Raw genomic sequence first — 72,089 nt, forward strand, 5'->3', positions numbered from 1 at the left:
AAATAAGGACATCATGCCATGACAGAGAGAATCAAACACGAGCTAGGCGGATAGCTTACCCTGAAATTTGATATAATAGAGATTGGCTAAAGCTGAGGGTGATTCAAAGTCGATAGTAAACTCGCTTCACTCCACAAAATAAAACTAAGAAAAATATAAGTAGGGGTCAGTACAGGGCAACATATACTGAGTAGATATCATCGGTCGTCTCTAAATAGAAATCAATAAGCATAAATTAATAGTAGAAAATCAACTATACCACTTAACATGTGGAAAACAACAAGATCAAGATCAAGTAACATCACAATGAAATAATTACGTAATCAGTCAACAATGTCAAGAGTATACATGAGGACTCATGCCTGCACACCATATTCTTTTGGGAAATAAGTTATTTGAGATTGAGTAGTATTAAGTCATTTAATTTATTTTTCTTTAATATTAATGTGACGAAATATGACACCCGATCCAATAATATCTTGTCAGCTCATGGCATCCGATCCAAATATATTATGTGGCTCGTGGCATCCGATCCTGTAATATAATTAATTCATCATTCTTTAAAAATATTTTCCACTTTATTAATAATATTTTATCAATCCTTCTTTATTCAAGGCATCACTTTGAATAAAGCAAGTTCAAAATTATGAATTTTACGGTTTTGAAATTTCAGACCAATCAAAACAACATATCAATCATCCAAACCACAATAATTAAATGCATAGAAAACTTCAAAACATTACTCAATGACTATCAATCACACATAAGAGCTGTGTATCATATAGAATAAACCATAACTTACCTCAATCGAAGAACTAAAGTCAAGCAAGCTAATTCATCAATTCTTTTCCTTTTTTCAATGCGTCAGAATGTTTCCAATCTATCAAATATATAATATTCATAAGCAAACGAGTCTGTAGACACCCATATTACTATATTTGTTTAACCTAGACTCAATAACTCACCCAACTCTATAATCAATTCCCTAAACTTTAAGACTAGGGTTAGGCCTCAATTCCTCCAATATCATAAATTTTATAACATTCATATAAGACATTACACCTAATATTTAATTACATATACTAGTATATCAACTTGAATTGTGATAATTATAGAAATAAATTTAAAATCGAAACCAGTACCTAAAACACGAAGCCAATTACATTTATTCATGAATCTTTTAGCATAATGCTATCTCTGCATCTATCCTATAATATAAAATTATAACATTCCTCCCAATGATGAGATTATCATCACGATCATAATTACAACCTGACTACCCATTAGTTGTTGTTGATAGTAACAAATTAGAACAAGCCAACATTGTACCAATTAGACGGCTAATTCTTTAGACACCAGCAAACAATTATAATTATAATAATATGACCCCTGTATCCAATTCAAGGATTAGGCATGAATTGATGATTTACGTGAAGTCAAAATCATTCTTGTTTCCTTTCGTTCGCGGCAAGTGAGTCTTCTCCTTTTTTTTCTAAAACTCTTATGTATTAAAAGTGACAAATACCCTTAACTTATTTTAATAAGATGAGACAAGTAGTATAGGATATTAAATAAATTATAAATTTAGCCCACAAACTAAATTAATTATCTAAAAAAACCATCAACTAATTAATCGTGTCTATCAAATAGTCCATAATTCCATCTAAAAATTGGAATAAGAAGCTCTAGTATTCAAAACAACCTAATGGGTCATTACATCAGATACCAATTTACCCTTCGTTTGTCCCTGAACTTTCAAAAAAAGAGCGAGGGTAGAAAATGATATCTGACGGGACAAACAGATGTGGATTTCTTCCGCGCCTATCTACCTCATGCTCCCAAGTGGACCCCCTCAACTGGACGATTCTTCCATTGGACCTTCACAGATGCAATCTCCTTTGACCTCAACTTGCATACCTCCCTATCTAGAATAGCTACAGGCTCTTCCTCATATGACATATTCTTATCCAGAAAGACTGAATCCCAGTGAAAAATGTAGTTTCCATCACCATGATATTTCTTCAACATAGACACATGAAATATCGTATGCACGACCAAAAAAACTAGCAGCAAAGTCAATCCATAGGCCACGTCCTACACGCTTAAAAAATTCAAAAGGTTCAATATACCTTGGACAAAGCTTACCAGAATTACCAAGCCTCACCACACCCTTCATGGGTGAAACCTTTAACAACGCTTGCTTTCCCTCCATAAACTCTATTTCCCTGACCTTTCAGTCCGCATACTCCTTCTGCCTGCTTTGAGCTGCTAGAAGTTTCTCCTAAATAAATTACACCTTCTCTAACGATTCCATCAAAAGATCAATTTCCCAAGGTTTCACCTCAAATACATCAAACCAACTAATGGGTTACCTATATCTCTTCTCATACAATGCCTCAAAAGGAGCCATATCAATATTAGAGTGACAACTATTATTATACGAAAACTCTGCCAAGGATAAAAATTGATCTTAAAGACCACCAAAATGTATCACGCACATATAAAGCATATCCACCAACACTTGAATTGTCCGCTCAGACTACCCATTGGTCTGAGGGTGAAATGCAGTACTAAGGTCCAATCCAATACCTAACTCAGCCTTCAAGGTCCTCCAAAAGTTATAAATAAATGGTGTACCTCTATCTGATATGATGGAAACTAGAACTCCATGCAATCGAATAATATCACAGATATAGAGTTTGGCTAACTTCTCTGCATTATAAGCCACCATGACCAGAATGAAGTGCACAAACTTAATTAAACTGTCGATAATCACCCATATCAAATCAAACTTACCCAATGTCTTTGGAAGACCAACCAAAAAGTCCATTGCAATCCTTTCCAATTTTTATTTAGGAATGGACATTCTCTGAAGGTTCCCTCCAGGCCTCTAGTACTCATATTTTACCTTTTGACAATTCAGACACTGGGCAACAAAATAGACAATGCCACACTTTATTCTACTCCACCAATAATATTGTCTCAAATCATGATACATCTTGATTGTACCAGGATATCTACCTATCTCTCTCTCTCTCTCTATATATATATATACAATACCTCAAAATGTGAGCCTATGTAAGAATAGTCTGAATCAAGTTATCAACACGAGGCACACATTCCTACCCCTTAATCCTCAAAATGCCTTTCACATCAATCAAAGCCTCATTAGCCTTTCACTGCAGACCATATCACAAATCTGGCTCAACTTTTCATCATCAAACTATTTTTCTTTAATCTTATCAAGAAAAGAAGATCTTGCCTCCACACTGGCCAAAAATCCTCCTTTCTCAATTAATTTTAGCCTCATAAATTCAGTAGCCAGAGTTTGTACATCTCTAGCCAATGGGCGTCTAGAAATCTGCAAATGAGCTAAACTTTCCATGCTTCCTGATTTTCTGCTCGAGGCATCAACCACAATATTAGCTTTTCCTGGATGATAAAGAATAGTAATATCATAGTCTTTCAGTAATTCCATTCACCTCCTCTACCTCAAATTCAAGTCTCTCAGAGTGAACACATGTTGTAAACTGCGATGATCTGTATACACTTCAAACTTGACCCCATAAAGATAATTCCTCTACCTGCAAATACAATTGCAACCAACTTCAAATCATGAGTAAAATAGTTACTTTCATGCATCTTCAATTACCTTGAAGCATGGGCAATTACATTCCTCTTGTATTAGCACTTCGCCTAAATCAAAATAAGATACATCACAATAAAGAATGATATTCTTACCTTCTACCAATAAGGCAAGAATCGATGTAGTAGTCAATAGGGTCTTGAGTTTAAGAAAACTAGCTTCACACTCATGCGACCATACAAATGGAATACTCTGCTCGATCAAATTGGTCAGCTAGGAAGCAATGGATGCAAATCCCTTGACGAGTCGATGGTAATAGCTAGGTAAGACAATAAAGCTCCTTACCTCTGAGACATTGGTGGCCTTGCCCTACTCTTAACTGCTCCATGAAGAAGTCAGAAAATGTTGCCCAAGTCATAAGTAGCTAGTCGAAAATCAACATGACATTGCTAGTATATTTTGACGTCTCTTAGAACCGGTATGTCATAAAATCAACACCAAATCTCTGCACTATATCCACTTATGAAGAAACTCATGACAATAAAAAAGGAAACCATAATCATCTTTAGATTTGGTAACCCTGAAGACCGAAGGTTTCAACTTTAAAAACTTAATAAAGTGATAATGTTGGTCACTCGTCATTATATGACCTATAAGGGGAGCCACAATGGCTATATGTTGTACTCCCTGAATTTGAGGTGATGATGTTGCCACTACTGTTTTTCTAGTTCTAACAATCCGTGAAATAGAGTAAAGGAGGTTAGATACCAATTTATATCACCTAGATACCAATTGGATTCAAGAAAGAAGGAAATGAATTTTCCTAAAGTCTTATAGCCTCTCGAAAAAAGTAAAGGCATCCCTGTACCGTTCTGCAAGGCTCTACTAGACATGTACTTGTGTGATGAGATCACTAAACCTAAAGCTCTGATAATAAATTTGTCACGAACCAAAATATCCATGAGTGGCACCCATACTTTATCTGCTAGGTGAGCAAACCAACAAATGCAAACCCCAACTTATATAATTTATTCAACTTATGAAACACGATAATAATGCAAAAACTCAACATATTAAAGTAAGAAATAACAATCTACTAGAGTCTACTATATATGATTTTCCAAAGACTGAAAGTCATCAGATCAAAAGCATCTAATCCCAAAATACTAAGTCAGAGAGTATCAAACACCTGAATAAATAACTAACATAGTTTTTGTCAGAAAATTAAGGACATAATGCCATGATCGAGAGAATAAAACACAAGCTAGGAGGATAGCTCACCCTAAAATTTGATATATTAGAGACTGTCTAGAGTTGAGGGTAAATCAAAGTCGATGGTACACTCTCTATACTCTATAAAATAAAATAAAGGCAAGTAGGGCTCAGTACAGATTAACATGCACTGAGTAGATATCATCGGCCGACTCGAAATTGAAATCAATATACATAAAGTAATAGAAGGAAATAAACTATAGCACTTAACTGTGGCAAACAACAAGATCAAGATCAAGATCAAATGTCATCAAAATAAAATAATTACATAATCAGTCGACAATGTCAAGAGTATACATGAGGACTCAGGCCTCCACACTATGCTCTTTTAAGAAATGAGTTATTTGAAATTGGGTAGTATTAAGTTATTTAACTTTTTTCCCTTTAATATTACCATGACAGATCCTAACACCCATTTCCATAATATCGTGTTGGCTCATGGAACTAATTCAAACATATCATGTCGTCTCATGGCACCTGATCCTCTAATATAATTAATTTATCATTCTTTATTATCATTTTCCACATAATTAATAATATTTTATCAAGGCTTCTTTATTCAAGATATCACTTTGAATGGAGAAAGTTCAAGATTATAGATTTTATTGTCTTGGAATTTCAGACCAATCACATTAACATATCAATCTTCCAAACCACAATAATTAAATGCATAGAAAACTTTACAACATTACTCAATGACTATATATCACTCATAAGAGTCTGTCTATCATATAGAATAAATCATAACCTACCTCAATCGAAGAACCGAAGTCAAGCAAACTAATATACCAATGCCTTTCCTTTTTTTAATGCCTCAAAATATTTTCAATCTATCAAATATATAATATTCATAAGCAAACAAGTCTGTAGACACCCATATTACTATATTTGTTTAACCTAGACTCAACAACTCACCCAACTCTATAATCAATTCCCTAAAATTTAAGACTAAGGTTAGGCCTCAATTCCTTTCATGACCCTGACCTGCCGTGACTGAAAACCATACTAACCCTTTAATGGGAAAACCATTTTTATAGCCCAAACAAAAAACATACGCAATAGAATAGCAAGATAAAGATGTAAAAGCGGGTTTAATAAATGAAACTAAGCTGATTTCTCATAAACTCAGAAATACTCTAATCAACAACCCATCATGTGGAAATAATACCTAAGAACTGAAAGTCGATGTATCAAAACTCTAATAAAAGAATAAGTCAAAAAGGGAAGGGGATGCAACCCCAAATTCATAAAATAAACAATGTTTGAGAGTCAAGTCTTGAATAAAGGACTAAGATAAAGAAAATCCCATGGTAGACTAAAAGAACTGACTCACCCTTGAACTTGGGTCAACTAGCGGTCTTTTATGCGAGGTCTCTCCGTAGGCAACTGAATATGTTTTGTACTCAATAAAGACAGAGCAAGTGTAGTATCAGTACACAAAAATTAACAGTGTACTCATAGGATCACATAGTTAGCTAATAAATGAGTCATGGATAAGTAAACACAGCACAATAAGCACACCTATTTATAGAACAGACTTAACCCATATCAGCTCATAACCAGTATTCAATATTATTACAATTCTTCAGTTTCATTATCATGCAATTTCACATAAGGGTCCTCTTATGAGACCTACAAATACTCATATTTGTGTCGGAATGTGACACCTGATAAAAGGGTTGTGACGGAATATAACACTCGGTCTAAATATTTGTCGAAACGTGACACCCAATCCAAGAGTATGTCGAACCATTACACCCGATCCAAACATACAAGTCAGCCCCAAATCATAATAAATAGTCACTATCATATCACCTAATAACAAGATCATCATAAGTCATAGCCAGAAAATAATTATTTCAGATAATTCATAGCATACCTCCCAATTAATATACACATATGCATATAGTAGAGTAGTTTAGAAAGTACATGAATAAAGTACGAGAAACAAACAATCACCTACCTTGAATCAAGATTTTGACAACTCTAAAGTGTAGGAGCTTTCCCTTTCCGGGTTTGTTCAGCTTGTTCTTGATCTAAAATAATAATTACGTACAAAGGATAAACAAAATGACCTAATTAACATAAATTATAACATAATTACCTTGCTAGGACAAACTCATGATCCTAACACCCTATTTTAGAGCTACTTTCCATCATCGATTTCAGGCCAAAACCCTTCCTCAATGATCACCCACCAACAATTATGGGTTCTAGGAGTCAAGTTACAAGTTTAGGGAGTAAATTACCTTTGTCACAAATTGTGGTGTAAACCAGTAGAAAATCACCCTAAGTCGCTTCTATCTTTTAGGAACAAAGTGGGAATGACTAAAACTATTTTTGGACTTTTTTCCAACTTTAGTCACAACTATCCCACGCCAGCAGAACCATCCTGCACCAGCGGCCTCACGCTAGCGGGAGAAATCCCACAAGGAAGGGATGTATAGAAATAGAGAGCTTGGAACTTGAGCTCCAAACTCCCATTTCACAACTCACCCTCTCCCCATGGCGTTCTGAATTATACTTTTGTGCCAAGATCAATTTTGGGAGTTTTAGTCACCCAAATGTGATTTTGTAAGACCGTAAAGGCTTCTTATCGTCTTGGATACTTGCTAGAGTAATCAAATTAATAAATAGATCCCCCACCCATTACAAGTTCACCCTATACCTCACCTGACTTAGAGTTCATTGAGGTCTAGCCTAGGCTCAAATTTTTCAAAATTACTACCCAAAGTTTTCTAACCCAAATCCCTTCCTTATTGGCTTATCCATAACAACATAAACATGTCATTACAATAGAACCAATTTACCCAACACTCATCCCCGAGTGACCAACTAGGAAAACAGGACTACGACAAAGATAGAGTAGTACCTGTTTCGATGAAAAGCTGGGGATACTTGTCTCGCATGTCCTTTTCAGCTTCCAAGTAGCTTCCTCTACAGGACAATACCTTCATTGAACTTTCACGTACTTAATTTCATTGGTTCTTAGCTTCCGTACATCACGATCTAAGATTGCCATTGCTCTTCCTCGTACTGAAGTTCCTTATCTAACAACACTAAGTCTCATTTAATGATGTAATGTCCATATCCATGGTACTTATTTAACATGGACACTTGGAACACCAGATGTACCCCAGACAGGCTAGGTGATAAGGCCAATTTGTAAGCGACTAGCCTTATGTGTTCAAGAATCTCAAAAGGGCCAATATATCGAGGACTGAGCTTGTCTTTCTTACCAAACCTTATTACCCCTTTAATGAATGACACCTTTAGAAGTACTTGTTCACCCTCTTGGAATACTATGTCCCTTACCTTGTAGCCAGAATACTCTTTTTGGCGGCTTTGGGCTGCCAAAAAGCTTAGCTTGGATGTTTCTAACCTTATCTTGAGTATCCGTCACTAGATCAACCCCAAAAGGTCTCATATCTCCAGCCTCAAACCACCCTAGGGGTGATCTACATCCCCTCCTATAGAGGGATTCGGAAGGTGCTATCTCAATGCTGGAGTGATAACTATTGTTGTAGGAAAACTCATACAAGGGCAAGAACTTACCCCAATGTCCCCCAAAGTCAATCACACATACCCTCAACATATCTTCCAGCACTTGGATGGTCCTCTCCGACTGTCCATCCATCTGTGGATGAAAATCTATGTTGAAAGTGAGTTGAGTGCCCAAATTCTCATGTAACTTGCCCCAAAACTTTGAGGTGAACTATGTACCTTGGTCTAAAATGATAGAAAGGGGCACCCCGTGCAGCCTTACTATCTCTTTTACATAAATCCTTGCTAATTATTGTGCATTGTAGTCCACTCTAACCAGGATAAAGTGGGCTGAATTTGTCAATCTATCAACCACCACCTAAATGGAATCATACTTCCCTAAGGTCTTAGGGAGTCCCACCACGAAATCCATGGCTATTATTTCCCACTTCTATTTAGGAATGGCATTCTTTGGAGCTAACCTATAGGTACCTGCTAGCAATTTTGGAACTATAATTCTAGCACTTAGCTACATATTAGGCTATGTCTTTATTCATGCCTGGCCACCAATACAAATGATTTAAGTCTTGATATATCCTGGTCACTCCAGGGTGGATAGTGTACCATGAACCATGGGAATCAGACAACAATTTTTGAATTAGACCATCTACCCGAGGAACACAAATCCTTCCCCTAAAGTTGAGCACCCCACTTGCATCTTCAGCCTTGCCCCCAGAACTTTTTCTCTAATCTCATTCAAGTTCACATCCTCAAAGTGCTTGGCTTTAATTTCTTCAATAAAAGTGGGCCTTAAATCAAAACTGGCCATCACTCCTCCTCTTTCTAAGATCACTAGTGTCATAAACTTGGCATCCAAGGCCAGAATCTCTCTAGCCAAGGGCCACTTGCGGGCTCCCAAATAGGCTAAGCTTCCCATGCTAACGGGTTTCCTGCTAAATGTGTCTGCCATAACATTAGCCTTACCTGGATGATACTGGATGGTTATATCATAGTCTTTGAGAAACTCCATCTATCTTCTCTATCTCAAGTTCAAATCTTTCTGGGTGAAGACATGCTGCAAACTGCAGTGGTCAGTAAACACCTCACACTTGACACCATAAAGATAATGCCCCTATATTTTCAAAGCAAACACTACCACTGCCGACTCTAAGTTGTGAGTCGGGTATTTCCTTCATGCACCTTCAATTGCTGTGAAGCCTACGTTATAACACTCTTATTCTGCATCAACACAGCACCCAAACCTGAATGTGAAACATCACAATAAATAATAAAGTCTTTACCTTCAACCGGCAAGGTCAAGATAGGTGTTGTTGTCAGAAGAACCTTAAAGCATTTGGAAGCTCTCTTTGCACTTGTCAGTCCACTCGAATGGTACCTCCTTTTGAGTCAACCTGGTTAAGTGAGTAGAAATAAAAGTGAAGTTACTTACGAACTGGTGATACTAGCTAGCAAGTCCCACAAAAATCCTAACTTTAGTCATAGAGTTAGGCCTACCCCAATTCTTAACTGCTCCAATCTTTTGGGGATCTACCATTATCCATTCGAAACAACATATCCCAAGAAAGCAGCTGAAGGAAATCAGAATTCACACTTAGAGAATTTTGCATACAGCTTCTACTTCCCCAGAACACTTAGAACAATGCTAAGATTGTCTGTATGTTCTTGTTCACTCTTCGAATTCACCAAAATATCATCTGTAAACACAATTATGAATGAGTCTAGGAATGAATGGCTTGAAAAACCCATTCATAAAACTCATGAAGGTTGTAGGTGTATTGGTCAGCCCAAAAGACAACACTAAGAACTCATAGTGCCCATATCTTGTTTTAAGAGCTGTTTTGGGCACATCCTCAGGACTAATCTTCAATTGATGGTACCCAGACCTGAGATCAATTTTCAAAAAGAATGATGCACCCTGCAACTGATCAAAAAGGTCATCAATGCGCAGCAACAGGTACTTATTACTAATGGTGACCCTATTTAGTTCCTAGTAATCAATGCACATTCTCATGTTACCATCATTTTTCTTAATAAGCAATACTGGAGCACCCCACAAAAAAGCACTAGGACGGATAACTCCCTTATCAAGGAGTTCTTTGATTTGACACTTAAGCTCTCTTAACTCTACTGGAGCCATACAGTATGGAGGAATAGAAATTGGGTGAGTGCCTAGCTCCAAGTCAATGCAGAAATCTATGTCTTTATCAAGAGGCATACCAAGCAAGTCCGTAGGAAATACTCCTGGAAATTCGTACACTACCGAAATAGACTCCATAGTGGGAGACTCTATGTCAATTTTTCGAATATGGGCCAAATAGACCAAACAACCCTGCCCCACCATTTTTCTAGCCTAAAGAAAGGATATGACATTAACTGGCTTAGGCTTGTACACCCTTTCCCACTCTAACCTTTCCCTCCTCGAGATCTCTAGAGTTACATTCTTAGTATTACATTTAAGTACAACAAAATAGGGGGACAACCAAGTCATGCCTAAGATTATGTCAAAATCCATCATGTCTAAGATCACCAAATCAATCCAAGTCTAGAATCTTATAAACATAATAGAATATGCACGATACACATGGGTGACTAAAAAAACCCTTTAACAGGGGTAGAAACATGGATGAGGGCATCAAGTATATCACAAAGTGCATCAAAACCCAATGCATATCTCACTAACACATATGAATAAGTAGACCTCAAAATAAATAAAATAGTAGTCATTCGGTCATAAACAAGAATAGTACCTATGATCATTGCATCAGATGCCTCAGCCTTGGTCTTGCCCAGAAAGGCATAAAACTAAGCCATGTCATTCTGATGGGCCACCTTCTTGCCTAGCTGCACTACTCCTCGACCTGCATTACCATTACCTCAGCCTCCCCGGCCTCTTGTATTTCCACCTCGTCCACTTTGTGAATGTCCTCTATCGCTTCTACCTCAACCCGTGGGTACCACTACTACTCTGGAGTGATGAATTAGTCCCACGAGGGTGGGGAGACTCCCTCCTTATGTGCCCTGGATCTCCATAGTTAAAACAGTCACATTCAAAGGATGGCCTTCTACCTATAAAAGATTCTACTTGACCCTCGTAGGCCGGATGCTTCTATGGAGTACCTAAAAAACTATCAGTAAAAGCGGGCAGTACAGACTGAATCAGTCAGGATGCAATTACCGTCCTGCCTAACCTTCTAGAATAGGATCCCTTGAAGTTTCCTGCGCTCTTGGTCTTCTTAGCAAAATCCTTGGCCTTCCTATCTCACCTCACACCCTCTAACTTCTTCACAAAATCAGTGACTTCATTGAAACTCCTGCCCGACAAAATCATTTGAACTGACAACACCTGTAATTTGGGGTTCAACCCCTTTACAAAAAATCGGATTCTTTCTTTCATGGTAGTTACAAACTGAGTAACATACCTGGACATCGCATGAAATTTGGCCTCATAAGCAGCCACCAATATACCACCCTAATCCAATGCCATGAACTTATCCTTCTTGCAGTCCCTCAAGGTACGTGGCACATATTTTTTCCAGACTTAAGGCGTAAAACTGGACCCAAGTAAGTTGGGCAAACACTGGTAAGAGACACTCCACATAAGACCTCTATCGTTGCTTGGCCTTACCCAGTAGATGAAATGTCACAAACTCCACTCCATGCTGGTTTACAATCCCCAACTTGTGTAACCTCTCGTAGCAGTCAAGGATGAACTCATGGCATCCTCATTCTCAGAACCATGGAAGACTGGAGGCTTAAGTTTCAAGAAATTGGTGAGCATGTCATGCTCATTGCTGATCATAACTGGGCCCATAGTGGTCTGAAAAAGGCATCGGTTCCTACCAACTCATCTACCAAAGGAGCTGCAGCAACAAATGGGCACGCAACAGGGGATGGTGCTACAAGCATGATGGGAATGGCTCTAGTGCCAACCAACCCACTTGAAAGGCCATGATCTGATGCGCTAGTATAGGGTCCAAATGGGGAAGACCGGCAGCCCCATCTTGGGTTTCTTCCACTTATTCAGTAGTCTCCTCTTCCTCACCCTCTCTTTTCCCTTCTAACTCATCCTGGGGAATATGAGGAGCCTCATCTATAGTTACTTCCTCAATTGGAGCCTCAGCCTTGGCAGGTGCTTCTCTCCTTTTGCCTTTGCCATGTCTCCCTCTCTATCCCCTACCTCAATCGAGTCCTCGTATGATTGGCTCCTCTTTCGGCTCAACTAGAGCTATGGGCTAAACACCATTATAGCGGGTATAAACCATATACAGAAAAGAGAGTAAAAGAGGTTCGATACTAATTTAATATACCAAATACCAATTGAAATCAAGTTATAGCATGAAGAAAAGAAGATAGAAACTTTTCCTAAAGTCATGTAGTCTCTCAAAGAAAAGTACAGATGTCTCTATACCGTCTGCAATACTCTACTAGACTTATTTTTGTACAATAAGATCAACGAACTTAGCGCTCTGATACCAACTTTGTCACGACTTCATCCATCGTGATTGGCATCTATACTAACCCTCTAGTAGAAAAACCACTTCATAACCCAAACTAAAAACATACACAATAGAATAGAAAGATAAAGATACAAAAACAAGTTTAATAAATCAAACCAAGTTTAGCTCTCAGATATACTCTAATCAACAACCCATCATGCGAAAATAATACCTAGGAATTGAAAGTTAATGTACCAAAACTCTAATGTCATAAAAGGGAAGGAGATGCAACCCCAAAAGTCATAAAATAAACAATGTTTGAGAGTCAAGTCTTAAATGAAGGACTAAGATAAAGAAGAGCCCATGGTAACCTAAAAGAACTGGCTCACCCTTAAACTCGATCAACTAGCGGTCTTTTATGCGAGTTCTCTCTGCAGCTTATTGAATAACAAAGACAGAGCAAGTGTAGTATCAATACCTAAAAATTAATAATGTGCTAGTAGGATCGCGCGGTTAGCTAGTAAGAGAGTCATGGACAGGTAAACACAGCACAATAAGCACACTTATATATATAACAGACTTAACCCATATCAGTTCTAATCAGTATGCAACAATATTACAATTCATCAGTTTTATTATCATGTAATTTCACATAAAGATCCTCTCATAAGACCTACAAATACTCATCTTTGTGTCAGAATATGAGGCCCGGTCCATGGGTTGTGTGGAATGTGACACTCAGTCCAAAGGTGTGTCGAAATGTGACACCCAATCCAAGAGTGTGTCAGAATATGACACCAAGTCCAAACATACAAGTCAGCCCTAAATCATAATAAATAGTCACTATCTATCATCCAATAACAGGATCATCACAAGTCATGGCCAAAAAATAATCATTTTAGATAATTCATAGCATTCCTCCCTACTCATATACACAAATGCATACAGTGGAGTAGTTTAGTAAGTACATGAATCACATACGGAAAACAAACTATCACCTACCTCGAATTAAGATTTTGACTACTCTAATATGCAGAAGCTTTTCCTTTTCGGGTCCGTTCAGCTTGTTCTTGGTCTAAAGCAATAATTACATACAAAGGATAAACTAAATAGGCTAATTAACATGAATTATAACATAAGTTCCTTGCTAGGCCAAAATCATGATCCTAACCCCCATTCTAGGGCTACTTCCCACCATCAGTTTCAGGCCAAAACCCTCCCCCAATGATCACCCACCAATAATTATAGGTTCTAAGAATCATATTACAAGTTTAGGGAGTAAACTACTTACCTTTGGCACAAATTGCGATGAAAACCATTAGAAAATCACCTTAAGTCGCTTCTGGTCTTATAAGAATGAAGTGGGAATGCCTAAAACCATTTTTTGACTTTGTCTCGACGTAAGTCACGACTATCCTGCGCCAGCGGCCTCCCGCCCGTGGGAGAAATCCCACCAGGGAAGGATGTACGAAAATAGAGAGATTAGAACTTGAGATCCAAACTCCCATTTTACATTATACCCTCTCCTCATGGCGTTCTAAATTATTATTTTCGTGCCAAGATCAATTTCGGGAGTTTTAGTCACCCAAATCTGATTCTGAGAATTCTAAAGGCTCTGTATCATCTTGACCACCAGCTAGCCTGATCAAATTAATGAATTGATCCACCACCCATTACAGGGTCATCCTAGACTTTACTTGACTCGGAATTCATCCAAGTCTGGCCTAGGATCAAATTTTCCGAAGTTACTACCCGAAGTTTTCTGGCCCGAATTCCTTCTTTATTGGCTTATCTGTAACGATGGAAACAGGTCATTACAATTCCTCCAATATCATAAATTTAATGGTATTCATATAATACAATACACCTAATAATTAATTACATATACTAATATATCAACTTGAATTGTGATAATTATAGAAACAAATTTGAAATCGAAACCAGTACTAAAAATATGAAGCCAATTATATTTACCCATGAATCCTTTAGGCATAATGCTATATGTGCATCTATACTATAATATAAAATGATAAAACTTCCTCCCAATGATGAGATTATCATCACGGTCATAATCACACCCTAACTACCCACTAGTTGTTGTCAATAGTAACAAACAGAACAAACCAACATTGTAACAATTTGACAACTAATTCTTTAGACACCAACATACAATAATAATTATAATAATACGACCCCTGCCACTATATCCAATTCAAGGCTTAGGCATGAATTGATAATTTAGTTAAAGTCGAAATTATTCTTGTTCTCCTTTCATCCGCCACAGGTAAGTCTTCTCATTTTTTTCTTTTTTTTCCTAAAACTCTTATGTATTTTAAAAGTGATAAATAACCCTTTTTTTAATAATATGAAACAAGTATACAGAGGTATTAAAAAAATTATAAATTTAGCCCACCAACTAAATTAATTATTTAAAAGTATCCACCAACTAATTAGTTGTATCTACCTAATAATCCACAATTCCATCTAAAAATTATAGAATGACTCTTTTATGGAATAAGACTAGTTAATAGCTGAATCTTAGATAACACTAACCACGAGCTAGTTAAGAAGCGTCATAACCTATATTATAGCACAATATAGGAATAAAGTATGCAGTTAGTACTTGAGGAATATGCATAACAACAACAACAACAACAACACAGTGTAATTCCACAACGTGGGGTCTGGGGAGGATAAATTGTATGCAGACCTTACTCCTATCAAGGTAGGATGGCTGTTTCTGGGAGACCCTCGACTCAATAAAGCATAAAAAGACATTAGATAAGGCTAAAAAGTGAAGAGGTCAATAAGTTCAAAGCGATATGATAAGGCAAATAACAGAGGCGCTACAAATAAAATAGAGTAATCAAAGTATGGAAAGTACAGGAAGTACGAAAAGTAATAGATAATAGCAGATATCAAAGAACAAGAAATTATAGTGTGCTAAAGCGTCTACTAATACGATAGACTACCATGACTATATACTAGCCTTCTGCCCTAATGTGGGTCCTCTACACCCTCCTATCTAAGGTCACGTCCTCAGTCAGCTGCAGCTACGCCATGTCCTATCTAATCAACTCTCCCTAATATTACTTTGGCCTACCCCTACCTCTTCTGAAACCATCCACGGCCAACCTCTCACACCTCCGCATTGGGGCATCTGGGTCTCTCCTCTTCACATGCCCAAACCATCTCAATCGCCTTTCCCGCATTTTATCTTCCATCGAAGCCACTCCTACCTTGTTCCGAATAGCCTCGTTCCTAATTTTATTGCTCCTGGTATGCCCACACATCCATCTCAATATTCTTATCTTGGAAACTTTCATCTTTTGGACGTGAGAGACCTTAACTGGCCAACACTCTGCTCCATATAACATAGCCAATCTAACCACCACTTTATAGAACTTGCCCTTAAGTTGTGGTGGCACCCTCTTATCACATAGCACACCAGAAGTGAGCCTCAATTTCATCCACCCTGCCCCAATACGGTGTGTGACATCCTCATCAATCTCTCTGCTTCCTTGCATGATAGACCCAAGGTATTTGAAACTACTTTTCTTTTGGATGGCCTGGTCTCCAAGCCTAACTTCCGCGCCAACCTCCTGAGGTGTCTCACTAAACTTGCACTCTAAGTACTCTATCTTGGTCCTACTCAGCTTAAACCCTTTAGACTCCATGGTATGTCTCAAATTCTCTAGCTTAGCGTTAACTCCACTACGAGTCTCATTGATCAGGACTATGTCATCTGCAAAAAGTATACACCATGGCACCTCGCCTTAAATTTGTCATGTCAATCCATCCATCATAAGACAAATAAAAATGGACTGAGAGCTGATCCTTGATGCAACCCCATCACAACTGGGAAATGCTCTAAGTCCCCTCCTACTGTCCTTACCCTAGTTTTGGCACCCTCATACATGTTCTTGATCATCCTAATATACGCCATCGGTACATCTTTAGCCTCCAGATATCTCCAAAATATCTCTCGTGGAACTTTATCGTGAGCTTGTTAGGTCAATGAATACCATATGAAAGTCCCTCTTCCTCTCCCTATACTGCTCCACCAGTCTTCTCATAAGATGGATGGCTTCTATAGCTGAGCGTCCTGGCATAAATCTAAACTGGTTCTCTAAAATAGATACTCCTCTCCTCACCCTCATCTCCACCACTCTTTCCTATACTTTCATAGTATGGCTTAGAAGCTTGATACCTCTATAGTTAACCCAGCTCTAGATATCCCCCTTATTCTTATATAGGGGGGATCCTTATGCTCAACCTCTATTCTTCAGGCATCATTATCGTCTTAAGGATGACATTAAATAGCCTAGTCAGCCACTCCAAACCTACTGAGCTCACATTCTTCCAAAATTCCACAGGAACCTCGTCAGGTCCAGTCGCTCTTCCCTAGCACCTCCTATGAATAGCACCCTTAACCTCCTCGACCGTAATACTCCTATAACACCCAAAATCATGACGTCTCCCTATATATTCTAAATTTCCTAACACAATCTCTCTGTCCCCTTCTTCATTCAAGAGCTTATGGAAGTAGGAATGCCATCTCTGTTTAATGAGGGTATCGTCTACCAATACTTTTCCATGCTCGTCCTTAATGCACTTCACTTGGTCCATATTGCATGCCCTTCTCTCCCGCGCCCTGGCTAGCCTAAATAATTTCCTATCTCTACCTTTCTCTTCTAGTTTAGCATAAAGGCGTTCGAAAGCTATCATTTTTGCCGTCCAAACCGCCAACTTTGCGTCCTTCCTCGCTATCTTATAAAGTTCCACATTCGTCCACTTCTCTACCTCATTCTTTCTTTTTATCAACTTTGCATATGCTATTTTCTTTGCTTTCACCTTCCCTTGTACTTCTCTATTCCACCACCAGTCCCCTCGATGCCGACTATGACTACTATTCGAGACTCCCAACACTTCCCTTGCTATAGCCCTAATACAACTAGCTATCCTAACCCACATACTTGTCGCATCTCTACTACTATCCCAGTCCCCCATAACCTTCAATTTTTCTCCTATCTCTAGGGCACTAGCTGTGGTCAAACTCCCCTATTTGATCCTAGGTCGGTCATCCCCGACCTTTTTCTTCCTCGTCATCTTGATCCCTAAATCCATCACCAAGAGCTTATGTTGGGTTGTTAGATTATTGATCGGAATGACCTTACAGTCCTTGCACAGACCTTTATCATCCTTTCTAAGAGTAGAAAATCTATTTGGGTCTTATCCACCGAACTACGGAAGGTTACCAAATGGTCCTCCTTCTTTGGAAAACTCGAACTGGCTATCACCAGCCCAAAAGCTCTTGCAAAATCCAAAAGTGAGACTCCACCTCTATTTCTTTCCCTGAAGCCAAAGCCTCCATGCACATCATCATACCCTCCTAAAATAGACCCGTTGTGCCCATTGAAATCCCTTCCCACAAAAAGCTTCTTAGTAAGCGGTATGCCTCCCACTAATTCATCCAAATCCTCTCAAAAGCACCTCTTAACCTCTTCGTCTAAGCCCGCTTGCTGCGCATAAGCACTAATAATGTTCAACATGATCCCTTCAATGACCACCTTAATCGATATCATCCTATTAGTGACTCTCCTAACCTCCACCACCTGATCCTTTAAATTGCTATCTACTAAAATACCTACCCCATTCCTATACTTTGATCTACCAGAGAACCAAAGCCTATACCCGTCTACCTCCTTAGCTTTAGAACCTACCCATTTGGTCTCTTGGATACAGACTATATTATTCTTCCTCTTCTTAAGAATCTTAACTAGATCTATGGATTTTCCCATTAACGTCCTAATGTTCCAAGAACCTACTCTCAGTCTAGACGCTCCTTTAATCTATTTACCCCGTCTTACCCTCATCCCAGTCCCCGTTCCTGAGCGAGAACATGACCCTAGTCTACCATCACTACCTAAAGCAATGAAAATATGTAAGAACTACTAAATTATTCTAATAAACATAAATCTGAACAAGATAAATCTGTAAAACATATTGATGCAATGATCAAGTAACATAACATGATATCTGATAAAAATTGAACTGGAATAACTGAATAAACTAAATACTTGATCAATGCAATAACTGAAAAGACTGATTGTGGGAGGTACTTCTAACCAACATATAACTATGTGAGCTACAACATGAAGTATGGTGTACTGCCCATCATAGACATACATGTGACATATCATAATTTCTAGATTATGAAAATACTTGTGTATATGTGGGTTCATAAAAATGACATTCAAAATATGGAATTAATTATGACTGAATTCATGAAATTAGATATCATACTTGAAGAATCAATGAAATTCAATAAGAACCCATGAAAATCATGAAATGGTAGAATTGAGAGAAATCATACCTTGAAGAAATTGGGTTGGGTCTCAATGAGTTAAAAGAGACCCATTGATGAGGTTCTCATATGCCTTGAACAAAACCTTATATTGAATTTGGAAGGCAAGACTTGAAGCTTGAAATCCTTGTTCTTGCCTTGATAGGAAACTTGAGAGAGAAGAAACTTTGATTTGAGAGAATGAGAGTGAATGGGAAGTTAGGTTGTTTAAGGATCACTTAAACCCGCTTAAAATAGGCCAAAAAGACATAGCATAGGAATTAAAAGAGTAGGAAAAGACCCAATTAATCCTGATTAAAAACTACCAAACAAGTATTATGAGGATATCTACGAACCGTAGATCCTTCTACGACCCATAAAGGTCTATCGAAAAATTCAACTGGAAATCCAGAGTTTTTGAACCTTGAACCACAAAACCCTTTTTACGATCCATAAAACCTTATACAATTCATACTAATCACTCCTAGAAGTCAACATACTGAAATTACCAAGTCTTTGAAGAATGAACAATGAACCCAACTACAACTCCTAATTCCATATACGATCAGTACTAGCATCTCATAGATCTAAAGTACTAAAATGCATAGTATCTAAAGTTTGATCTATGACTTCCAACTATGAGCCATAAAACACTAAACGACCCATGAAACACATCCATCCTTTTCAAGTCAAATTATCCAAGTCTCAGAATTTCAATCTACCAACCCTTGTTTATGACCTGTAGCATCTTTTACGAGCCATAAACCTAGCTTGTAAATCTTAGTCTAAATTTCTAAGTCTCTAAAGTTGGGTCTACATATGGTTTCCATGAGCCGTGGTTCCATATACGCCCTGTAAATTGTGTCCATAAATCCCAAAATTTTCCAAACTTTAGATTTCTAAATTGTTCAACCCTGATTGGATCTTAGGGACTTCTAAGGTATTACATTGTAGGGAACGTGGTGATGTAAGATATATGTGAGCATTCGCATGAGGTGCTTTCAAGTTAGAGATAAATTCCCTGTGAGATGAATAGATTTTATTTAAATTGCCTTCAATAGATCTTCGAGGTGATCTCCCTGAGAAGATATTGTAAGATCTGTGTGAGAAATCATGTTTAATCTCCAATTTGAATTCAAATTAACTTCTTCCAGCAATTGTGTCGGTGATGTTCCTTGTGTTATGAAATGGATAAATAGAAGTAGTGTCCTAACTTTGCTCAAATATCTTAGCATCCTGTTGTCTTTTGCCTCATAGGTCCCATCAACTTAGTTTACGACAACTTGTGAGTCATAATCAATTTGAATGAACTCAGAACCTAGTCCCAACACAAATTTGATACTTGCAAGAAGGAATCGTACTCAACCTCATTGTTAGAGGAATACAATTAATAGTTTATCATAGTTTTTCACTTTTTGAGGTTATCCAAACTATCTCCAGTTTGGTTTCCTTTATGTTCGAGTCTCCATCTATGTACAACATACAAATATCGTATGTATTCTAAGAGGCAATACATTCCTCCTTCTCATCTTTGGGGGTCAACCCCCTAAGACTTGAGATTTGATGGCAGTTCAGGGGTTATACTCGATATCAAACTCACTTAAATACACCTCTTATTTATCCATTCTTTTTAAATATTCGGGCTTGTAGAGGACGTTCTGTAGAGGCTACATTGTTACCACACAATACGCTACTCTAGAAATATGGTCTTAGTTTCAGAGTGGATTCCACACGGGCTAGGCTAACTTTTCCAAATGTGAATATCGAGTTTCTACCATTAACAAAGTTTTTCTGACATAAAAAATGGGGTATTGTGTACCTTTTTCCTCTCTAACAAGAACAATGGTTACCTCAACCACTACCAAATAAATGAGTAGTTGCTCTTTTCTAGAGGGTTTCGCTAACAATAGTGGGCTTGATAGGTATGACTTCAGATCTTATAGAGCCTGTTGGCATTCCAAAGTCCAAGTAAACTAATTCTTCTTCCCTTTTAAGGAAAAGAAACGGTGACATCTCTAAAGAATCTCAAAAAGAATTGTCTAAGAGTAATCACTCGCCCAGTGAGCCTTTGCAAATCCTTGACCTTGTCAAGCACATCTAAAAATTCCTCGATTGTTTTGATTTGGTCTGAATTTACTTTGATCCCTCTATATGATACAAGAAACCCTAAGAACTTGGCAGATCCGACGTGGAAATCATATTTTTCTGGGTTTCACTTCATATTGTATTTCCTCCGAATGTTGAAGGTTTCCTATAAGTAATACAAGTGGTCTTCTATTTCCAAATACTTTACAAACATGTTGTCTACATAGACATTCAGGGTCTTGTCGATCTGTTTTTTGAACATCCGGGTCAACCGTCTTTGATAGGTTGTACCTGCATTCTTTAAAACAAAGGGCATCACATTGTAGCAGTATGTGCCAAAGATAGTGACAAAAGAAGTTCTATTCCAGTCTCTCGGGTCCTTTTGATTTTTGTTTTATCCAAAGTACGATCGAGAAAACTCATTCTTGTGCCCGATCGTGGCATTGATCACGCGATTAATGTTTGGCACAAGAGAAAATTCTTCGTGCATGCTTTATTTAAATCTTTAAAATTAACACACATTCTGATTTTTTTATTTCACACCAAGACCATATTTTCCAAGTACTCCAGGTAACTTACTTCCCAAATTGACCTTGTTTTCAATAGTTGATTTACCTCTTATTTAACAAACCTATTTTTCTCCATAGATATGGGGTGTATTTTTATATTACTTGAGAAAAGTATGTGCCCATACCTAGCTTGTGAATGGTTATGTTTGGTGGAATATCTGTTATGTTAAGGTAGGACAAAGCAAAACAATTGGCATCAGCTTTAAGGAAATCAATGAGTTTGCTTATGAGGTCGAGAGTCAATCTCTTGCCCAGATATACATTTCTTTTTGGAAAATTGATGAACATGTTGAGTTGCTCATGCTCTTCCTCTGTAGTATTAGATCCATCTTGATCATCTGGAATATGGTAAGACTTTGATACTTGGAGACGATTTTTATCTATTTCTTCCAACTCACGAACTCCTTCCATGTCATTCTTGAAAGAGGACTCCAATTTCTATATTTGCTATTTTTCAATGCTTAGGTTGGTGATCAGTTGCTCTTTGGACAAAGGTATAGCGTATATTTCTCTTGCTTCCAACAAGTCGCCCTTCATTTATTTTATCCAATCTACCATTGAAAACTTTATCACTTGATGGTATATGGAGGGTACATCTCTTATAGCATGAATCCATGGCCTACCAGAAATGATGTTGTACCCAATCTCTCCATTGAGAACATCAAACTAGGTCATCTTAATTACCCCCTCAATGTTCATCCATAATTGTATCTTTCCTTGGGTGATCTCATTGTACACATTGAATCTGGCCAGCAACTTTGTTATTAGGATCACTGTGTTTGCTAGCTTCATCAGCTCGAGGACCCGCTTGTAGGTGATATTTGTCAAACTTTCTTGAACAATCAACATATATTTAACAATAAAGGTTGCATTATCTAAAGAGATTATCAGAGCACTACTATGTAGGAGTTTCGAGCAATCCATATCTTGATCATAAAAAATAACTGCCTCGAAATCTGGTCCTTTTCAGTTCCTTCTCCTGTAACAAACAGACACCTTAGCCTTTAATTGTCTCCCCTCCGATGATCATATTTAGAGAGTATTTCAGTTAGAGGAAATTTCACAAATATCTACTATCAGTATCTTAATTATAATCCTTAATTACATTTTGCCTAATTATGCATCATAGTTATAGTTTCGTTTGGTATGGATATTTCTGTTTATATAATTCGTCGCCACTATATAACAGGATAAGTATATATAAATTTTATAGTTACATTTAGAAATTTTTCAGAACTTATACAAATCAAATTGATCAACATGAAAACTCAGAATTTATACAATTAGGAACCAAATTATACAAATTTTGAATTCACATAATTGGGAGCCGAAATATATAAATTATGGATGTAGGCACGTAATTATGATTGTAAGTTAGTGGCGAATGGTAATTTAATAAAATTTTAGTTGTGTTAACTAATTAACTAGTATATGTTTGTTTATCTGTGTAATTTTCTCTTTTAGTTATGGTCCTTTGCAACTCTTTGACCCTCTCTTCTTAGGTAGAAACACTGTCTATCAGGTGTTTTATTGGTTTTCTAGGGTATGTAGATATGTGTAAAGCCTGCAACTTCTAAGCAAAAATCTGACCCATCTTTTGTATGTGTATAGGCCCGAATCCCATGATTCCTAAGTTGCATATGTATGTTAAGGTTCATTCCTAGATATTTGACATGTATTAGATGTGAGTTAGGATCAGAAGGAACCTCTAGCACTAAGTCAAGTTCAAAGCTTTCCTACCGACTAAGTTTTCGCATGGGTTCATATAAGGGTCAACTTCAAATGATCATATCTCTCAAAAAAGATTTATGTGGCCCATAACCTATCAAATTAAAGGTCTATGAGTCTTCTTTCCAAGCCACCATGTTTGTGAAATTCGGAGCTCAGAGTAAGAAGTTATGGCCGATTTATCAGAGATACTACGTGTTGCCAGTGTGTGACGGGACCTGTGATGGTTCATCAGACCCGTGAAGGCCCGTCACACATGGGAGTCACAAGAGACAAGTAAGGCTGTTTTGTTTGGCCATTTATGATGGTCTGACTATTTGGCTTATCTCCCAAGCGACGGTCCATCATCTAGACGACGTCAAACGGCCAAATTTTACAGATTTTTATCTTCTTTTTTTGGTTCTTAAAACCTTTGGGGAGTTATCTAAATGTCTCTAAACATGTAGAAACTTAGTCTTTAATTATTAAACCCTCTCAATTCACTCCTAAATTTCTACACTCAAAAACTTCAAGAAAACACCAAGGATAGAGTTTCATATTCCAAGATTCTCCATCAAGCTTCTTCACTAAGGTATGTAAGGCTTCAATGAGAGTACTATTTCACTCTCATGCTAAAGTATTTTGATTTCAATAATTCTACAAGATTGTTAGAAGCAAAATTGGCTTTTTATGAAATTACGATCCTTCTTCATTAATTTAGGTTTTCATGGTTTCACTTTGATATTAAAACCTTATTATATTGATTTAGCACGATTTATATGATTCCTGGAACATTTATGACTTTTAAGCATGAAAACTATCATGATGTGAATTTCAACCTCAATACTGGTTATTTTAGATATGACTTTAGAGTTTAATCTCATATATGTTTCAAATAAATGAATGCCCTTTATGTTTATGAGTAAGAATATGCATGTATATTATTTTGACAGGACTATTTAGCACCGAGAGGATACTAGTTTAGAAACCCAAGTCATATAACTACATGTCGTCGTAGGTTCGAGTGTACCACTTTATAAGACAACTCCATATGGCCTTGAGAGGAATTTAGTGGATCCACATAGATAAGATATGGTCCTATACTCTGAGAAGTTTCTTATAACCTACATACACCATGTGATCCTATACTCTGGCAATGTATAGGACAGCCCGCCCAACTAGGGTTAGCTGTTGGACATCATGAGCTCACATGGTGTGAGTCAGTTATAAGAAACTCCTCAATTATAATTTTTTTTATGATATGCTCTTCACTTATTATAGACACTTTAAGCATGCTAGTTTATGTATATGTTTATGCAAGATTTCTGAAACAGACTCATCTCTATATATGCTTTTGAAGGAAGATTTTTAACAATAGTTAGACATGAACTTCAACTGTTTTCTCTTCAAGTTCTCTCATTATGTTATGATCTTTGAAAACCTTATTTCCTTATTTCCTTAATGATATGTTATACGAGTATGTTGGTGCTTCTTTAATACTCAGTAAATTCTATGTACGGATGCATACTTTCTCTACACTGCATCTTTTTATGATGTAGATTCCGACACTCATTCTCATACTCATGGCTAGTGAGGTTGCAGTGGTTCCCAATCAATAGTTGGCGAGTCCTCTTTATTCGGGGACATCATGAAGTAGTTTTAGTTTGTTCTTTTAGTAAGTTATGGTAGCAGAGGGCTATGTCCCCGATAAACTTATTTCTTTTGATTCAGATGTTAAAGGTTTGTTTCAGACATTAGTTTTCAGTCTTCATGGATATGTTATCTTTCTAATAAGAACTTTTATGCATATATTCTAGCTTCCACTTAGTTTTCTTATGATATGCTTTGATATGTTATGTCAAGGATTAGCTTGGGACAACTCGTGGTTCTAAGTACCATGTCTAGGCTAGGGTATAGACTCGAGTCCTGACAATACGAATGGCAATAAGACGGGTTTCAGGCTATTCAGAGTAGATGCTTATTTAAGATTATGAGAGGTAGGTTGAATATATATTTTTAAGGGATAATTACCTTTTTAAGTTCCTTTTATAAAATACTTACTGCTTTTAAACATATTTTTTTATTTCTTACCTAGATATACTATATTTAGAAAATATTTACCATCTATAGAAATTGTAGTATGTATTAAAAGTGAATAATATATGTAATATATATGTATTAAAATGTATTATACTTTTTTGGTAAAAAAAATTGTATTATTTATTAAAAATGAATTATACATGTAATATAGATGTATTACACTACGTATAAAAGTAATTTTGCATGAAATATAGATGTATTATAAGTGTCTTAAAATATATTAGGCTTGTTTAGATAAAAAAAATATGCATTATGTATTAAAAGTGATTATACATCTATTAAAATTATGTAGCTATAAATAATAAATATTTTCTAAATATGATATATTTAAGTAAGTTTCCCTTTTTTAAAGTTGATGCAGGATGAGAAGGATTGAGAGTTTATCATAAATATTATTTATTAATTTTGATCAGTCATCATATATAATATTTTCCCGAGTTATATGTTCTTTATACATTAAAAACTAATTAGATATTGAAAATCCATTCATATTAAACTTTGACTTAAAATTTTCAAATTAAATAATGTACTGTAACTATTAATAGAGTTATCCTCAACTGGTTCTCTATTTCACAAAAGGCCAACCCCATCGGTGGCCCCTTAAAGTTGGCACCAACTTTCACTTAGACACCTAAACTAGGAGATGTTCATTTTAGATACTTATGTAAGGGTCGAATGTGTCATCTTGACACTTTTTACACAATCTGTTATTAGACTCAAGCGCGTGTATTATAATTTCATCCACAAGGATTAGTTGACCAATTATATCATGTCAACTCTGTCTTCTCTACACGTCATATAGCTTTAAGTTTAAGTGGTCAAAAGTTGATCTTCAACACCATTTTCTCTTCAGTTTAAAGGCGAAACCCATCTTCAAGTTCACCGATCAAAACCTAGGTAAGAATATGAAAGTTCAATCTTTCTTGATTTTCATTCAATTCTTAGTTAGTACTAACTGTTATGTTAGTTTATGTTGTCAATTTCCAGGTTTAAAGGTTGAAATCAAGTGTTGGAGATTGCATTTTTGTTGGGCTTTTTGACATTTCTATCAACTACTCCTTGTGTTTGCGTGTTTCATCCTTGAAGAAGAATGTGTATGTTCTAGTTGTGTCCACTCTCTTTTAGCATTTTATAACTTGGGTTTTTTTTGGAAATTGCCCTGATAAAGTAAAGGGCTTTTGGGTATTTTCTTGTATTGGGGTCTTTTTTTTGAGATATGGACGAGTATATATTGGCATGTTTTTATTATGGGGGTCATGTTATCACAGACCCTAACCCTACTTACAGAGGAGAAATAGATGTATTTGTCGTTACCATTGATAAAGATCATTTTAGCCTTGTCAAGTTTCTTTCATACACTAAAGACCTTGGGTACACAAATTTGAAGGGTTTTTACTGTCAAAATAAAATTAACAATAAATTTATCCAAGTTACTTCTGATATTTAGTTGTTAGACTATGTGAAAGACTTAATAGATGGTGATGACTTTTATGTTTATATGGTCCATAAAATTAATAAGTTAGAGGAATTGCCAACTCCAGTTGGTCTTTTAGCATGGACAGACTCTGTTGATGTTGGAAATATGGAGAATGAGGCTGTTTCAAATGTGAATAAGACTGAGGATGTTTCAGATGTGAATAAGTCAGATCTGCATAGTAGTGACTCAGATATAAATGTCATTCCTGATGAAGATGGTTCAAATGTTGATGAAGAATTGAGATCCTTTAGATATGAAAGGAGGAATAAAAGAAATCTAAATCCTAAGAGAAAAAAAGTACCTGAAGAAATACCAGTAGGTGAAGCTGGTATTGATAGAGGCTTTGAAGATATTAAAAGAAATAAGAAGGATAGATATGTTGGCAGATTAGGAGGAGATGAAGAGTATATTGATAGCTCAGACTGTGATAGTGATAATAGCACAGATGTGCTAGATGTAGAAGCTGTTAGGGGTGTTGATCAACCAGGAAAAAGGAAGAGTAAAAATGTCAGGTATGATGCTGAATGTGAAGTTGCTATTTTTGAACTTGGAATGATTTTTGAAAATGCTAAAAAATTTAGAAAGGCTTTGGCAAATTATGCAGTAGAAAATAATTATCAGATTAAGTTAAGGCCTAATGAAATTCATAGAGTGAGGGTTAAATGTAAATTTAAAGAAAAATGCAAATGGTTGTGTTATGGTGCAATTGATAGAGATTCTGGTAATTTTTTGATCGAGAACTACCATCATATATATAAGTGTTCTCCATCAAATAAGAACAAAATGTGTACAAGTAAATTCCTAGCAAACAAATTCAAGGATGAAATAACTAAACAATCATCCATAAAGATTTGAGAAATACAAGAATTATGCAGGGAGAAGTTAGGATTATATGTGGGTAGGACCATTTGTTACAAGGCAAAGCTAATATTCTTAGAGAATCCATGAGTGACTGAAATATGGAATTTGCAAGATTATATGATTATGTTGAGGTTATAAAACAGACCAATCCTGGTAGTTCTCTTTTTTAAAGAATGGATAGAGAAACTGCACCAGGAAAGAATTTGTTTGTATACTTCTATGTGTGCTTGGATGCATTGAAAAGGGGGTAGAAGGAAGGATGTAGAAGAATAATAGGATTTAATGGATGTTTCTTAAAGGGTGCTTGCAAGGGTGAACTTCTAGTAGCAGTTGGCAAGAATGGAAACAATCAGATGTTTCCTATAGCCTGGGCAGATGTAGATAAGGAAACTAAGCATAATTGGAGTTTCTTTATCAATTACTTGAAAGAGGACCTGCAGTTGGGTACTGGACAGGGTCTTACTGTGATGGCAGATATACAAAAGATAATTACCTATTATATTTGCTAAAGCTATTAGATTATCTATTGAGTATTAAATTGCATTTTGTTTTCTTTGTAGGGTTTTCATGCAGCTGTTGATGAACTGCTACCAAATGCTTAAGTTAGAAGGTGTGCTAGACATATTTGGTCTAATTGGAATCAAACCTGGAAGGGAGAGGAAAGGAGAAAACAATTCTAGAGATGTTCAAAGGTAAGGTTTGAAGTGAAGTTCAAGGATGAGCTTCATAAAATGAGCACACTTGGTAAGGATTTTGTGCTGACTTATTGCATTATCCAAAAGTGTCATGGGTTAGGCCATTCTTTCAAGAGCATTCCAAATGTGATGTAGTTGAAAATAACATGTGTGAGATCTTTAACTCGTGGATCATATCATGTAGACACAAATCTATAATAACCATGTTGGAGGAAATTAAGAGAAAGATAATGACAAGAACTATGGACATGATTAAGTTTGCCAACACCTGGATATTTGATATTGCACCTATGGCTAGACTTATCTTAGAGGAGAATAAGGACAAGTCTAGGACATGCAAGGTGCTTTGGAATGCTGATGTTGGGTTTGAGATTGGAGACGGGGAGTGCTGGCATATAGTTAAATTGGCTGATAGAGTTTGTAGTTTTAGAACTTAGCAACTGAGAGGCATTCCATGCCAACATGCTATTGCTGCTTTGTGCCACATAGAATAGGAGCCTGAACCTCTTGTGGAGCATTGGTATAAGAAGGATACCTTCTTAAAGGCTTATAGTCATTTCATCCAACCAATTCCAAATATGAAGATATGGCCTGAAACTAACAATCCAAGGATTGAACCTCCTAAACCTAAACCAATGCCTGGCAGACCTGCAAGAAATAGAAGAAAGGGCAAAGATGAACCAAGAAAGAAGTATGGAAAAATGTCCAAACAAGGGGTGAAACAGATTTGTTCCATGTGTAAACAACAAGGTCATAACAAGAGATATTGCAAGGTAACACCTGAACCAACAACATTTACTTGTCAAAGCTCACAAGGAAGTAGCCAATCTGAACCAAAAAACTTTAGTCAACTTGAACCAACAACATTCAGCCAACCTACATCAACAACATTCAACCAACCTGCATCAACAACATCAAGCAAGTATGCTTCTTCAACAACAGTTTGTGTTGATATAAGTAGAGTTAAGAGGGTGAATGATACAAGCTCAAGCCAACCACCAGAATATGTGGATACAAGTATTTCTTTTACAAGAGGAATAACAAGTCAACAATCTCGGAGGAGAAAAGAGATTATTGGACAAAGGAGAGGAGGAGTTGCAACTGGAGAAGATTCTGCAAGAGGGGGGACAAAGAAGCCATCATATGGTGGATCAAGTAATGTTGGATTTGGCATATTCACAAGTGCAAGTGGAACCCAAATACTCAATGTATGTTATTTTCTCCTTTGGTTACATACTAATCTTCACAAGTGCAGCTTACTTACTAATTTTGGTTTCTCTTTTTCTATAAAAACAGTCAGGGACTTCAAGTCCAAGAATTCTACCAACAGGTTCAAATTTTAAGGATGCAAGTTCAACAGGCATAGACCTTGATTTTAAGCCTAGAGGCTTGAGATGGAAAAATAGAAATGCTGTCACTACCTCCCAGTTGCAGCAAATGGCAAACAAAAAGAAGAAGTAATAGCAGCATCAGCTTTGAATACTTTTTTCTATGTAACGTAATAAATATTTTTGAGGATTATAACCTTGTTAAACCAATCCACTGATCGTGGTATTTAGCATAATGCTAACTTTGAGTTTATTGTGGATTATGTTTTTGAGTTACATTGTGATATTGTTAAATGTTTTTGGTATTAAATTGTCATTTCATATAATGCAATTATCGTCTTGTTTCTCAAATATCTTGAAGAATACCATTGATGAAGGCAATGAAAAGCTACCACAATATCCAACAATTTGTAGGATTTTGAACTTTTAATAAGTGAAATATGTATTCACTTCAACAAGATGTGAATTGTGAATTGTATACAACAATAACATCAAAATATATACAAATATGGCCTAGCTAGATATATACAGCAACAACAACATCAAAATAATACTACACCACCACATATACCTAATGATAGACCACTACCTATACCTGAACAACACAACACATTTTAACAATTAGGCTTCAATCTCCATATTTCAAACATTATCAACCCAGTAGCGATCACACCAACAATAAATATATTTCTTGCTCAATTTATTTTTTCATCAAAAACCTTGACTTTCTTCAACAAATCTTAGATCACCTTATTTGCTTGAGGAGGGTGTCGATCTTCATACCAATAAAAAAAATTACAGCCACTAATTTTCTACAAAATCAATCAAAAAAAAACTAGAAGTCCACAATTAACTATATAGTTAACTTTAAGTGTCACCTAATTAAAACAGAAAATACTTAATTAAAACAGATAATAATATTTTTTCTTGAAACAACAAATATATATAAAAAAAATGTCACCTAATTAAAACAGAAAATACGTATTCCTCTTTTGTTGTACTTACCGAAAATAAATGGAGCTTTAAGATTCACATTGAATAAAAATTGCAATATATGAGTAAAAATATTAACATAAAGAAACTCATGAGCTCACATGGTGTGAGTCAATTATAAGAAACTCCTCAATTATAATTTTTTTATGATATGCTCTTTACTTATTATAGACACTTTAAGCATGCTATTTTATGTATATGTTTATGCAAGATTTCTGAAACAGACTCATCTCTATATATGCTTTTGAAGGAAGATTTTTAACAATAGTTAGACATGAACTTCAACTGTTTTCTCTTCAAGTTCTCTCATTATGTTATGATCTTTGAAAATCTTATTTCCTTATTTCCTTAATGATATGTTATACGAGTATGTTGGTGCTTCTTTCATACTCAGTAAATTCTACGTACGGACGCATACTTTCTCTACACTGCATCTTTTTATGATGTAGATTCCGACACTCATTCTCATACTCGTGGCTAGTGAGGTTGCAGTGGTTCCCAATCAACAGTTGGCGAGTCCTCTTTATTCGGGGACATCATGAAGTAGTTTTAGTTAGTTCTTTTAGTAAGTTATGGTAGCGGAGGGCTATGTCCCCGATAAACTTATTTCTTTTGATTCAGATGTTAAAGGCTTGTTTCAGACATTAGTTTTCAGTCTTCATGGATATGTTATCTTTCTAATAAGAACTTTTATGCATATATTTCAGCTTCCACTTAGTTTTCTTATGATATGCTTTGATATGTTATGCCAAAGATTAGCTTGGGACAACTCATGGTTCTAAGTACCATGTCTCGGCTAGGGTATAGACTCGAGTCCTGACAATACGAATGGCAATAAGACGGGTTTCAGGCTATTCAGAGTAGATGCTTATTTAAGATTATGCGAGGCGGGTTGAATATATATTTTTTAAGGGATAATTACCTTTTTGAGTTCCTTTTATAAAATACTTACTGCTTTTAAACATATTTTTTATTTATTACCTAGATATACTATATTTAGAAAATATTTGCCATCTATAGCAATTGTATTATGTATTAAAAGTGAATAATATATGTAATATATATATATATATGTATTAAAATGTATTATACTTGTTTTGATAAAAAAATTGCATTATTTATTAAAAATGAATTATACATGTAATATAGATGTATTACACTACGTATAAAAGTAATTTTGCATGCAATATAGATATATTATAAGTGTCTTAAAATGTATTGGGGTTGTTTTGATAAAAAAATCCGCATTATGTATTAAAAGTGATTATACATCTATTAAAATTATGTAGCTATAAATAATAAATATTTTCTAAATATGATATATTTAAGTAAGTTTCCCTTTTTTAAAGTTGATGTGGGATGGGGCGGATTGCGAGTTTACCGAAAATATTATTTATTGATTTTGATTAGTCATCATATATAATATTTTCCCGAGTTATATGTTCTTCTTACATTAAAAACTAATTAGATATTGAAAATCCATTCATATTAAACTTTGACTTAAAATTTTCAAATTAAATAATGTACTATAACTATTAATAGAGTTATCCTCAACTGGTTCTCTATTTCACAAAAATTAACATAAGTTTATTGGTTCCCTATTATATATAAATACTGTATATGTTCAAGAAATTGACGGAATAACTTAATGACAACTGAATTTACTCAGAGGCTAAGTATGGGAAAATACCAAATTTTCACTAAATTGATATGAAAATATTCATTATTATAACATTAAACAAAAAAAATAATTATGAGTATTTGATATATATTACTCCTCATTTGTCTGAGGTTATCCTTTATATTTAAAATAGAAATATATTTTTGGTAAAGAAGTCAGGTGGGGTGCGGGGCAAGGCGGGTTTAGGTGGAGCTTGAAAACAACAAATTCTCTCATGCGAGACAAGTTGAACTCTTTGGATTTGCCATGCAACCACCCCGTTCCGCCCCATTTGCCATCCCTACTTATTATAATTTTATCATTTGCTTCTGTTTTGCTTTATAAGCCTTTTAACTTATTTATTTACCCTCGTGGGAAGATTTCAACTGGTCAGTTCTTGTTTGAAGGGAAAAGCAGAATTGCAGAAATGTAGTTTCTTCAAGGAAATTGGAGGACCAAATTACTTGCATCAGACTTGTCAAAACCAACATGAAGTCATACCTTTCAAGGCATCGTTATTATGCAAGGAATGCTAAGATGAGCAAAAATGAGACCAGGAAAGTAGCTAGAAAAGATGCTGAACAATGCTATTATATAAACAGTTCAGCAGCTTATCATGAATGGTTCGGTTCAGTGGTTTGTGGATCGACAAATCAAATGATATTTCTGTTCCAATTTTTGCCTCTTATTCCCCTCAGAATCAAACTTTTCCTTGCCATAATGGTTACAGGCCATTGATTGGAATAGAAAATTTCAAACAGAATTAGGCTGTTGGTGAGCATTTGCCATTATCATCGCTTGGTGCATAACCAATAGATTCACCAGACCAACTATGACCAAGGATGTTATGAACGAGAAAGCATGAATAAAATCCGAAAAAAGGAACTCAGTAATGTCATAAATTGGTTAATGTATCTATGACGAATATTATTCTAGAGCTGAAGGAACCAATTAAGTCTAACAAAAACACTGAATTGCCACTTCTTTGTGTGTGCGCGTGTGCGCGGGAGGGGGGAAAGCTTCAACATCAACCACATTACTCTTATATCAATTATGACCTTGATATATAACCAAGAAGAGAGTCATCATGACAGATCCATGTGAAGAGCTTTGTCAAAGCAAAAGGCTACAATGACTGGTCCAGCCACATCTCCAATAGCGCATCCTGAAAAATTATGATTTGATTAATTCTAGTAAAGATGATGTTCGATATAGGTACTGAAAAGCATATTGTGAGCTTACCAATCCACTGGCCAGTTGTAGGGACGACCATCATTGCTCCTATCCCTGCCCCTATGGAAGCGAAGACAAGAGATGCACTACATCTGACAGTAACAATGGAAATCTTCCTTCCTAGAAGCTTAATTTTTTCTGATCTATCAAGTGTGTCATCGTCTTGTTTAGCTTTGAAAAATCGCCAGATATCAATGCCAACTTGAACAAACCATGATGCCAAAACTCCCAGAAAATGACCTGATCAGAGAGTGAGAGGTGAAGAATCAAGAATCATGGCTAATCTAGGTGAACCATGAGAAAAGAGTATTGAACATATAATGGTAAACCTCTGCATGTTGTTTTTGTGACACTGCAAAAATAAATCACACCAGGCATTCCCCTTTGAGCCTTGCGTGCAGCTGACTTGGGAACATCTGCAGAAATTGAGAAATGCTGGGTTTCGTAAATGTCAATCAGCAAAGACTATAGATTTAAGCTTGCAGACAAGAAAAAAAACCTTTCAGAAGCTTCCATGCCATGCGTTGTGAAACATAGTGGACAGCCAATCTTTCCAGGACGCGTCTTGTTGTTACAACAGCAGTCTGACCAGAAGATACATAACGTTAATTGCACACAAGATCTTTCAGTATACAATTTCCAGCGTATAATATGCAAGTGCATGATTTGAAACTTAAATTGAAAGTAATTTTTCAAAAGTAACAGAAAATTACTCATACAAAAACACATTGTTCCATGAAAAGGTCAGATGTAACAAAGCAGTTAAGGGACAAGAATATACTCTACAGCTATGGTCTTTTTGGCATGTAAAGGGTCTCTAAGCTCGATAAAATTAATTGGAACTGAGAACTACCAAAGCAGGAGAAGATGAGAAATCTGAACGACAGACTAGTCTAACATCTCCGTCTTTTTTAGTATAACAAAAAAAGAGGGAAGTTGGAAATGCATGTTCAGCAGGATACACAATAGATCAAAGTAATTTCTTTCTTCGAAACATTTTCTTTTTTGAGAAGTAATGAAAATAATATTTGGAGATTATTTCAAATAAATATTTGCCTCACAATCTAGTCCATCACTTCAACTTTTTCTCCAAGTGAAATTCATGTCCAAACACAACTAATACTCCTTTTTTCAAACTTAAACCAAATCACGTCGAAACGCCTACTAAAAACTAGCGGCAAGAAGATGCTGTGATATTTACCGAGAGCTTTCTTTGTTAAAAAATTGTAATCTCTGGGCATGTATGTAGGGTCAGACAAAGGTAGCACCAAAGGTTTGTGGCATTTTATACCAGCTTGACACAATACTGACCCAACAAACAAGCACCTCCAATTTTAGATGAAAAATATCACTAGATCTTAGTCAAAAAGCCGAGAAGGATATCTCATTTAGATGAAACCAAATTTCCATTTGCCAATCTAACGTCAATTTGGACTTCTTCCATCTGCATTCTCCTTTGAGAACATGCTCAGCTTCCTTCTGGATGGAAGCTCAAAAAGAAATTGTGAATCATTCATTACGTACGCATTAGTTCCATGAGAGGAATTCCACACACTACATACCCATCTCCAGATGTCATTGAGAATTGGAATTTCTTGGCTTGTGGCCAAAAATTTCCCCACAATGCATCAGCCGAGCATGCCGTCTTCTGTTACTACAGAGCTACCAGGGATGATGATTCTGGAGTTGGTGGTCTGGGATGTTGACCCTTTTGTAGCTTCTGTTGTCCAATTGTTGTTTCTGATGACTTCAGCAAAAGAAGATTGGGTATGATGCTGCTGCTTTCTCACCCCTTTCTGGGACCAAAATGAACTTTTCTGAGTTATTGCTGTCCATCCAGCATTTTTTATTTTTTTTGATAAGGTAGTATTTAATGTAATCTCAGGAGTTATAATCACTGATCTGTTTCCCCCTTGTACTGCAATAAAACTGATATATCTACCATGTTTATTGTGTTTAAGAGTGCAAAAATAATCAGCGAATTTGTCCCTTGTTTTCCATCTCCTGACTGACATTTCTTTCTCCTTCGATGCTGCATTAAACACATGAACTATCCATCTCATCACTGTAAGACTTAAAAATTGCTCTCCTCATTAAATTCCTGCTGTGCTCAGTCCATTCAAACCAAGTTTCTGACCTTGAGTTGGACTTAGAGATGTCCTAAGATTTAAATACAGCGTGAAAACAAATCCTATCCTATCTTTCCCCATGTATAGAACTGCGGAAAAATAATCTGAAAAGATGAAAGAAGAGAAGGTTGAGGGCTAACACAGAAGGTGATAGCTTGGCCTGAGAAGACAAAGAAAAGACTTCCAGTTGAAAGAGTTGCCGGAAAAGGTGGTCTATCTCCTAAGAATAGGAGAGATAAGTAAGGTTCACTGGCTACGTTGTTGTTGGTGGTGGTGCTGTTGTTGTTGTTGAACTTCATATGGCAAGTAAATAGAGATAAGAGGTGCTTTTGGAGTACAGTTATTAAGAACAAGAAAGACGGTGTTTGGGGCTTTTAAAACCTACAATTACACATCAGGAGCTTGCTAATGAAGTGATCTGGAGGTTTAACATGGGCAGAATCATTATAACACCTTATGGAGTTTCTGTTTGGAAAAGTATCAGATTAATGTGGCCTAGTTTCATATCTAAAATTTAATTCAAAGTTAGCAATGGAGAGAAAACTTCATTTTGGCTGGATAATTAGCTGGTCGTTAACCTTTGACTTTTGAGGGACCTCTTCACTGATGTCCTTATTCTGGCAGCAAACAAAGCTTCTTCTTTACCAGAAAACAAAAATTTGATGGTGTTACATACAGAATAGAAGAAATTTCAATGATTGGCAAGTGCTGAATTTTTTAACCTTCTGATTACATATCAGCACACTGATGATAGCCTTCTATGGAAGCCAAGGAGCAATGACGTTTTTCTCAGTAAGTTCTTGCTACAAAAAACTAACAAAGGTGGATAGTCGTGAAAAGACTTGGCCATGGAAACAAATTTGGAGGTTCAGAGCTTCACTCAAGGTGCTTGCTTCACATGGATAGTGTTTAATGAAGCTCGTCTTACACATGAGAATCTACAAAAGAGAGGTACTGCTTTAACTAGCAAATGTTTTCTCTGTGTAAGAGAAACACAGATACCAATCACTTATTTTTACACTGCCAAGTTGCCACCCAACAGCGGCAGCTCTTCATGAATATGATTGCTTTGCAGTGGGTTATGCCAAGGTCAACAGGGGATCTGCTGAGGTGTTGGCACAGAAAGTGAGTTAGGAAGAGAAAGCTATTATGGTGGAATACTATACCAGCATGCATATCATGGATTATTTGGATCGAGATTAACAGAAGATGCTTTGAAGACAATGCTAACTCCATTCAAAAGATAAAGGCCAATTGGTATATTTTTGGTATTCTGTTGCAGTAGAATGGAACATGTAAATGAAGCTGAAATAGTTTCACAGATGCTAGTCTTTACAGGATCAGTGGCGGTACTTTTGTTTTGTTTCTTTTTGCTAATCTGCTGCTATTGTACACTGGTTACAGAACAATCTTCATGCTAGCTTAATTTATTTATAAGATTTCCTTACCGTTTCAACAAGAAAAACAGAAAACATTAGGCAGTGATTTTTGTTTTACTGGACCAAACATGAAGCCCTAAGTGACAAGCACATTGCATGGAAGGATTGTGGGTAGGGGGGCTTGCAAATGTTACCTCACGACCAATCTGTTTCACTGATTTTTTGAAAGGAGTCACCAAGTCGACACGGCGATCTTCCTCAGTATCCTGTAGGAAATCTTCATCATCCTCATCCTCCATGTTAGCACGAGGCTCCAGAAGAGGTAAATAAAATAATAGGAAAGATCTCAAGGAGGTCAGTGCAAGATTCCTCCACATAAATGCTGAGAATAAAGGTTTTAACTCAAGGTTGTATTGTTTGGTACTGTGCTTCAATGAATCATACTGAAAATTGATTATTGATTCACTTTGTATGCTAGAAATATAATCTTCAGAAAATCCCGTGCCAGCATCGCAAAATGCAACGCGTGCTGCACCATTACTGTCAAAACAACACAGAGTCAAGGTTTTGCTGATAGTAGAATCAAATAAGTGTCGAATTTATTTATTATGACAGAAGATGGGAATAAACATAACGAAAAATGTCATACACTTGTGTCTCTGTTCCATATGAAAAAAACCAAATTATATAAACCGCCAAGCAGCAGCTAGCTAGCTACACCCACCCTGTCTGACTTGTTAGAAGTACCGATATTTGCAGGCAGTTGGCAGATATATACACTATTAATATGAGAATTACAGTTTGCTTTATGAAAAATCCCTCTAATGAGGACTACATTCATCAATTTTATAATGAATTCCATCATAAATGAAAACAGTTTGAACTTTGAACCGAAAAGACTTATAGATAAAGAAGACCTCCTTTAATCAAAATCCAGAGCAAAATCAGTTCAAATATCATATTTTATTTTTTGTTGAGTTAACAGTCAAGCCCAAATAAACTGATACACAGTAGGATGCAATGATCCCTCTATAGAAAAACAAGGGGGATAGCCAGAGTTGCGACAACTACAGAGGTATCAAGCTTCTAAGCCATACTATGAAAGTGTGGGAAAGAGTGGTGGAGATGAGGGTGAGGAGAGGCGTGTCTATTTCAGAGAACCAGTTCGGATTTATGCCGGGACGCTCAACTACGGAAGCCATCCATCTTATGAGGAGACTAATGGAGCAATATAGGGAGAGGAAGAGAGACTTGCATATGGTATTCATCGACTTAGAAAAGGCTTATGATAAAGTCCCTCGAGAGATACTATGGAGATGTTTGGAGGCTAAAGGTGTACCGGTAGCGTACATAAGGTTGATCAAGGACATGTACGAGGGTGTCAAAACCAGGGTAAGGACAGTAGGAGGGGACTCAGAACACTTCCCGGTGGTGATGGGGTTGCATCAAGGATCAGCCTTGAGTCCGTTTCTATTTGCCTTGGTGATGGATGTATTGACGCGACAAATTCAAGGTGAGGTGCCATGGTGTATGCTTTTTGCGGACGACATAGTCCTCATCGATGATACTCGTAGCGGAGTTAACGCTAAGTTGGAAGATTGGAGACGCACCTTGGAGTCTAAAGGATTTAAGCTGAGTAGGACCAAGACAGAGTACCTGGAGTGCCAGTTCAGTGAGACACCTCAGGAGGTTGGCGCGGAAGTTAGGCTCGGGGACCAAGCCATCCAAAAGAAAAGTAGTTTTAAGTACCTTGGTTCTATAATACAAGGCAACGGGGAAATCGACGAGGATGTCACACATCGTATTGGGGCAGGATGGAGGAAATGGAGGCTCGCCTCCGGTGTGTTGTGTGACAAGAAGGTGCCACCACTACTTAAGGGCAAGTTCTACAAAGTGGTGGTTAGACCAGCTATGTTATACGGGGCGGAGTGTTGGCCAGTTAAGGTCTCCCACGTGCAAAAGATGAAAGTTGCCGAGATGAGAATGTTGAGATGGATGTGTGGGCATACTAGGAGCGACAGGATTAGAAATGAGGCTATTCGAGACAAGGTAGGAGTGGCCTCGGTGGAAGACAAGATGCGGGAGACGCGACTGAGATGGTTTGGGCATGTGAAGAGGAGAGTCCCAGATGCACCAGTGCGGAGATGTGAGAGGTTGGCCATGGATGGTTTCAGAAGAGGTAGGGGTAGGCCGAAGAAATACTGGGGAGAGGTGATCAGACAGGACTTGACGCATTTACGACTTACCGAGGACATGACCTTAGATAGGAGGGTGTGGAGGACACACATTAGGGTAGAAGGCTAGCACATAGTGGCATTAGCACATAGTGGCATTTCTCCCCCTTAGCCGTAGGCGTATTAATGCACTATGATTCCTTGTACTTTGATTTATGGTATTTATGTTACTATCTAATAATACTTACTGCTTTTTGTGCTTTGATTATTTCGTTATCTATTTATCTACTTTTAATACTCTTGTCTGACTTTTTTTTATGCTTCTAATGAGCCGAGGGTCTTTCGGAAACAGCCGTCCTACATTGGTAGGAGTCAGGTCTGCGTACACTTTACCCTCCCCAGACCCTACGATGTGGGATTGCACTGGGTTGTTGTTGTTGTCGTTGTATCCACCCTAAATTAAACTTCCGTATGGAAATCTTTAAAGATAAGAGGATGTTTTTATTAAAAAGGAGTTGAATCTAGTGAAGGAGGAATGCAATTGGCTGATAAAGGATGATCTACATCATTTGGCCAAAGATCCTCTTCTTTCCTTGGGATGGAACATGATAGAATTTGGCCGTATTAGGAGATGGGATAGTAGTTGAGAAATGGGAGAAGCTACCTAGAGATCCCAAGGCTCAACTCCCAGCTACAGCACTTGGTATGACCTCATCAGTGTTATCAAAGGCGAAAAGCGCAAAAAAGCTCTAAGGTATGTTGGGGCTTTAAGCGCAAAGGGACAAAAAAAATACAAATATATATGTTTAGTCCAAGACTAATGATTATTAACATGAATGACAAATATATGACCAAAGAAATTGAAAAAAAAAAGATGATAAAGTGAAATATCAATTGTTTAGTGTCACTTATTTAGAAGAGGCTCATTGGCAAGGAAAAGATTGTCTTAGAACCTTGCTGACTACACTGAAGCGCACATAAAGTGAGGCAAAGCGCTCAAGTCATTTTGAGCCTCGCTTCAGGGCTTAAGCATGCCTTTGACTACACTGGACCCCATCTGCTCCAACCTTGGTGGGCAGCATTACCTTGGCTTCCCAGTAGATCAATGGAACCTATTATGGGACATACAATGCATTACAGACGCATGATCATTACGCTTCAACCGTGAAGGTGCAGGCAAGCTAGCCCAAACACCACTTGATTTTTAAGAAAAATAAAAAATTCACCATCTTATAAAGAAAAAATGTAGAAATTCTATTGGGTCAGCGAGGTCAGATGATCAATGCATTGAAAAATCAACAAATAAGAAAGGTTGTTGTGAGTTATGGTGGGGACTACTCATGGAACTAAGACTCTGAATAGTAAGTCATTCTCAGATTCAATTGACAAGGAAGAAGATAAGACTATGGTTCCTAGGAGGGGAATAGATTAAAGATGTGGAAGATTAAAGATGTGGAAGAAATCGTATCGCCATTGCAGCCATCCATACGCACACAAAATCAATGTCAACCACAAAAAGTTTAACCTTTTAGGGATTCTACGTGGTGAACATCATAGAAAATATGTGACAACAATGGAGACATCTAGAAAGGAGACACATCCATGGATAGAAGGAAGGATATTAGCTCAACAGTTAAGAGACTGGCAACAAAGCATCAATAATGAGAATATGGAGAGATACACATCCACAATAGTGAGTCCTAGTGCTGCTTAGTCTCTGCAAGCATTTAACTTATTGTATACGGTTGTCGCCTCAACACGAGGGATTTTCTATGGGTTACTTGTGCAGTTCAAATCATATTTATGAAATGTCTTTTGCTACATTACGAATGAATGACAACCTCAGGCCTCAAGTTCTTGCTTACCAATCAAAATGATTGGGAATTCTGTAAAGAAACACAAACTATGAACTTCTCAATCTATTATCTCTGAGAACACAACATAGTGAATTTTCCACCCAAAAAGGCCACTCTACCTTTCTATGGATACTCCTACAATTGGAAAGAATAAATGTCAATGCCTATAAATGCACACACGATACATGTTCACATTATAGGTGAAGGTTAAGGGAATGAGGGAGGCTGAACTAGCAGCAGCGCCAGTACTAATTGAACTCTAAATAGAGACTTACTATTAAGATATGCAATCACAAATGACATCATAACCAATATTACTCTTTAATCAAAATTTATGTCATTGAGAAAAAAAGCATACAATCAACAAATTCCTGAGTCCACATTATCCAAGCTGACTTCGAGAATTAGAACTTAATATGTCATACACAAAAGGATTGCCCCAAGGCTTTGGTCTAGTGAAAAGAGCACAACGCGTGATGTGTGAATTAGGTGCACGTCATAGGAGCCTAGTGCTTAGTTGGAGAAGGGTAGAGACGCGTTGAGTTAGTGTTGTGAAAGGTGATCATCTCGTCGCCAATGGCAAGAGGCGAGACGATTCATCACCTATTAGCTTTGTGGCGCGACGATCTTCGAAAGGCGACGTCATGGCGACAATTGCGAGAAACGCAAGAGGCGACAAAGGCGTCACCTTTTGTATTTTCTTTAAAAAAGGCGACCAATTTAGGGTTTTAAAAGTTAAAAGGTAATTTTAGAGTTTTCTTTTCAAATTTGCACAGTTGCAATCTTAGACTGCGAGTGCGACTCCAACAAGTCGACTCAACTGCTTCTTCAGACTTCAGAGTTACTTCCACTGTTTTGACTTTTATTCTTTTTTCTCTCATTCAAGTTCTAGACTCTTAGTATCTACTAGTTTTTGAATTGAAATATTTGCTAATACAATTAAATATTTTACTTTTTTGATATTAATTGGCGCCACACTTCAAAAAGGCGCTTGTGGCGAGGCAGACCCTTGTCGCCTTTCGCCGTCCAAAACACTGCGCTGAGTTTGGAATCGTGCATCACTAGCCCTAGGGATTTCTTGGTTATCAGGAAAAAAAACACAAAAGGATTTGATCTTGTCACATTCAATTACTACCTAAAAGCCCCTAACAAGGCAAACCAACACGAGTTCGCAAGGTTGCCTCCATGAACTGAACCATGAATAGAGCCATATAATCAAGGAATACAATCACAAATGACATCATAACTAACATTATTTCCTCAACCATCATGTTTTCGTCCGGTGGAACAAGGAGTGAACTTAGAAACAAATTCCACACTGCCAATCTAACTTCAAAATATTAGAACTTAACCCATCAAACACAAAAGAATTTAGATTTAATTCACAAGACCACTGCCCAAAAAAAACTATAAGACTCAGAACATTACCAAATCCAGCATAATGTCACTCCTTTAAAACCCCTAATTATTCACATACAAAATAAACATAGTATATCGTAAAGACTCAAAGAGTATATGCATACCCAAAAAAAGCCCTAGCAGCAAAAGGGTAACTAGCAGCAACAGAAGCAGCAGCAGCTGTGGTAGCAAGCTTGGCTGAGAAAACACCATAAGAATGAAGGGTTTGACCATTAAATCTTGGATTTTTCTTCAATAGATCTAATAATATAGCTATTCCCGCCATTGAAGGGTTTATTCAGAAACTTTTATTGTATAAATCAAGAAAACGAATTTTTTGAGATTAATATTCAAGATTCAACACCATAACCAAACTTGTTGATTTGCACAACACCAAATATGAGCTAAAATTTATTGGCTTGTACAGAAGAAATAGATGGAATGGGTGAATTATATTTGCCCATAAATCTTTTTGATTGTCCGAGGTAGCAACTACATATATAAGGGAAGAGAACGAGTTTGTCTGAAGTTGGGAGTTTATTGCAAGGAGGCGATAAAACGGAAAAGCCCCAAAAATATCATTTGAACTATACAAAAGGTCTAAAAATATATATATATATATCTATTTTACTTTTTTTAAGAATTATTTATTATATACTATTTTTTTTAATTGAGTAAAATAAAAACTCCATCTCCATTAGTTGATGATAAAACAAACAAGATTAACTAAAAATTACATGTGAACGATTAAAAATAAAAAGCTAAGAAGTGAGATAAAGTAAATTGAAGAAAAGTAGCAATTTTTTCAGCAACTACTAAATTTTGTCGGAAAATAATATATCACAGAATAAATAAAGATGACTGAAGGGGTATAAAATATTGTTGGAAATTATTTTGAACTACCCAATTCTGATTTCTATTCTTCTCTTTTATACATAAAAATGAACCGATTTTCATTAGCCATGTAGTATATATGTACACGTTAAGGTTGGCTTTGGTCCCTTGTTATGAGTTTGAAAGATGAATTCTCAGATTTGTGTTATCAAGTATCTGCTTAATTAAAATTGACTTCAAATTCTTATGTTTTTATTTCATACCGGATCTACTTAAATTTTAAATTCATAATTCCTTCTTTCTTATTCTTGATTAATTATTCATGTATATACATAAGAAGATATTTTAAAAAGACTTTAATTATGCTTCATAGCTATAATTTGCTAATTACAATTCGTAGTTATAGTTATAGCAGTATTTGTATAATTCGCGCAGCATTTGTATATGTTTGTATAATTCGTTATACAATTCGCAGTTTTTGTATAATATTTGTATATTTCACTATAAAATTCATGCACAACGTTTGTATAATTCGCTATACAATTTGTAGTGTTTGTCTATTTCGCTATACAATTCAATTCGTACACAACGTTTGTATAAATCGCGCGAATTATACAAAATTCAATTATATAATCGCGTGAATTATCCAAAACTCAAACTGTAATTATAGCTAGATTTTTGCCGCGAGCCATAATTAATTCAAACTATAGTCATGTTAGTTAATTAACTAGTATATGTTTGCTTATCTGCATAATTTTTCCTATTTTTTTACTAAACAATTATACATTTAATAATCAAATAAATTATCATATTTAATATATCTAATTATATTTCATGAGTTACAAAAAACCTCTATCTATTTGCATTCTTTACTTAAATAACATGTCTCCTCAATTCTCTTTTACCTAATTTTTCATAATTTGGTTCATCTATAAATAACGATCCTCTATGAAGTTGTTAGCTATTCATTTCCATTTTCTCCTTCTTTTTAATCAATATATCTTCTCCCTATTGTTGCTTATTTTAGTATATTTAAATAGTTATTTCTCCAAATACTAAATGTGTATCCTTCAAGGATAAGATGCTATTACAAAGTTTTACACTGTATCAAAGGCAACAAAAATGATCTTCAACTGAGAGAGGGAATCATTGGTCAAATTTATTTATTTTTTGTAACTTTAATGTAATAAATTTGTCAACTACAATATACAATAATGCTCTATAAAATGGTAAGGTATTTATCCTAATTTTAGTGTGTAATAAATTTGAAAGTTATGATACTCCATATTAATACGATGATAATTATTTGGAATATCTATAGTCTAGAATTCAGAGAGGCGTACACTTGCAGATTAATAGTTAGAGTATTTCAATAACTTAATTGTCTTTTTTCAATTACTTCCATGATTTTTGATAATCACAACTCATGTAATATATATACCTTATTTTTCAGATTAAAATTAAATATATTCATTGATGTATAAAAAGATTACTTATTGCAATTAAATACTCAATTTTTAAATTTACGTTTTCTCAAATCTTTTTGACTTTTCTTACATTTTGTGTTGTCTTCTTTCCTATAGGAAAATTGTAATAATTGGATGGGAAAAAGAGAGTCAAAAATTAGTAATAGAAATAATGATTGCAAATGAAATAATTAAGAGGTGTGCACAAAAAACTAACGGCTGAAAATAACAAAGAGGTGTGAGGCAATGTAAAGTTATGAGTGCAATAACAAATTATAAATTTATGAGAATTGCAAAGATTCAACTAGATGAATAAAGTTTTCTTCCCACAATGTTGAAGTATGTTGAGTGACTAACAAATCTCTCTCTTGAAGACGAAACTACTAGGGAGATCAGATTAGAAGAAGAACAAATTAGTTATAACTATGTCCCAAAATATTGCTACGAATGTAAGATGCAAGGTCATGACAACCAGAAATGCAGAATAACACTCAAAAGGGAGAGGGGATCAAGCAAGCTGGGATAGGGAGAAGTTAGTAGTGGTAGGTCTGAAAAAGAATCACTACCACAAAAAGGTATTTCAGTGAAGGAGGTGACATGTAACACCCTAGAAGTTGGAAAGTCGGAAAATGAGGATCAAAAGAGGAAAACCCAGGAAAATGCAGCTTTTGGGCACCAAGTGGTCTTCACGAGACCCACTATGGGCCGTGTTGAGGACCACGGGCCGTGAAGATCCACCGTGGTCCAAGCCCTGTGCTCTAAGTTCTGAAGTAATGACCACGAGGGGCCACCACGTACCGTGCTGCCGACTATGGACCGTTTTGGCTCCCATGGTGGGCACCTCTACAAGTCTCCTGCCAGGGTTACTTCAACGACCCATTGTGACGGACTGTATTGAACTCCACAGACCGTGAAGGTCTCCGTGGAGGAAGTCCTGAAACTCCCCTACAAACTCCAAAATTTTAAGTTCAAGGCAACCACCACGGAGGACCACCACAGACCGTGATGCCCTTGACGGGTCGTGGTGGGTCTCGTGGTAGGCAACCTTCCAGAACCCCCTTTTCAGAAATCCTAAGTCTAGCTTCACGGAGGGGACCACGGATCGTAGTGCCCTTCATGGTCCGTGGTGATGGTTCATTTTGATCTCGAATTCAGTTTTAAGTTTGGGTTATTTTGGTCTTTTTCCTATACTTCATTAATGAATGCAGGCGGTTTTTAGGACTAAGTTCATACCTATTAACTATCCTAAAGCATTCTAACTATATCATTCTATCCATAACTTCCAAAACCCCAAAGCCTTCTCTCACAATTCTTCTCTCAAGGTTTTCTTCTCTCTCAAGCAAATTCAAAAGAATTCTTCAAGATCAAGCTTTCAATCTCTACAATCTAGGGCTAATCAAGGTTAAGTTATGTGGGACTTCATCCATGGGTTCCTTTCACCCATGGAATCCCAAAGATTTCTTCTTAATTCTCTCGTGAATTCTTCAATTAAAAGCCCTATTGCATGATTTTTATTGGGTCTTCTTAATTATGATATCTTTCAATGTTACTAGCCTAATTATGCATAATTCACATCATATTGCATGATTTCAAGTTGAATTTCAATAATCTATGATATATGCTAGTTTCAAGTATGATTTTGAGATATGAACATGATTTTCAAGTTATATTTTATGAAAGGTTTATTCTATGAATTAAAGATACTTTATGCAAAGAAGTTCATGAATGATTCTATGATGTTTCAAGCAAAGTTAAAGATAGGGCAAATTAAGTCCTTAAAGATGTTTATGATCAAAGATATGTAATGATGGAAGATTTACACCCACATTGCATAAGTTATATGATAGATGAGCTAATCCTATGCTTTTACTATGAATGTTAAATGAGCTATTCTTATAGTGTTTTATAAATATGGATTGATATTAGTTACTATCTTTCCTATGATGTCTATGATCGTGTTTTATGAGTTCTGTTGAGATATTGACTAAGCACCAAGAAGACTTTTAGGTGGGGTTCAGTTCGATAACGCAGTTAGTTACCTAAGAAAATCCTAGTAGCAATCTTTAGTCTCAAACTACGTTGCCAGCGTAGGTTTATATATGACAATATGGTGAAACTAGTCAATCCACATAGCCCAATTAAAAGAGTTACTTATGGAGTATGCCCTGGTAAGATAGCCTCCCTTGTCTCAATACAGGAGTCATCGAATTCCATGTATTAGCTTGCATGGTCTTATATATCGATTAAAGGTTCTATCCTACACAGTTTCAGTTAAGGTATGAGTTCTTATGATGATTATGAGATTCTTTCGATGCATTGACCAATGAGATAAATGTTTTAGTGTTTTCATGACTTTAGACATGTTTTAAAGATATTGGTCTTGCATCTCATGATTCATATTGATTATGTCCTATATTTATTGTTCATGCATATTCTCACATACTTAGTGCATTCCATATACTAACTCGTACTTTTTTTCTATATTATGTCATAATGTAGGGACCGACGATCACGCTCATTCTCCTCTCGCTCATGGCCTAGAGTCTACTATTAGCTTCTTTTTGGTGAGTCCTCACAGTTTGAGGATATGACATTTATTTCTCATTTGGCAGTTATACTTCATTCCTTCTATGTTTTCTATTGGGTGATCTGGGAGATTTTCTCATGTCCCCATCTAGTATTAGAGGCATGTTGGATAGAGAGAGTCTATGTTGTCACTTATTAGGTATTTTTGAGACTTAAGTTCTTATTGAGGATTTTGCTTTTGTATCTTATTTTAGTTTGAATGCTTATTACCTTATGTATGCTCATGAATATTATGCTAAGAGGCTTGGTTGAAGTCCTCCGGGATTCTAATCGTTGTGTTACGACGTGATCCTAGGTCGGGCCGGGTCGTAACAAACATGGTATCAGAGCACAAGGTTCAAGTGTACTAAGAAGTCTAACATGGCGCGTCGAGTAGAGTCTTGTTCATCGGTGTGAAGCGCGCCACATTTATGAATAGGAATCTATAAGACATCTAAGAAAACACTTCACTTCTTTCATGATTTCATCGTGCTATAGAGTTAAACTCTAAGGTTTCCTCCTCGAACGCTTTCTCTTTACGATTACAGAATCATGCCTCCACGAAGAGCCTCCATTCGAAGGAATGTTTTTTATGAGAATCCACATAATCCAAATGACCATGTGAATGATCATGTCTCTAACTTGAAGTTCCGAGCCACTTTTCAAATGCTAGGCCAAGTCGTGACTACTCAAGTGAATCAAGGGGTAGTAGCTCATCAAAATTTAGCTATTCCGGCTTCAAGGGTTAGAGACTTCACGAGGATGACCCTCTCGAGTTTTATGGGTCCAAGGTTGATGTGGATCCCCAATACATTATCGATGAGTTATAAAAAATTATAGAGATTATGGGTGTGTCTTCGGAAGAAAAGGTGGAATTGATGGCCTACCAACTAAAGGGTATCGCTCAAGTATGGTACAATCAATGGAAAGCAGAACGGTTAAAAGAGGGTCTTATAGGTTGAGAAGATTTCAAAGTTGCTTTTCTTGATCACTTCTTTCCACTTGAACTAAGGGAGGTGAAGGTGTTTGAATTTATCAACCTTGGGCAAGGGAACATAAGTGTGAGGGAGTATGCCATCAAGTTCACAAAATTGTCCAAGTATGCTCCATCCTTGGTAGCCGACTCTCGTGTCTAAATAAATAAGTTTATTTTGAGAGTGTCGAACTTGGTTATGAAAGAGTACCAAATTGCTATGTTCATCAAGAAGACATATATCTCTAGGCTCATGACTTATGTTGAGTAAATTGAAGGAGAAAAGCTTAAGGAGAGAAATGCAAGGGAGTCCAAGAGAGCTCGGTATGAAGGTGGGTTTTCTTATAAAAAAACTGGTGGTGGAAGTGGTCATTTCTGACAAGGCCAAAAGTTTCCAAGGCCAAGGTTCTTCAAACACTCCGAATCCAAAATTTGAGAAAGATAAGGAGCCAAATCCTAAGGCACAAAGTGGAGCTTAGGGTGGTCATGTTGTCCCTCCATGTAAGAAGTGTGGGAAAAACCATAAAGGAGACTGCTTAGCGGATTTAGATATTTGTTTCAAGTGTGGAAAGCCCGTTCATAATGCTAGGGAGTGTAGGGATGGGTCTAGGCCCCAAGGTCAGACTCAGGCTATCGGTCATCTGGATTAGCGTACTACTACTTCCGATGACGGTCAACGCCACGATAGATTTTATGCCCTTCAGACTCGTTAGGAGTTAGAGGATTCCCCTGATGTTGTGAATGGTATGTTGAAAGTCTTTGACTTTGATGTTTATGTATTATTAGATTCGGGTGTTACTCTATCATTTGTTACTTGTTATCTTGTTATGAGATTCATTGTTAGTCTCGAAACCTTGATAGAGCCTTTTTCGGTCTATATTCCAGTTTGTGATTCAGTTGTGTCTAAAAGAGTCTATAGAAATTATCCAGTTTCAGTTTTTCATAAAGTCACCTTCGTTGATCTTTTAGAGCTTGATATGACCGATTTTGATGTTATTCTTAGTATGGATTGGCTTCATGCATGTTATGCCTCTTTATATTGTAGAACCCGTGTGGTTAAGTTTTAGTTTTCTAATGAACCAGTCCTAGAATGGAAAGGTAGTAATTCCGTGTTCAAAGGTCAATTCATCTCATACCTTAAAGCTCGGAAAATGATTTTCAAAGATTGCTCTATCATCTAGATCGGGTTAGAGATATTAACTCTGAAGCTCCTACTCTTAAGTCAGTTTCAGTTGTAATGAGTTTTAGAAGTTTTCCCCAATGATCTCCCAGGTATTCCTCCCGAAAGGGACATAAACTTCGGTATTGATCTCTTCCATAATACTCAACCTATCTATATTCCTCATTACCATATAGCTCCAGTAGAATTGAAACAATTAAGGGATTAGTTGAAGGACTTGTTAGACAGGGGTTTCATGAGACCGAGTATCTTTTCATGGGATGCTCTAGTTCTCTATATCAGGAAGAAGGATGGTTCTCTTCGTATGGGTATTGATTATCGGCAATTGAACAAGGTCACAATTAGGAATAAGTATCCCATTCCAAGCATTGATGATTTGTTCGATCAATTTCAAGGAGCAAGCTACTTTTCAAAGATTGATTTTCGATTGGGTTATCATCAACTCCGAGTAAGGGAGAGTGATATTCTGAAGACAACCTTTGGAACTTGGTATGTTCACCTTAAATTTTTGGTTATGTCTTTTACACTAACAAACACCCCTGCAACTTTTATGGATTTGATAAACAGGGTGTTTAAGCAATACTTGGACATGTTTGTGATTGTCTTCATTGATGATATTTTGATCTATTCCCAAAATGAGGAAGAGCATACTGATCATTTAAGGATTGTGTTGCATATTCTCAAGGACCATCAGTTTTATGCCAAGTTTAGTAAATGTGAATTTAGGTTAAGGTCAGTTGCACTCCTTGGTCACATTGTTTCCAGAAAAGGAATTATGATTAATCCAAGGAAGACCGAGGCAGTTAAGAATTGGCCTAGATCGTTGACTCCTTCTGACATTTAGATTTTCTTAGGCTTATCCGGTTATTATAAATGGTTTATGAAAGATTTATCTTCCATTGTATCACCCTTGACTACTTTGACTCAAAAGAAAGTGAAATTCCAATTGTCCGAGGCATGTGAGAAAAGCTTCCAAGAGTTGTAGGATAACCTTACCTCCACTCCGGTGTTAACATTAACAGAAGGTTCCGATGGGTTCGTTGTGTATTTTGATGTTTCATGAGTTGGTCTTGGTTGTGTGCTAATGCAAAATGGTAAGGTGATAGCTTGTGCTTTAAGGCAACTCAAGGCACATTAGAAGAATTACCCGACTCATGACTTAGAGTTAGCGGTGGTGGTATTTGCTTTAAAGTCGTGGATACACTATCTCTATGGTGTCCATATGCATGTTTTCACCGATCACAGGAGTTTGCAATATGTGTTCAGTCAAAAGGACTTGAACCTTCGACAAAGGAGATGGCTTGAGTTGTTGAAGGAATATAACATGAGTTTGCCATGTTCTAGACCTTGTTCTAGATAGAGATTTCAGACTTATCTTCTACACTCATGTTCTAGACTTTGTTTAGTTAATCTTAGAGTCGGCATTCCACGAGGTTAACTTGGGGTCACTTGTGGCTCTAAGCACATTGTCTTATCTAGGGGTAATCTCGGGTCGTGAAATAGAGTTTGGCCAATTTCTACAAATGGTGTTTATGGATCGTAAAAGTAATCACAAATCGTTGATTGTCCTCTTGGTTCGAATTTTAGAAACTCAATTCTAGCTTGATTCTTACAAACCATATTTACGACTTGAAAAAGGAACTATGGATAGTAAATGGGTCTGGTAGATCAAATTTTAGAGACTTAACCTTAAGCCTGATTTCCACGAGAGGAATCTATGGCTTGTAGATCAATATACGGACCGTAGATGGCCTTAATATATGGCTCCAACAGTTTTTCTTTCAGGGTCATTTTGGTCTTTTCCCACCCATTTAATCCCTATATTATGTTATTTTAGTCTTTTTAAGTGGTATTAAGGGTAATTTAGTTACCTGAACTATCATGCCTCGATTCTATGCCCTAGGCGTGGCCGACACTCATAAATCATTGTTGGTTCCCAAGCGAACCCTTGACCTGGCCAACTACTCAGCAGAAGACTCAACTCAATAGAAATAGTATTACAATGGCGAGAATTTAAAATAATTTGAAAGTAAACTCATGCATCTCAAAATAAATCTCTAAATGTATATAAAAATACTGTTTTTAAAACATAACTTTGAAAGATGAACTCAATGAACTCTAAACTCTATCTATGCCTAGACTATGAAGACTCTAAAACTAACTCTGAAAATAGGTATCGAGACACGCCCACGATTATCTCAAACTACTAATAAGTAAAGACAGAAACAAAGAATTAAAATCTCCCCTGAATGCAAAGAGGTCTCACCAAAAGCTAGATGGAAATCTAATCTTCAATGTGCGCCTATTGAAGATCTGTGTCTGCATCATAAAAAATATAGTGTCAAATGGCATCAGTACATGGAATGTATGATATGTAAAATAGCTACAGAGAAACTTACTAATAGATACCAACTCAATAAAACATGTAATATATGAAATAGACAATGATTTACATAAATATATATATTTAATGCAACTCAGTATAAACTAATATTTTACTCTTTGGAGAGTTTCTCTAAGCGACACCCATCACTATGAGCCTCGTGACGATACAATGAATTATTGTCGTTGCCACATCTGTCCAATACCTTGCCAGGATAATGGAAGCAACTCATCTCATGATTCCATATAAATGCCCTCAATGATGCTATGAGGAGTCCCTCAAATGAACGATACTATTTTATCCCACATTGTCTACGTAGTTTATGGGATTCGAGTTTTCTATACTCTTATCAAAATTGGTGTTCGATACTACTCCTAAAAAATATTTATTATGCTCATATGTCAGGTGAGTGTATGTACTCAATTAACTCATTTAGTCTCTTTGAAATTTACTCAATTAGCTTAATTCTTCTCAACTCATCTCTTCTCTTTAAAAAGATTATATTCCTAACTCAATAAATGCATTTAAAAATATAGCTTGACTTCTCAACTCAATTTCAAAATAAATATTTAAATGCATTAATACTCAACCCACTTAGATTCAATAATACTCATGCTCAAAATAGTAATTAAGAGACTTCTAAAAACTCAACTCATGCTCAAATTCTTTCTCAATTAAAAGATGAAATATATCATTTTTAAACTCAACATAATGCATAAAAATAATTAATGCAAAAACTTAACTAGAGTTCATATGAATGCAAACATGAACAATAATTGAACAACTCGAACTCATAGGAATGATCTCAGTATCAATAAATATATAGAAAACTCAATGAAAGATTACATAATCAACTCAAAAATCAATATACGAAATTAACTCGAACTAAAAACTCAACTCGACTAAGTGAAGATGTAGGGCATGAGGACCAACTCATTACAACATTGTGATTAGCCTTATATACCTTAAATGTTCCATAAATCTTGAAGAAGAACCCTAACTTGAAGAAGAACGATTAAGAAACTCTTTCTTGAAATTTTTGGATTCGTTTGTTCAAAATCCTATGATTTGATGGTAGATCCTTGCTTAGGATACATAATCATATATTAGAATCACTAGATAATCATGAGAGTATGCTTATCTTAATTTGGAAGAAAAAATTCTTGATGGACTTGTCTCAAAAATAAATTCTTGAACCCTAGAGTTGAATTGTTGATATTCACTAGAGATAGGAAGAAGATTTGATGTTAAAATCTTGTAGGACTTTAAGGATTTATGTTGTAAAATTATGGAGAATACTTATCATGACTTATTAGGGTTGAATAGAGCTTTTGGGGGCTATTGGGATCGACCAAGAGGTGAAAAGTGAGAAAAGAAACTTGAAATAACATTTTTATAAAATTTGGAAAATTTGATATACACGATATACAAGTGATATACATGGTATACAGACCCTTTTACGACCTGTAAAATGATCCACACCTCGTGGATAGCTTCCATGGAACTTAAGAAAGAATTTAAACTCACTGAACCATTCTACAAGTGAACTCTACAGATTGTACCTTGACCTACAAGGTCAGGTTCGTAGCTACCGATCCTGAAAACTCTGATGAAGCAGTCTATGGTAAAATGGTCATAACTTTTTACTCAGAACTCCAAATGACGTACTTGGTGGCGTTGAAAAGAATACCCATAAAACTTTAATTTGATAGGTCATAGGCCATACTAAGAGATATGATCGTTTTGAACTTGACTCTTATGTTTTCTTACGCTAAAACTTAATCGGTAGAGGATCTTTGAACCCGACTAAGTGTTAGAGGTTCCTTATGACCCTAATTCATATCAAATACACTTCAAATACTTAGGATTTGATCCTATCACATAAATACAATTAAAATTATCAGGTTCGAGCCTATACGTATATGAAGAATGATTCGGGTCTTAGCTTAGAAATTTTTGGAGTGTTATAATATCTCCCCCGGGGATTATTCATCCTAGAATGATGAAAAGGCTAGGAAAATACACTAGGCACGAATGCAATGCAGAGACTAAAATATTCATGCACGAATAGATATTGAATCTGAAACATGTAAAAGAGTATTACCTTAAATGTTGTCATCAAAATTTTTCATAACTTTTGGGAAGAGAATTACGGGCATCATATAAGAATAGGACTACTATGCATTATGTGATACGACTAATAGCTTTCGAGCTTATAAACTCTTCTTAGCTACGCTCTTCTTTTTAAATACTACACCTCATTTTTTGAAACTTATAGCTCCCACCAAGCCTATGTCTAACTGCATGCTTTCACGGAGTTCAAGCCTTACTCAAAGTCACAAAGTGTTAACCATAAGATGATTATAGACTCTAAAAGGATTAATTATTGTATAGAGCCGCCACCTAATTTATTAAAAAAAATAAGAAAAACTTATTTGATGCATGACCTGTATGACTCATGTTTCAATCTGAAAGAAATCAATTTAGATTCTAGATAAGGATTTACATTATTCTGAAGGAAAAGTGTTACACATCTTTCAGAATCCACAAAATGTGGTACCCGACTAGACTTAACTTATAAAAAAAAGGGAATAAAATCATTATTTGTAAGTATAACACACATATATATAAAGAAATATGTACTAAAATTATATAAAATATATGTATAAAAAATATGTATCAAGTAAATAATGTATATTATTGTCAACTATGTGTATGAAAATATAAGAAAGACGATATAAATGTATATAAGAAAAAAAATATTTTTTATGCAATATTAAAATATTTGCTCTTTTATATATAAAAAAACTATTCTACCATATGAAAAGAAAAACACTTTTAAATATCATTTTTGAAAGATATCTCTGAATACCTATACAAACGCTTGGTAAAATATTAGTAAAGAATAAATAATTATCAAAATAATTAAAAAAATATATGTTTCTTTATATACACTATAAAAAATAAAATTCTATTATATAGTGGGGTCAGATATGTAACTGTAATAAGTGTTACATTTCTATTATTTATTTATTATTTGCAAATAAGGAGTAACGTCGTGGTGTTTTAATTCAATTGCTTAAAAAATTTTTTAAAAGAAAATAGTTTAATTTAATGAGTCACCATAATTTTAGAATAATGAAAAAAAATTATTATTTTAAAAAATATATCTACGAAACCAATAAATTCTAAGTAAGGGTTCAAATGATTCCGAAGGAAAGGTATTAGCCCTTTCAGAATCCACAATTGTGGGTCCCAAATGAACTCATTTTTAAATTGAGGAGATAAAATACTACACAAATATATAATGAAATATATACACAGAGTAAACTAAAGCAATAATATAAGGAACGACCTAATATTTGCCTAACGTCAATAATATATACAATAATAAATTAAAAATATTATTCGAACTTAATTTGAATAGCTTTCTCGGAAAAACACTCTGGGTTCCTGTAAAGACACTTAATAAAAGTGTTAGTAAGGATAAATATGAATAATAATAATAATAAATATAATAATAATAATAACAACAACAACAACAATAATAATAACACTAAAAATAATAATAACAACAACTCAAAAACAAAACCCGTCTTATGAACATGAGAGGCCTTAGAAATCGATGGTAATTTATTCATCAGCCAATTTTACTTGTAAAATAAAGAAAAACAATGCAAAAAGGATTAAGTTGTCCAAATGATAGCACAAAATGATGAACCTTAAAACAATAACATTAAATCTATCTCCGATAACAAAGCAAATAACCTTTTAGTACACTAACAATATTAAAGCTAATAAAATATTTTACACATCAAATAAATTACTACTAAAGTAACAACAAGAGAAAGAAAATATAGTGCCTAAACAAATAATGTAGCATGACGGCATAAAGGGACAAAAGTAGTGATATATAAAGTGATGTTATCACTGCAATCATAAATCAAGCCAATAACAAATAAAAATTAATACATAAACTATTATAAAAATATACTAAATTTAACAGAATTAAGTGGAGAGAATAAAAAAGGAGAAAGCCAGAAAGGAGAACAGATGAAATAAAGAGAATCAATGTATTGAATTTCTTATCAGTGTTGTGTTCTTTTCATTTTGCACAAAATGCCTATTATATAGGCAAGAAGAGGAGGCAACTTGTTGCCCAATTTGTGCAAGTTGCCACCCATGGATAGTGACATCTACAATCCACAATAATGTTGTCACGACCCAAAATGGGCTGTGAGTGGCACCCACACTTAACCTCCTGGGTGGGAGAACCAACGATACAAACCCCAACTAATAACAATAACGAGAAAACTCAAATAAATATGTTCCCCAAAATCTGAAAGTCATCACATGAAGGACATCTAAATTCTAAAACTAAGTCTGGAACATCAAGCACCAAAATGAACAAATAATAAAATGTCTCTGAAAACTAAAGACACTATGCCATAACCGAGAGAATCCATCATGAGCTAGAAGGATAGCTGTAATGACCCTCAAGGTCATTTTTGGAATTTTTGTAAAATGACCATTTTACCCCTCCCTTTAGATGCCCGAGTCATTTCTAATTGTTATTGGGTGTTGATTTTTAGAAAATCTTATGAAAAGTTAATTCCTTGGAAATTTTGAGTTTCATAAGCTTTAAGTGTTAAAAAATGGTATTTGGGGTCAATTGGAGCTACGGGACTCAGAATGGAATTCCGTCGATTCCAGCAGCTCCGAAATGTCGAAATAGGCTTAGGAGGCTTTACGGAATCAGTTTTGAAGCTGTAACGAAGATTTGAGGCCTTGAGTTGAGAATTTGAGGAACTTTAAGCCAAGGTTTGACTTTGGTCAACTTTTGGAGTTCCGATGCTCGGAATGGAATTCCGACAACTCCGTTGGATTCAAGAGATGGTTTTTGGTCTAGAAGAAGTGTTGGTTGAATTTTTAGAGGTCCCGAGTCTATTTTGGTATTTTAAAGGCCTAAGTTAGTTTAGTTGCGACTTTTTGAGTTTTGGGCTAACGAAATCTCGAATTCAAATTCTGATGGTTCCATCAGCTCCGGAATGACCAAATTAGGCTAGTAGCACTGTTGGAATGACTATCGAGTCAATCGATACGAGTTTGGGGCTATTTGGCACTTTTGACTTTGAAACTTAGCTTATAGTTGACTTTGGTCAACATTCTTGGAAAATGCGCTCGAATAAAAATTCTGACAGCGCGGTTAGTTCCGGAATGTTGATTTTGGTCTAGAACGACCCTTCGTTCGCTTTTTGAGGCTTCCGGACTAATATCGAGGCCCGTTGTGGAATATGACTTAAAATGACTCTTGGATGTGGGACCCACTTTTTATTATAATAACCTCGTATGAGAATTCTGAATGCGCCATTGAGTCCGAAATATCGAATTTAGTAGGGTAGCATATCTGGTTTATTTTTATCGGATTCCGAACGAATTCCGAGGGTCCATTCGGAGACTTTAAATAATAGAAAATCAGAAAAATCTGGTGCAATAGTGCAGATTTTTGCACCAGATTTTCAGATTTTTCTCCTCAACTTTGAACCCTCATTTCTTGAGTTCTAGAGCTCCAAATTGGGTGATTCAAAAGGCAAAATTGTGAGGTTTTTCGTGGAGAACGCATTGGAGAGATTGAAAACTGATTTGGAGCATTCGATTCAGGTAAAAATCGTGATATTATTTGCAGCAGTGTCCATTTCCGGAATGGATTTTTGAAGAACTTTGACAAGTTATTTCTTGACCAATATAAATCTGATTTGGGCGATTCCAGAGGCTATCTTGCATGGAAATTTAAGGAGAACATCGTGGAAGTTTCAGAATCTATTTTTGGCACGTCGTTCGAGGTAATAAATTGATTTTTAGCTGCAGATTTAGTGATTTTCAGAATGAAATTTTATTGAATTTTGAAAGAGTGTATCTTGGTCAATATAACTCCGTTTTGAGTGATTCTTGAGGCTAGATTGTGGGGTTTTTCGCAAGGATCATCATAGTGCAATTTGTTTGGGTTGAAAGAGTCTCGTATTTCCAGAATTTACTGATTTTGTTGCTGCCATTTTTAGTCCTTTAGTCCGAATTTATGAGTTTTGGTTGTTTGATCGTCTTGCGTAATTTCCCACCCCGAATTGTGTTATAAATCTGATTTGTGAGCTTGGAGTGACGTTTAGAACCTGTTTTAGGGGTCAAATCCAGAATTTCGTATGTGGGCCCCACAATTCCTGTTTTCGACCCAAAAATTGGTCCATTTCCAAAAATTATGAAATTAGTATCTAAACGACCGTATCGACGTTGTGGTTCTATTTTTGACAGTTTGGCAGCGTTATGAGGTCGTTCGAAAGGAAAAAAGCTCCAGCACAGTGATTTGAAGCTCGCGTGTTTAGCCTACAGGTAGGCTACGGTTTATCATTCTTTAGATTGAGCTGGAATGTGTGAAAGCATGTTGAAATAGTTGGAATTTGGGTTGGGTAGTTTGATTGTATATCTTAGGTGTTAGAAATCATGCTTTAGGCTTATTATTGTGTTTTCAGATATTTAGAAGCATGTGTATCTTGTCGTTATTTGTTAGTATTATAAGGAGAGTTGAATGAGCATGTTGTTGATACTGTGGAGTATGTTGGCCTTAGTATAGGTGTTAGAAATCATGTTTTAGGCTTGTTATCGAGTTTTTCGGGTATTTAGAAGCAGATGTATCTTGTCGTTATTTGTTAGTATTATAAGGAGAGTTGAATGAGCATGTTGTTGATACTGTGGAGTATGTTGGCCTTAGTATAGGTGTTAGAAATCATGCTTTAGGCTTGTTATCAGGTTTTTCAGGTATTTAGAAGCATGTGTATCTTATCGTTATTTGTTAGTATTATAAGGAGAGTTGAATGAGCATGTTCTTGATACTGTGGAGTATGTTGGCCTTAGTATAGGATGTAAACTTGTTTTATATGCCCGGCGTCGCTCCGGTGGACTTAGATCCCTGTAGAATGGTGTAGCGGGCTAGTGCCTAGTAGTTGGCCTTAGCTAGGCGATACCCTTGCTCTTAATAACACTCACACCCATAACTCGATATAGTCATAACTTTTTAGATGCGTTGGCAATACTAGAATTCATGATCGTTTGGCTTCGGCTCCAGTTCAAGTTTTGGCGGCATATCAGTTGACACATTGGGGAGAAAATTCTCGGTACTGTTGTTGATTAGTTGGAAAGGATATATTCGAAACCATGAGATAAATTATCTATGAGCATCCGGGTACCCAGTCCCGGCCTCCGTTCTGAATTATCGGGGAGCATCCGGGTACTCAGTCCCGGCCTCCACCGACTTGCTAGTATGACGAGCATCCGGGTATCCAGTCCTGGCCTCGATCATACCGATGTATTACGGCGAGCATCCGGGTACACAGTCCCGGCCTCGACCGCACCGATGTATTACGGCGAGCATCCGGGTACCCAGTCCCGCACTTATGTATTATGGCAAGCATCCGGGTACCCAGTCCCGGCCTTGGCCACTTTGAATATTCGGGCGAGCATCTGGGTCCCAGTCCCGGCCTCGACCCCTAAGTCACCCCTATATCGATTGACTCTTGGAGATTCTGGGTTTTGGAAGTGATACAGTACTTCGGTTCCTGACATCACAGATTCTTGGTTCCTAGCCTTGGTAGTTATAGCTATTCTGTGTACTCGGCGAACTTATGGGGGTTCGTTCGGGTTTTTATTTAACTTGCGTACGAGTGTCCCGACTGGGCTTATGGGGGCCCAGTTGGGTATAGTTAGTTGTAGCTCTCGTAGATAGTACTCTTTTCACTTTAGATGCTTATGTTGATTCCTATTTAGGCTTATTCCTCTTTTTCATATTGTTTTCACCTTTTCTGCTCAGTCGGTCTATGATGCCTACTGGGTACCTGTTGTTTTGGTACTCATACTACACTCTGCATCTACTTTCGTGATGCAGAACCGAGCACCAGCTACTGTCACGAATAGATCGAGCTTGTTGCAGTCAGATTCGGAGACTAGGGTGATAACTTGGCGTTTTTGGATCACTTCTGTCTCCTTCATAATGGATGGCCCGTCTTTTGCCTTTTGAGACTATCCAGTTGTTGTATATATATGTCCGGTCCACTTTCGAGACTTGTACTCGTCTTTTATTTTATAGCAGCTTTGTACTTGTGACTTCCAGGTTCTGGGAGGGATCTTTAGTTGTTTAAAACATGTTTTGGTTTACTTCCGCTTATTCATTCTGTTTACTTTTATAATTCAATGCTCTTATATAGTTTTTGCCTTCAAACACATTACTTGAAGTTCCGGGTTGATGGGTTGGCTTACCTACTAGAGGGTTATAGTAGGTGTAATCATGACCTACGAAATTGGGTCGTGACAAGTTGGTATCAGAGCCCCAGGTTCATTGGTCTCACTTGTACAGAGCTAACGTCTAGTAGAGTCTCGCGGATGGGTGCAGAGACATCCGTAACTTATCTTCGAGAGGCTACAGGATGTCATTAGGAACGATCTCTTTGTTGCTTCATTTCGTGCATTCTTGTGTCTTATTGGTTTCCTAAAATCTCATTTGTTTCGCTCTTTCATCGGAATGGTTCGTACGCGCGGTACTATTGGAGATGATGACCCACCAGTTCTAGGTAGGCCTTGAGGCCAGCCCCGTAGAGTAGGTAGGGGAGCAGCACTAGCTCCCGACCCGGAGATAGAGCCGAAGCTAGTAGAGGAGCATCAGGACGCTCCTATTCCTACTCAGCCAGAGGGACCACCACCACCAGCACCGCCCCCAACTGCACCAGTTATGACCCCAGCACTTTAGGCAGCGATTGTGCAGCTCCTCATAGCTATAGGGGTTGTACCATAGGCCCCGACCCCAATAACATGCATACCAGCACCGCGGGATCCGTCCACCTAGACAGCACCTGAGGTTCAGCCGCCTCCACCAGTTGTTGCATCCCCGCTAGCAGTTCTAGATGGTATGATGTCATTACAAGATCAGAAGATGTTAGGAGTATTTCAGAGGTTGTCTCCCCCGACATTTTCTGGAGCTATTGGCGAGGATGCCATAACGTTCTTGACTACCTATCAGGAGCAGCTCCATTCCTTAGGTCTTGTGGAGTCCAGAGGTGCCGACTTCACTACTCACCAGTTTAGAGGGGCAGCTAGACAGTGGTGGCGCTCTTATTTATAGTCCAGGCTAGCTGGGTCACCACTATTGACATGGGCCTAGTTCTCAGAGGCTTTCCTGGCTCTATACATCCCTAGGAGTGTTAGGGACTGACTCCCGGATCAGTTTACTCCTTTGGAGAAGGGTCACATGATAATTACGGAGTACGAGGCCAGATTTCATCAGCTTTCCCAACATGTCACTATGATTCTACCCACTGAGAAGGAGCGGGTATGATGTTTTTCTGCGCGGATTGAGACCTTACCTGAGATTGGGGACCGAACACCTTGTTTCTGCAGGCCGCTCTTTTCTCGATGTGGTGGATCAAGCCCGCACGATCGAAATTATTCATCGCCAGGCCCAAGGGGGCAGCGATAAGAGACCCAGGCATCAGGGTAGCTTCAGTTGGTCCCATTCTAGAGGCCATGATAGTTATGACAGGCCCCGTCAACGATTCCAGCAGGATAGGTACCAGCAGGGTCAATCCAACCGGCTGATTCAAGCCACCCTTCCAGCAGTTGAGGGTAGTCAGCCCCGTTCGGGGAGTTCCACCGCAAGGCAGAGCTCGAGGGGATCAAGTCCGTTTTCTTCCTACCGCGGACGAGTTATCACGGGTCGCTCAGCTTCAGGATGTTTCGATTGTGGCTCACTAGAGCACTGGGCTAGGGAGTGTCCCGACCGGGATAGACCATTGGTAGTAGCACCACCTCCACCAGGAGGTATATATCTAGGTCACGGCCGTGGCGATGGTCAATAGGGTATTCGGGGAGGTTCCCGAGGAGGCAGGTTAGGTGGTAGGGTGAATGTTCATAGGGGAGGCCGACAGGGCCACTTCTATGCTGCTCCGGCGAGGGCAGAGACTGAGGCATCAGATGATGTTATCACAGGTACTATCCTTATTTGTCAGCAGATTGCTTCAGCTTTATTTGATCCAGGTTCCACGTATTCCTATGTGTCTATATATTTTGCTCCACCTTTGGGTATTCCTTATGAGTCACTTGAGGTCCCGTTATATGTTTCGACCCTGGTAGGGGATTCTTTAGTAGTGGATCAGGTTTGTAGATCCTGTGCAGTGACTATTTAGGGGCATGAGACTCGGGCAGATCTTATTTTACTTGATATGCTGGACTTTGATGTTATTCTGGGCATTGATTGGCTATCCCCTCATTATGCGGTTTTGGACTGTTATGCCAAGACCGTTACATTAGCCATGCCTGGTATTCCCCCGGTCTTGTGGCAGGGTGTTTATAGTCGCTCACCAACTGGGATCATATCCTTTATGCGGGCCCAACGGCTAGTTACATCCGGGTGCTTAGCGTACTTAGCTTATGTCTGTGATGTGTCCAGCGAGGCCCCTACTATTGATTCAGTTCATGTGGTTAGGGAGTATACTGATGTCTTCTCTACTGACCTACCTGGTCTACCCCCAGAGAGAGATATTGACTTTGCCATAGATTTGGAAGCCGGGCACTAAACTTATTTCTATACCACCTTACCGTATGGTCCCCGCAGAGCTTAAAAAGCTTAGTGTGCAGCTTGAGGATCTTTTATGTAAGGGATTTATTCGCCCGAGTGTGTCGCCGTGGGGTGCGCCTGTCTTATTTGTTAAGAAGAAGGATGGGACTATGCGGATGTGTGTTGATTACAGGCAGTTGAATAAGGTGACGGTGAAAAACCGTTACCCCATGCCCCGTATCAATGATCTATTTGATCAGCTTTAGGGTGCGATCATGTTTTCTAAGATTGACTTGAGGTCTGGCTACCATCAGTTGCAGATTAGAGCAGCTGACATTCCTAAGACTGCTTTTCGGACTCGCTATGGCCACTATGAGTTTCTTGTGATGTCATTTGGGCTTACTAATGCCTCCGCAGCTTTTATGGACCTTATGACTCAAGTATTCAGACCTTATATTGACCCCTTCATGATTGTATTCATCGATGACATACTGGTATACTCAAGGAGTAGGAAGGAGCACGAGAAACACTTGAGGGTTGTGCTCCAGACTTTGAGAGGTCAGCAACTTTATGCTAAATTCTCAAAGGGCGAGTTTTGGTTAAATTCTGTGAAATTTCTAGGACACGTGGTATCCAGAGAGGGTATCAGGGTAAATTCAATGAATATTGAGGCTATTTGTGGTTGGGCTAGGCCCATATCTGTTATAGAGATTCGGAATTTTGTTGGATTGGCTGGGTATTATAGACGATTCATCCTGGGTTTCTCCACCATTGCAACACAATTGATCCATTTGACTCACTAGGATGTTCCCTTTGTTTGGTCCGAGGAGTGTGAGTCAAGTTTTCAGAAGCTTAAGGAGTGTTCAGTTCCAGAACATCAGTTTCATTTTGAGTTCTGGTTTTTCAAGTTGAGGTTGGGATTTGGGGCTTTGCGCGGGGTGTCCTTGTTTTGATTGTTTTCATCCTCATATGTTCAGGTAGAGTATGTAACTCCTTAGAGGTTGGTGTTGTATGGTTCGATAGGCAATTTTCGAATTGCGTTGAAGGTTTTCGAAATACATAAGGATTTGTAGAACGCCCTTAGTGGCTTGGAGAAAAAGATTTGAAAACAAAAGACAAATACTTGAAATTTTGAGTGAGTTGTATCTGCCATGGTCGTGTATTACTCAATTCGGTGGTTTTAGTTTATTTTGGTTGTCCTCAATTGAAATCCAGTGTTTTGAGTCAAGTTCGGGCTAAACGAGTGAGAGTTGGAGCCCAAGAAAGAACTGAAGGAGTTTTTGGAGTTGGAAGTGAAATTGAGGATTTTCTTCTTAGCCTAAGTTCTGTGATGGCGTTGTTCAACTCGATAGGGTGTCTAAAATTTCGGCAAAACATGTAGGTCCAAAACCCTCGTCCTTTCGTGCCTCTAGAGAGTGATTGTACTTTTACTTTCGCGGACGAAAGTTCTTTTAGTAGTGGATTTTGTAATGACCCTCAAGGTCATTTTTGGAATTTTTGTAAAATGACCATTTTACCCCTCCCTTTAGATGCCCGAGTCATTTCTAATTGTTATTGGGTGTTGATTTTTAGAAAATCTTATGAAAAGTTAATTCCTTGGAAATTTTGAGTTTCATAAGCTTTAAGTGTTAAAAAATGGTATTTGGGGTCAATTGGAGCTACGGGACTCAGAATGGAATTCCGTCGATTCCAGCAGCTCCGAAATGTCGAAATAGGCTTAGGAGGCTTTACGGAATCAGTTTTGAAGCTGTAACGAAGATTTGAGGCCTTGAGTTGAGAATTTGAGGAACTTTAAGCCAAGGTTTGACTTTGGTCAACTTTTGGAGTTCCGATGCTCGGAATGGAATTCCGACAACTCCGTTGGATTCAAGAGATGGTTTTTGGTCTAGAAGAAGTGTTGGTTGAATTTTTAGAGGTCCCGAGTCTATTTTGGTATTTTAAAGGCCTAAGTTAGTTTAGTTGCGACTTTTTGAGTTTTGGGCTAACGAAATCTCGAATTCAAATTCTGATGGTTCCATCAGCTCCGGAATGACCAAATTAGGCTAGTAGCACTGTTGGAATGACTATCGAGTCAATCGATACGAGTTTGGGGCTATTTGGCACTTTTGACTTTGAAACTTAGCTTATAGTTGACTTTGGTCAACATTCTTGGAAAATGCGCTCGAATAAAAATTCTGACAGCGCGGTTAGTTCCGGAATGTTGATTTTGGTCTAGAACGACCCTTCGTTCGCTTTTTGAGGCTTCCGGACTAATATCGAGGCCCGTTGTGGAATATGACTTAAAATGACTCTTGGATGTGGGACCCACTTTTTATTATAATAACCTCGTATGAGAATTCTGAATGCGCCATTGAGTCCGAAATATCGAATTTAGTAGGGTAGCATATCTGGTTTATTTTTATCGGATTCCGAACGAATTCCGAGGGTCCATTCGGAGACTTTAAATAATAGAAAATCAGAAAAATCTGGTGCAATAGTGCAGATTTTTGCACCAGATTTTCAGATTTTTCTCCTCAACTTTGAACCCTCATTTCTTGAGTTCTAGAGCTCCAAATTGGGTGATTCAAAAGGCAAAATTGTGAGGTTTTTCGTGGAGAACGCATTGGAGAGATTGAAAACTGATTTGGAGCATTCGATTCAGGTAAAAATCGTGATATTATTTGCAGCAGTGTCCATTTCCGGAATGGATTTTTGAAGAACTTTGACAAGTTATTTCTTGACCAATATAAATCTGATTTGGGCGATTCCAGAGGCTATCTTGCATGGAAATTTAAGGAGAACATCGTGGAAGTTTCAGAATCTATTTTTGGCACGTCGTTCGAGGTAATAAATTGATTTTTAGCTGCAGATTTAGTGATTTTCAGAATGAAATTTTATTGAATTTTGAAAGAGTGTATCTTGGTCAATATAACTCCGTTTTGAGTGATTCTTGAGGCTAGATTGTGGGGTTTTTCGCAAGGATCATCATAGTGCAATTTGTTTGGGTTGAAAGAGTCTCGTATTTCCAGAATTTACTGATTTTGTTGCTGCCATTTTTAGTCCTTTAGTCCGAATTTATGAGTTTTGGTTGTTTGATCGTCTTGCGTAATTTCCCACCCCGAATTGTGTTATAAATCTGATTTGTGAGCTTGGAGTGACGTTTAGAACCTGTTTTAGGGGTCAAATCCAGAATTTCGTATGTGGGCCCCACAATTCCTGTTTTCGACCCAAAAATTGGTCCATTTCCAAAAATTATGAAATTAGTATCTAAACGACCGTATCGACGTTGTGGTTCTATTTTTGACAGTTTGGCAGCGTTATGAGGTCGTTCGAAAGGAAAAAAGCTCCAGCACAGTGATTTGAAGCTCGCGTGTTTAGCCTACAGGTAGGCTACGGTTTATCATTCTTTAGATTGAGCTGGAATGTGTGAAAGCATGTTGAAATAGTTGGAATTTGGGTTGGGTAGTTTGATTGTATATCTTAGGTGTTAGAAATCATGCTTTAGGCTTATTATTGTGTTTTCAGATATTTAGAAGCATGTGTATCTTGTCGTTATTTGTTAGTATTATAAGGAGAGTTGAATGAGCATGTTGTTGATACTGTGGAGTATGTTGGCCTTAGTATAGGTGTTAGAAATCATGTTTTAGGCTTGTTATCGAGTTTTTCGGGTATTTAGAAGCAGATGTATCTTGTCGTTATTTGTTAGTATTATAAGGAGAGTTGAATGAGCATGTTGTTGATACTGTGGAGTATGTTGGCCTTAGTATAGGTGTTAGAAATCATGCTTTAGGCTTGTTATCAGGTTTTTCAGGTATTTAGAAGCATGTGTATCTTATCGTTATTTGTTAGTATTATAAGGAGAGTTGAATGAGCATGTTCTTGATACTGTGGAGTATGTTGGCCTTAGTATAGGATGTAAACTTGTTTTATATGCCCGGCGTCGCTCCGGTGGACTTAGATCCCTGTAGAATGGTGTAGCGGGCTAGTGCCTAGTAGTTGGCCTTAGCTAGGCGATACCCTTGCTCTTAATAACACTCACACCCATAACTCGATATAGTCATAACTTTTTAGATGCGTTGGCAATACTAGAATTCATGATCGTTTGGCTTCGGCTCCAGTTCAAGTTTTGGCGGCATATCAGTTGACACATTGGGGAGAAAATTCTCGGTACTGTTGTTGATTAGTTGGAAAGGATATATTCGAAACCATGAGATAAATTATCTATGAGCATCCGGGTACCCAGTCCCGGCCTCCGTTCTGAATTATCGGGGAGCATCCGGGTACTCAGTCCCGGCCTCCACCGACTTGCTAGTATGACGAGCATCCGGGTATCCAGTCCTGGCCTCGATCATACCGATGTATTACGGCGAGCATCCGGGTACACAGTCCCGGCCTCGACCGCACCGATGTATTACGGCGAGCATCCGGGTACCCAGTCCCGCACTTATGTATTATGGCAAGCATCCGGGTACCCAGTCCCGGCCTTGGCCACTTTGAATATTCGGGCGAGCATCTGGGTCCCAGTCCCGGCCTCGACCCCTAAGTCACCCCTATATCGATTGACTCTTGGAGATTCTGGGTTTTGGAAGTGATACAGTACTTCGGTTCCTGACATCACAGATTCTTGGTTCCTAGCCTTGGTAGTTATAGCTATTCTGTGTACTCGGCGAACTTATGGGGGTTCGTTCGGGTTTTTATTTAACTTGCGTACGAGTGTCCCGACTGGGCTTATGGGGGCCCAGTTGGGTATAGTTAGTTGTAGCTCTCGTAGATAGTACTCTTTTCACTTTAGATGCTTATGTTGATTCCTATTTAGGCTTATTCCTCTTTTTCATATTGTTTTCACCTTTTCTGCTCAGTCGGTCTATGATGCCTACTGGGTACCTGTTGTTTTGGTACTCATACTACACTCTGCATCTACTTTCGTGATGCAGGACCGAGCACCATCTACTGTCACGAATAGATCGAGCTTGTTGCAGTCAGATTCGGAGACTAGGGTGATAACTTGGCGTTTTTGGATCACTTCTGTCTCCTTCATAATGGATGGCCCGTCTTTTGCCTTTTGAGACTAGCCAGTTGTTGTATATATATGTCCGGTCCACTTTCGAGACTTGTACTCGTCTTTTATTTTATAGCAGCTTTGTACTTGTGACTTCCAGGTTCTGGGAGGGATCTTTAGTTGTTTAAAACATGTTTTGGTTTACTTCCGCTTATTCATTCTGTTTACTTTTATAATTCAATGCTCTTATATAGTTTTTGCCTTCAAACACATTACTTGAAGTTCCGGGTTGATGGGTTGGCTTACCTACTAGAGGGTTATAGTAGGTGTAATCATGACCTACGAAATTGGGTCGTGACAATAGCTCACCCTGAAATCCAATAATCTTGAGACTGACTAGAGCTGAAGTCGAGTCGAAGTCTGTGGAACACTCGCTGCACTCCACAAAATAAAACAAGAAAGATACAAGTAGGGGTCAGTACAGGACAACACGTACTGAATAGGTATCATCGGTCGACTCAAAATAGAAATCAATACACATAAAATAATAGTGGAAAATCAACAACAACACTTAACAGGTGGCAACCAACGAACAATTACATAACCGGTCAACAATATCAAGATCACACATGAGGACTCAAGCCTCCACACCACACTCTTTGAAATATGAGTTTTTGGAGATTGGGTAGCATTAAGTAATTTTAATTTATTTCCCTTTAATATTACCGTACCGGAACGTGACACCCGATCCAAATATACCATGTCGGAACATGACACCCGATCCAAATATACCATATCGGAACGTGACACCCGATCCAAATGTACCGTGTCGGAACGTGACAACCGATCCAAATGTAATTAATTTATCATTCCTTATGATTATATTCCACTTCATTAACAATATTTCATCAAACCTTCTTTATTCAAGGCACCATTTTTGATAAGGCAAGTTCAAGATTATGGATTTCATGGCCTCGGGATTTTAGACCAATCACAATAACATATCAACCATCCAAACCACAATAATTAAATGCGTATTAAACTTCACACATATTACTCCATGAATATCAGTCACTATTAAGAGTCTATCTATGATTTAGAATAAAAACCATAACCTACCTCAATCGAAGAACCGAATCCAATCAAGCTAATTCACGAATGTCTTTCCTTCCTTCAAAGCCTCACGTTTCCAATCTATCAATTATACAATATTTATAAGTAACTAGTCCGTAGACACCAATATTATTTACATGTTTAACCTAGACCCAACAACTCACCCAATTCTATAATCAATTTCTTAAAATCTCAAGCCTAGGATTAAGTCTTAATTCCTCCAAATAACATAAATTTAATCGTATTCATATAATACAATACACCTACTATTTAATTACCTACCTCAATATATTAAAACTTGAATTAAATTGTGATAATTATGAGAATATCTGAAATCAAACCCAAATTACACAAAGAATTTAACTACAAAATACAGTACCTAACTAAGAATTTAATATATATCATCACCCTAAATATTAGCCTATAATCATTATTCAATTGACCAAAATCTTGTAGAAAATTTCCAACAGTACGCATGCTAACTTCCAAGTTCTTTTTACAATTTAAGTTTAATATTATAATATAATGTCCTCTACCCATTTACACCTTTACAGAAATTAAGGTTTCTTATATACAATTATTCAACAGGAAGTAACACTTTGTCTTCTTTCCATTTTTTTTCTTTCTTTTTGGCCCAATGAACATTAACCATATCATGTGATATTGCATCATCTCCCTCACTAGTTGAAATCTTTTAACAGAAAGAGACAAATTTTTCAATTGTATTATGGAATGCTTACCTGAAGTAATTCGGGTTCCACGCCGTAGCAGTAATCGCCCTCTCTTCTTTTCTCTTTTCTAATTAATTAAGGCAACTAATCATGAATTAATAAATAAATAAAAGCTAAATCCCATTAATATATTTTTATATGTATTGAACAAGTGGTATAGGACATTAAATAAATTACCACTTTAGCCCATTAATTAATTGGTTATTTAAATTTACCCCCCAACTAAATAACTATGGTTATCAATTAGTCTAAAATACCCATTAAAACTTTACGGGATGAGTCTTTTATGAAATAAAAAGCTTCAGTTCTCAAAACGATCTAATGGGTCATTACAAATGTAACACTCCATAATAATGTAACACTCCCCCTTGGATGTCTACCAAAAAAAATCGATTCTAGTAAAAAAAATATGTAGTTATTCTGAACCTCCATATCTGTTGTGCCTCGTTAAAACCTTATAAGGAAAAAGCCTAATGAAGGAAAAAGAGTACACACATCTGATAATACGCCTTGAGTGCTGCCTCATTAAAAACCTTATCAGAAAAACCCAGTGGGACAAAACCTTGACTAAGGAAAAAAGAGTACAGCGCGTATTTTGCTCCTCCTGATGAAAATATCATTTAATATCTCGAAGATGACGCATTCCAATTTTGTATCTCATTTTCTCAAAGGTTGAAGTTGGCAATACTTTGGTGAACATATCTGCTAAATTGTTACTCGAACGAATTTGTTGGACATCTATTTCACCCTTCTTTTGAAGATCACGAGTGAAAAAGAATTTTGGTGAAATATGTTTTGTTCTGTCTCCTTTGATGTATCCTCCCTTCAGTTGAGCTATACATGCAACATTGTCTTCATACAATATTATTGGAGCGTCTTTTGTCAAAGAAAGGCCACATGTTTCTTGAATGTGTTGAGTTATTGATCTTAACCAAACATATTCTCGACTTGCTTCATGAATGGCTATTATCTCTGCATAATTTGAAGAAGTGGCAACCATAGTTTGTTTTGTTGAACGCCATGATATAGTTGTACCACCACATGTAAATAAATAGCCTGTCTGCGATCGACCTTTATGAGGATCAGACAAATATCCCGCATCTGCATAACCAATCAATTGTGATGTGGATTCATTTGAATAAAACAATTCCATATCAATGGTCCCTCGGAGGTATCTGAATATATGCTTAATTCCATTCCAGTGTCTTCGTGTTGGGGAAGAACTAAATCTTGCTAACAAGTTTACTAAGAAGGCTATATCTGGTCTAGAATTGTTGGCAAGATACATTAATGCACCAATTGCACTAAGGTATGGTATTTCAGCACCAATAAGTTCTTCATCATTTTCATGAGGTCGAAATGGATCTTTATTAATATCAAGAGATCTCACAACCATTGGGGTACTCTATGGATGTGCTTTATCCATATAAAACCTCTTTAAAATATTTTCAGTATATGTTGACTGATGGACAAATATCCCATTTGTAAAATGTTCAATTTGTAGACCAAGACAAAATTTTGTCTTTCCGAGGTCTTTCATTTCAAACTCCTTTTTCAGACATTTTACTGCCTTTGAAAGTTCTTCTGGAGTTCGAATAATATTCAAATCATCAACATATACTGCTATTATGACAAATTCAGATCCAGACCTTCTCTTAAAGACACAAGGGCAAATTGGATCATTTTTATATCCTTCTTTTAGCAAATATTCGCTAAGACGGTTGTACCACATTCGCCCTGATTGTTTCAACCCGTACAAGGATTTCTGAAGCTTTATTGAGCAATTGTCTCGAGAATCCTTGTATACTTCAGGCACTTTGAACCCTTCGGGAATTTTCATAAAAATATCGTGGTCCAATGAGCCATATAAATATGCAGTGATCACGTCCATTAAGTGCATTTCAAGCTTTTCATGAACTGCCAAATTCATTAGATACCTGAAGGTAATTGCATCCACCATAGGAGAATATGTTTCCATATAGTCAATGTCAGGTCTTTGCGAAAAACCTTGGGCTACAAGTCGCGCTTTATATCTTACGACTTCACCCTTTTCATTTCGTTTATGCACAAAAACCCATTTGAACCCTACTGGTTTGACACCTTCAGATGTTCGGATTATTGATCCAAAAACTTTACGTTTTTCAAGTGAAGTTAACTCTGCTTGAATTGCATCCTTCCATTTTGGCCAATCATTTTTCTATCTGCATTCATCGACAGATTTTGGTTCAAGATCCTTATCTTGTTGCATTATTTCAATGACAACATTATAAGCAAAAATATTATCGATCACAATATCATTTCGGTTCCACCGTTTTCCTGTCGAGACATAACTTATTGAGATTTCTTCATTCTCATTATTTTCAGGTACTTGGACCTCCTCGGTGGTATTACCATTTGTTGTGTCTCTGGGCTCTTCTTGAGCACTCGCCTCCAAATTATGATCATCTTGATCATTTATTCCTTTCCTTTTTTGAGGATTTTTAT

General features: G+C 37.0%; 1 protein-coding gene across 1 annotated transcript; it reads right to left on the minus strand.

The window, feature by feature from the left end:
- Positions 1 to 33,487: 33,487 nt before the first annotated feature.
- On the minus strand, positions 33,488 to 43,379 carry LOC129902943 (uncharacterized). The gene is made up of 6 exons (XM_055978394.1): positions 42,914 to 43,379; positions 37,555 to 37,900; positions 34,352 to 34,436; positions 34,182 to 34,268; positions 33,862 to 34,092; positions 33,488 to 33,784 (listed from the first exon to the last, which is right to left on the minus strand). The coding sequence occupies exons 1-6, from the start codon at positions 43,072 to 43,074 to the stop codon at positions 33,705 to 33,707; spliced, it is 990 nt and encodes a 329-aa protein (XP_055834369.1). The 5' UTR covers positions 43,075 to 43,379; the 3' UTR covers positions 33,488 to 33,704.
- Between the last annotated feature and the right edge of the window lie 28,710 nt (positions 43,380 to 72,089).

Source organism: Solanum dulcamara, chromosome 1 (genome assembly GCF_947179165.1).
Source record: "Solanum dulcamara chromosome 1, daSolDulc1.2, whole genome shotgun sequence".
NCBI classification, from domain to species: domain Eukaryota; kingdom Viridiplantae; phylum Streptophyta; class Magnoliopsida; order Solanales; family Solanaceae; genus Solanum; species Solanum dulcamara.

What these genes read in the sequence shown, in the direction of transcription:
- LOC129902943 (XM_055978394.1), bottom strand. Translation starts at nt 43,074, where the DNA reads ATGGCGGGAATAGCTATATTATTAGATCTATTGAAGAAAAATCCAAGA. An exon ending in GCTGCTAGGGCTTTTTTTGG is followed by an intron (nt 37,901 to 42,913) that starts GTATGCATATAC and finishes TTGTTTTGACAG; the next exon opens with TAATGGTGCAGCACGCGTTG. An exon ending in CACAAAAACAACATGCAGAG is followed by an intron (nt 34,093 to 34,181) that starts GTTTACCATTAT and finishes CTCTCTGATCAG; the next exon opens with GTCATTTTCTGGGAGTTTTG.